At 36.3% G+C, this 72,089-nt stretch overlaps 3 protein-coding genes across 4 annotated transcripts in view; all 3 read right to left on the bottom strand.

Moving 5' to 3' along the window:
• The window catches only part of LOC129257370 (uncharacterized), a 6,973-nt gene extending 5,427 nt beyond the window's left edge, over positions 1-1,546 (bottom strand). The window contains exon 1 of the mRNA XM_054895681.2: positions 1,485-1,546. The gene's annotated coding sequence lies outside the window, so the exon portion shown is untranslated. The remainder of the gene's footprint in view (positions 1-1,484) is intronic.
• A 2,396-nt stretch (positions 1,547-3,942) lies between these two features.
• Positions 3,943-32,097, bottom strand: LOC129257357 (uncharacterized). The gene is made up of 17 exons (XM_064096019.1): positions 31,934-32,097; positions 30,020-30,139; positions 29,484-29,595; positions 28,968-29,142; positions 28,284-28,395; positions 27,467-27,573; positions 26,705-26,831; positions 22,525-22,645; positions 21,655-21,740; positions 20,959-21,221; positions 20,383-20,544; positions 13,607-13,735; positions 12,801-12,915; positions 12,074-12,220; positions 11,355-11,518; positions 9,193-9,284; positions 3,943-8,862 (listed from the first exon to the last, which is right to left on the bottom strand). The coding sequence occupies exons 2-17, from the start codon at positions 30,123-30,125 to the stop codon at positions 8,673-8,675; spliced, it is 2,208 nt and encodes a 735-aa protein (XP_063952089.1). The 5' UTR covers positions 30,126-30,139; positions 31,934-32,097; the 3' UTR covers positions 3,943-8,672.
• Positions 32,098-36,462: 4,365 nt separating this feature from the next.
• Positions 36,463-62,666, bottom strand: LOC129257347 (WD repeat-containing protein 48-like). 2 transcript variants are annotated; one of them, XM_064096011.1, is made up of 16 exons: positions 62,269-62,666; positions 53,242-53,382; positions 51,056-51,131; positions 50,342-50,424; positions 49,739-49,868; positions 49,076-49,164; positions 48,577-48,678; positions 47,439-47,729; positions 46,752-46,940; positions 45,713-45,820; positions 45,161-45,257; positions 43,657-43,743; positions 43,146-43,402; positions 42,265-42,341; positions 41,383-41,584; positions 36,463-39,987 (listed from the first exon to the last, which is right to left on the bottom strand). In XM_064096011.1, exons 3-16 carry the CDS (start codon positions 51,111-51,113, stop codon positions 39,883-39,885), a joined length of 1,875 nt encoding a protein of 624 aa, XP_063952081.1. In that variant the 5' UTR covers positions 51,114-51,131; positions 53,242-53,382; positions 62,269-62,666; the 3' UTR covers positions 36,463-39,882. The 2 variants fall into 2 exon arrangements, with proteins under 2 accessions (XP_063952081.1, XP_063952075.1); XM_064096005.1 differs by lacking the exon at positions 62,269-62,666 and adding an exon at positions 60,159-60,651.
• Positions 62,667-72,089: the final 9,423 nt, after the last annotated feature.

Genomic DNA, 72,089 nt, shown 5'->3' with positions numbered 1-72,089 from the left:
AGGGATCTACACGAGATCGGTCTGGTAAGAAACCTCTCATTTTTGCCATTCATAGTGAAATAATTTTCATCCCTTCATACGCATTAGGCGTTTGAAGGTTCAAATATCAATAAAATTCACTGATAAAACCGATTTCACCCTCTAAAAATGAATTTCCTAGGGAAAATGGGAAATCCATCCGAGTGTGGAGGTAGGGTGTCTGAAGCCACACTGAAAAGTGTCAGCATAAGACAGGCTGATTTAGGGGAAAATATGGCTTTTCGGGAAATTCAGGCTGCTAAAAAAATGTGATCTGAATTGACTATTAACTTTTCTTTGGCATGTATGGAAAGAGAAAATTCAGGGGATTCTTTTGACAGTAAGGACAAGTTTATAGGATTATTTGAAATAAGGATTTAGAGATAAATTGCAAACCCTTATTTGTGTGTGTGTTGAGAATGTTTTTTCCCCATGCGTTTTCTATGGGAAAATGAAATTTCTGTTTTGCACAAATTTTTTCACTTTGTCGCATTTTTTCATTATGATCTGGTTTCCAAATCTTTATAAAAATCATACCATCAGAAAGAGCATAAAAATTCCTATAAGGCACTTTATGGACAAGTTTTTGGCATCAATAATAAATTTATAACAGCTCTCGGAAGCTAAAAATTAGGATTTGTGTGTGTCCATTTCTTAACTACACAGTCTATGGCAGGAAAATGCTGAAAATTGACCTAATTTCATTCTTCTTTTTTGCAGCCAATAATTGGATTTTTTTCAAAAAATATTACATTTCTGTCAGTCTGAAGGTTTTTTCTCTTCAAATTCACAAAGAAAATGTGATATTTCCTTGAAATAAGAAAAATAATTTTTTTCTCCAGACACCCTAGTGGAGGTCTCACTTATGCATATATGGGAGGCGGTTCAAGGCTCCATGATGAAGAAGTATATGTCAAAATATCAAAAAATATCATCATGGACTGATGGAGTCCTCAACTTCCTCAAGTCAAGGCTAGTCACAGACACTGTGTGAGTGTGACTGATCGAGTTATGTTATTATTGTTAAAAATAAAATGTTATTTTCCATTAATAATATATTATTAATAAATATATTTGGATTTTTTTGTTAAAATACACTTTCACATAGATCAAGACCCATGCTTCCACTTCTAGAGATGCAAGATCAAAAGTCTTTCATTGATAAGGTCGGCAGCCGGCAGTCGAGGTCCAACTGCGGCCCCCTATAATAATTGCCCCAGGCCCAGCGGCGATGTGGGAGGCGCTCCTGGCTCTGGCCTGCCCACCCCGGCCTCTGGCCTGGCAGATGCGTTGTCGTTGACCCGCGCGTTGCTGGAACGAATTGTCTTGAATTATAACACCGATATTCTTCAAAACATTAATTTCATTTACATGTCATGTGAAACATCATATAATGAAGGGCAGAATTTCGAAATAAAACTATGAATATTAATATCATATCATATACAAAATAACAGAATTCTCACCCAAATATTCCACTATGATCTCTCCTGTATCAGCAATTATGGTGTCTTCCAAGAAGCAAATGAATTGGTAATTTTTATGACAGTATTCAAGTTAAATTGTCAATTCGTCTACTGCCAACTCGTCTACTCACCACATGCATGGGCGGAGATCTGTCCCCAAAGGTAGGTGGGGTGGGGTAAGGTCATTAAGTCCTAAATGCATGTATTATTTCGATTGTGAATGATGTATTTTTTCTCCATCATAAAAGACGAAAAATAGTAGGGGGGACATTTGATATTGTATGTCCGCCCCCTACTATTTTTGGTAGGGGGGATCGACACACCCCACCTGGGATTTCCGCCCATGACCACATGGTCTACTTTCATTTATTCTAATGCCATTCCATCCAGCAACATTTCGTCTAGCAACAACTTGGTCCAATAATCATTTGGTCCACTTCGTCTAATCACCATTTTTTCTCATAACCAGTTAATCTAATTACATTTCATATTCATTCATTTTGCATTATTAACACTTAGGTTTTAACATGGTTTTTTTTTTTTTTTTTGCTTGTCAAATTTTTTTGTGGTAAGAAACCCTTCATTTGTGGGTGAAGACCTTTATTTTTTTTTAAGCTTGTCAAATTTTTTCGCAGATGAAATATCCTCCAAAAAATATATATATATACACAAAATAAAATTATATATATATATATTTTTTTTTTGTATACATATATATATATATACATGTATATCTATTTCAAAGTCACAAAGTCAACACTGCTTATATCCTGCATTGTAAGGGTTTGGGTAAGCCCTGCACCATTTTCGCATCAACTATCTTCCATCATCATTTTCAGGGCCTCATTTAACCCAAAGTCACCCGCCACTTTAAAATCTGATTCAAGATAATTGGTGTTGGTCTATGATTGAAATAAATCAAAGGTGAAATTGAGTTCATCCCAGCAAGAGAATTAAAATAAAACAATTAGCATGCAAATTTCATCAGATGAAAAAAAAGATGGTGTTTTTTAAGTTTCGCTTATTTTCACAAAACAGTATGTTGGACTGTATGAAATGAGGGAGCTGATGATGTCGCAAGTGCAATTACTAGTTCTTTTGTATTTCATTATTAATTTTTTAATAACATTCTTCACTGCAGATATCAGTAATCACACATTCCATTATTTAGGGAAATGTTTAATAAAAAAAATATTTCGTATAAGTGCAGCATCACCATTTTATTTTACATTGCTTTTGATCAAATTGTCAGTTATGCAATTTTTGTCTTTGGGTGTACTTTACCTGTGTCATGGTCTTGTCTACATTAAGCTCTAAAGGATAATAAAAATTAATAGATCTTATTACTATGTAGTTTAATAGGGAAAAATTCATTTACCAGTATATCCAAAATATTTTTAAAACCTGAAATTACCTTAGACTGTGAATAATTAATGACCCTAAATTTTCATCACATAATAAAATTCATTTAGTGTGAATTTGTTTTATATGTATCTGATACTGTAATCATCTCATATATGTACTAGTTTATTTACTTTGATAAAATTCTTTAATGAATATTAAAAGAACCCATACATTAAATGTGATGAACTTTACCTAGTCTTGGGGTTATTACGTTTGACACAACCGACACTGCCACAAAAGCAGTGCCTATTCTTCTTTTTGCTCTGCATGCACTTTTTGTTTGCAATGTTTCTAGCAATTCTTTTATTTGAAAATTTTGCTCATGAAGGGTAAAGAGGGAGGGCAAATGAAAAAGGGAAATTTAAATGAATTGTATGAAATGGAGTGATCACTTGGGGGGGGGGTTCAAGACCACCATGCTTTAACTTTCTCCATCTTTGTAAATAAAGGCCAAGAAGAGAGAGAGAGAGAGGAAGAAAAAATGAGCCAATTACATGTATTGTCATAACAGCTTAACTTCAAGATTGAACATTCATCCATATTGTGCTATACTTAAAAGAACCCATACATTAAATGTGATGAACTTTACCTAGTCTTGGGGTTATTAGCGTTTGACACAACCGACACTGCCACAAAAGCGGTGCCTATTCTTCTTTTTGCTCTGCATGCACTTTTTGTTTGCAATGTTTCTAGCAATTCTTTTATTTGAAAATTTTGCTCATGAAGGATAAAGAGGGAGGGCAAATGAAAAAGGGAAATTTAAATGAATTGTATGAAATGGAGTGATCACTTGGGGGGGGGGGGGGGTTCAAAGATGAGCCAATTACATGTATTGTCATAACAGCTTAACTTCAAGATTGAACATTCATCCATATTGTGCTATACTTGACCCTGATGTAATAGACAGGTACTTACACTTGCAAACAAGAACTTCATTCATTATCAAATTTCGGGGAAAAACAGAAAGGTCTGATTTATCTTAAAGTTGAAAATCCAGAGGCTACAATACATGTTTACAACAGAGATCAAAGAGATTAAAAAAACAATCACAGAATTCCATAATTCACATACTTTATTAGGAAAATAATTTGGAATGGTATTGGCGATACATTTCTAATACTACAATAAAAAATACACACACTGTTTTGAACTCTGGTAAAAAAATGATTTCATAATTCATGCACTTTGGGAAAATCACTGGACTGGATGCATACAAAAGAGTAACTACATGCAAGATTTGCTTAAACTAGAACCACAAGCAATTAAGCTCATTCAAGCATAAGACTAGTAACAGGTTAAAAATGAAATTGGTTTCTTTTATGCACCTGGTCAAGTATATTTTATATAATAATGATAATGATTGGCTTTTTATATACCGCTTTATCAATCTACGACTGCTCAAAGCACTTCATAATTATTATTACCCGGTCACTGGATTCATAGCTTTTTCGCAGCTTGTTAGGTGCTGTCTTGATAAACCAAACACAATGACGGTTGTTTCCCACCAATATAAAACCTAACTATATAAAACATCTCACCTAAAACAGCACCAAGAAATTAGCCTAGGAAATAAATACTTTAAAGTTTGAACATGTAATAATAATGATGAAAGTATACATAGAGTAAATACCAAATTGAATACTTACATGGAGGCAAGCTTCTTAAATGCTATACAGAGAGGATTCGGCACTGTATAAGTTGCATTATAATACATGTAATAATAATGATGAAAGTATACATAGAGTGAATACCAAATTGAATACTTACATGGAAGCAAGCATCTCAAATGCTATATAGAGAGGATTCGGCACTGTATAAGATGCATTATAATTATCATTTTAGTTACTATTACTATCAAATAAAATATGGCTTTCATCGAAAGATGGAAATTTACCATAACATTATGTTATTTGCATAAAAAGTATATTGTATTAATACTAAGTCAATCAATTGTGGAATCAAAGATTCAAAGTACTTGTACAAAATTTCATCATGTGAAATTGGTGATACATCTCAAATAATTTCTTGAATGCAGAGTACAGAAGCAGCAGCTTGACCTAAAACCAAAAAAGATTTCAAAATCAGTTTTTAATAAGAGATTTCGATACACAGAAAACCCTGTATAAAATGTGATTATGTTTTGCAGACGTTTTGGTAGAAAAGGAATGCACTAGCTTTAATTTAAGGAACAGAGTGCTCTTTGCCTTTCATTGCTTCCTACTTCTACCACTATCAATTATCAATATATTGGGTGATTTCAAGTACGGTGTTTGGTGTTGAGAGCGTGAAAAGGCTGCTGAACCGAGCTCCAACACCGAGCTGGGTTCAGAGGAGCGATACTGATCGCGTTATCAATTGCCTATGACATCACGTCTCTGCTGATCATCTCAACTTTACGCAAGAAATTCTCGACGACGAAAGTGAAATCGGGGAGAAATTGCAATAAAATCCTATCGTGCAAAATGCAAGGTTAAAATCACTGCAAGAATCAGAAAGCGTAAATATTATTTTTCATTAAAATGTATAAAGCTCTAATTATTTGCACTAATCTTAACTGTAAAAGATAATTTTACGGGGATGTTTCATCGTGTTTGCCGCCTGTTCGTGAGCTTACAGTTCATCAACACCAAAACCGAACTTGAAATCACGATTTTACCAATCCCTGGGGGTTGGTGTTGCTGAATGGGGAAATTGCATGTAGATCGTCAACACCAGCCGCAGTGCTGGGTTCAGCAGATGACATTCAACACCAGCCTTCAATACGAACTGCCGGAAATACGTCATATTTTCCAAGGTCAATCCCAACACCAGCCTGATTTCAAGTACGGTGTTGTGGCTGGTGCTGGTGTTGTCACAACACCAGCACCAGATTTCAACACCGTACTTGAAATCACCCATTCTATCTTTTTTGTATTTGGGACACTGGCTCACAAAGTTTGCTTATCCAACAATTCTATTACCGGTATAATATTTATATATCATTATTACAGTATTTCAAAATACTTCTAAGTTTCTTCTAAGTTTTTCATGTAAACATTCTGAGGTATGATTGTCTTGGAAAATTACTTGGGCTTGTGTCAGAAATTAAATCAAATGACAGAATTATAAGGGATTCAAATATAAATTGTATAATATTTCATATAATTCTTCAGGGGGTTAGAATATTTCAGGTACTAAGGCGGTGCTTCACAAAAGAGAATTTCCAAGTGATTTAAAATTCAAATAAGCTATTTCCCCATATGGCTTAGGCATTTATTTTTCAGTGTGTGTCGGCAGTGCTCAATGCAGAATGTCTCAATCAGAGATTTCTACCAAGCAGGAAAAAACTCAGGCAGAGGCGGCTGACAGAGACAGTGTCTCACTTTACAACTAGTGCTACTCGTGCTAGCCAACCTCCCTGTCGTGCGAGGGAACACAATGGCAACACCTACGGTTGTAACCGGGGCTTCAGATGCATGCATCAATGAAATCGTCAGCTTATTCGCTGATTATCAGAGTGAAATTTTGGAGGGGCTGATTATTATGATGATAATTATTATGATCCTTTAGCATCATTTATTTCCTCCCCGCCCGTAGGGGGGAGTGCATTACTGGACTATGTGAAGTTCAGTAATATTTATGATGAATAGAGCAATTTGTCACCCATCTCAGATGGTCTGGCTATGCAACTCTACAAGGCAGGTGACCCTTCTTCCCCAGAAAGAGACCCTTTCCAAAAGTATGGAGAAATACAGTCCCCTTTCTAATGCTGCTGCTTATGCCACTGTGCCCAAAATTGAGTGAGAGGTGTGGCAATCTCCCCCACCCCCCTAAAAAAAATATCAAGAGCTTAGAATTCTCAAAGCCCCAAAACTACAATGGAGTGTGTTTAACGGTTTATTGCCATATGTGCACATAATCACACATCTCCAAGAAATAGCTAAAGGTAAAATGGATTTAGACCTTGAATTACTCAAGCGTCTTGTAGTTGACTGCTCGACTTTGACTGGCCTCCTGAGTATGGGACGGAGAGTCCGCAAGAACTTTCTTTAACCCAAGATATCAAGGGCTATGTTCCAAAACAATGCCTATAACCAGACTGGTAAGTCGAATTCATTTCCACATGATAGAATTTGTGTTATATCATCTCTACTTGAGTATGTAAAGCAGACTACCCTTTCAGGATTGATGAGTACAGACTTTTCATCTCCACAGAAATTCCTATAAATGTGAGACTTCTTCTACACTAGCTCGATGGATGAAAGATATATTGATTATGAAGTCTGAATGATTATTGTTTGAATGTAACTGATATGAATGATTATTGTTTGAATGTAACTGATCTGAATGATCATTGTTTGAATGTAACTGATATGAATAATTATTGTTTGAATGTAACTGATCATAATTATTGTTTGAAAGTAACTGATTTGAATGATTATTGTTTGAATGTAACTGATCTGAATGATTATTGTTTGAATGTAACTGATATGAATAATTATTGTTTGAATGTAACTGATCATAATTATTGTTTGAATGTAACTGATATGAATGATTATTGTTTGAATGTAACTGATCTGAATGATCATTGTTTGAATGTAACTGATATGAATAATTATTGTTTGAATGTAACTGATCATAATTATTGTTTGAAAGTAACTGATTTGAATTATTGTTTGAATATATATTATCTGAATGATTGTTTGAATGTATCTGATCAGAATGATTATTGTTTGAATGTAACTAATCTGAATGATTATTGTTTGAATGTAACTTATCTGAATGATTATTGTTTGAATGTAACTGATCTGAATGATTTTTATTTGAATGTATCTGATCAGAATGATTATTGTTTGAATCTAACTAATCAGAGTGATTATTGTTTGAATGTAACTGATATGAATGATTTTTGTTTGAATATAACTGCTGATCCATCATGGATGCTTATGATATTTGATTGGTTCACTTTTAATACCCTTTTTTCTTCGCTTTGCTGTATTCACCTCAAAAGATATATGCCTTCTTTATCCTTGCTCTTCCATAGCCATGCAGGGAAATAGGTCACTTGAATTTTAAATCACTCTGATATTCTTTTGTGTGAAGCACTGCCTTAGCACCTGGAATATGCCAACCCTCTTTGACTAGCATTTTACAGAATTCGAGTTATACTTTATTTTATTCACATAATCTAGGAATTTTTAAGTATTGTTTCAAGACAAGAACGACTCCATATTTTTTAGATCCTGAGAATGTTGTTATCATTCAAATAAAGCAACTTGCCTACAACCAAAAAGGTATTGTTTGCTGAAGTCAGATCAACTTCAATGACATGGTTTTCAGGAAGTGAGCTCAAGATTTTCACATTTACAAATTGACTAGCTTCAACTACATGTATGTCAGTCACATGATTCTTAGTCCATCCAGGACAGTGTTTCTTGAAGCAATAATCAGTTATTCTCACTGAATAATTTGTTCTGAGCCAATCAGATGCAATGGTTTCAGTAGCTTATAACAGTTGTCAGTGAATATCACTTAATATTTGTTTCATGAAATATGCACCATTCAATACATTGGGAAAAATCAGTTTCTTAGCACATGTATAGCAATTTATGATGTGACATGAAGCAAGAAAACCAAAAACAACTCTAATCCATCCATAAAGAAACATCATCCAGACAGAAGTCAGTTGTTTGGTCACTCAATTCATCAAAGGTAATACTGGTAGTATAAAGGTGATGCATCATACTCAGTAGACTCTGTTCACATTAAAGATCATGTGACTACACACATGACACCATTATCAACTCATTGCAGTCTGCTGGGATCCACTGTCACATGATCCAATACAAAGTCAGGTGATAAAAGTTCTGAGGTGATAGATGGAGGCACTGCATGATGGGATTGAAGAGAGTGTTGCGCAGCGAGAAGTCCTGCTCTGAGACAGACATCAGGGTCATTGCCTCTCAACATGTTGGCAATAGAAGATGCTGCAAGGCTGGAAAACAAAACCAGTATACAGGAGAGTATATATACATCATGAAAGTATTTGCCATTAAAAATAACCTATGAAAAATAACAATGACTGAATATCAGACATTACTGGCTTTTTAAATTCTAGCATGTATCTTTTCCTGTAACTATCATAAATAGTGAGTTTTGTGTTTATACATGTCTTTTTCAATTTAAACCTCTCTTTGATGTGTCATTTCATATTTGATACATTTTCAAGAATTTGCTATTTTTGTGATAAATTTTCAGTGCTCAACATCTTTGCATAAACACCTCTCAGACTCCATCTCATTACAAATGAATACAACATTCTTACCAATCGCCTGCTCCTGATACTGAGGTGATTTGACCGATATCAGATGAGACTGTGTAGTGCATAGCTGAAAACATACCATCTATCTCAATGTCCTGAAAAAAAGGGTGAGAGGTCATTGGATTAGAGACATTGTTACAATGTATTAAATGCTTTATAAATACTGAGTATTATTATTTTGTTCTCACTTCCATCGTCAAAGTCTCACATACTGCTAGGGGGAAATTATATACATGCTTGAAATTGAAAGAAAAAGGGACAGGGCTTTCTGCTTATTACTACAAGATAAAACTGGTACCATACTAATATGTTTTGAATCACATTTGGGTAACTGAGCAAAATGTGACAACGTGAGACATGGTTTTAAAGGAATCTTGACTGCAAAGTTGCTTTCTAACTTTTATCTTCTAAAGCACAGTAAAAGAATCAGTGTTACATGCACCATCACATCAATATTGGTCTATCCTCTACAAATCTGGAATTCATTCCTGAACATAATGAAGTTTGCAACATTTCATTATTAACCTTGCTGCATATTTATCAGGACTGCACATTCCAATACAACCTTAACAAACAAATATGAAACACCATTGTAAAAAGGAATAATCAAGCTTTCAAATTTATAAATGATGATGGAACAATATGAAATTCATTACCCCTCAAAATTGAGTTGGAAAACTTTTTAAACAAGTGGAACGCCTCTGGCAGTCTCGCCTGCGTTAGGCAATGCGATATAGCAGCAGTGCTTCCTTTGAAAATAGCTAATGAATATTATTCATAGAAGAAAACACTAATATGATAATAAAATATTATGCCCATTGACCCAAAATGACATTTGACCATGATCATGTGACCTAAGACATGTGCAAAACAATCATTCATACTTGATTATCCTTATGTCGATGTTTCATGAGCTAGATCCAAAAACTTCCTTAGTTATGATGCCAATCCAACACATGCTCCCAACACGGCCAGAGTTCATTGACCTTTAAATTACCTTTGATCTTGGCCATGTTCCTGAAATGCATACAGGGTGTTCAGGGATACACTGCTGCTCTTATGTCCAAGTTTCATGAACTAGATCCTTAGACTTTGAAAGTTATGATGACAATTCCACAAATACCCCCAGCATTACCAAAGTTTGTTGACCCTAAATTACCTTTGACCTTGGTCATGTGACCTGAAACTCGTACAGGATGTTCAAGGATACTTGATTGCTCTTATGTCCAAGTTTCATGAACTAGATCCATAAAATGTCAAAGTTATGATGACAATTCCTCAAATAACCCCAACATGGCCAAAGTTTGTTGACCCTAAGTGACCTTTGACCTTTGTCATGTGACCTGAAACTCGCACATGATATTTAGGGATACATGGTTGCTCTTATGTCCAAGTTTCATCAACTAGATCCATAAAATTTTAAAGTTATGATGACAATTCCTCAAATAACCCTAACATGGCCATAGTTCATTGACCCTAAGTGACCTTTGACCTTGGTCATGTGACCTGAAACTCGCAAATGATATTCAAGGATACATGGTTGCTCTTGTGTCCAAGTTTCATGAACTAGATCCATAAACTTTTAAAGTTATGACAATTCCTCAAATAACCCTAACATGGCCAAAGTTTGTTGACCGTAAGTGACCTTTGACCTTAATCACGTGACCTGAAACTCAGGTAGGATCTTTATTGATACACTATTACCCTTATGTCTACGTTTTATGAACTAGGTCTATATGCTTTCGAAGTTATGACAACATTTCAAAAACTTAACCTTGGTTAAGATTTCGATTTTGATTCCCACAACATGGTCTAAGTTCATTGACCCTAAATGACCTTTGACCTTGGTCATGTGACCCAAAACTAAGGCAGGATGTTTAGTAATACTTGATTACTCTTATGTCCAAGTTTCATGAACTAGGTCCATATACTTTTTAAGTTATGATGACATTTCAAAAACTTAACCTTGGTTAAGATTTCAATGTTGACGACCCCGCCGATGCCGCCGCCGTCGGAAAAGCAGCGCCTATAGTCTCGTTTTTCTATGCAGGCGAGACAAAAATTAGTTTATAATCGTAAAAAGTTGTTCCCATGCCAAGTAACATTTAATTAGAATACACACTTCATACCAGTATATTTAATTACAGTATTTGGACGACATATACCTGTAAACCTTGTTTTGAGATGACAAAGTGCTGATCAGGTTCAGCATTCCGACATATCAAGATACCATCCTCTCCTAACGTTATGAACAAACAATAGATGTGACGTAACAAGACTCTACTAAGCTGGAGACATTCTCTCACTTTATCTGTGAATGACTGATCATCTGGAAAGAACAAGGAACGAGAAATTCTGTCTCTCACTATGGCACACAATCAATGGAAGAAAATATGTGGAAAAACAAAACTTCTTATACAGCATCTGAACATTGTACACATGATACTTGTTTGAAACATCGAGACAAGTTATAATCAAACATTCTCTGCATTTACAATGCACATAATAGGTATCTCTCTTTATGCTTATTATGGTTCTGTTTCAATGAAGGAGCAGTCCTTATCCTATAGCAGTGACATCACCTATGTAGCCAATATAAAAGATTTACAAAAAAAAAAAAATCATAAACGTCTTCTATCTGATATTCTTCAAACCTTTTTTGTGTAATTCTCTGATTTTTCTTGTTTATTTCAAAATAACTTTCCAGTTGGTTTGGGATCCCCAGCAGCAGCAATAGTAGTATCCATCATTGTCATATCCATAGTAATATTACTGTTATTAGAAGTAGTAGAAGTTGAAGTAATAGTCGCTGTAGTAGTGGTGGTAGTTGAATAGTAGTAACAAATCTAAAAGCAAAGACAAATCTGGCACATCATCCACATACCTTGAAAGTTGATAGTTTCTTCTCCTTCTATTGCAGCATACATTTGTCTAAGTTCCTTGAAGTTTGGTGAGGTGTATGTAAGAGACTTCCAGGTATCAGACTGGCAAACTTTCATCGCTTTCATTACACAGGTTGGCTCAAACCATACTACAAACAACAGAAAAAGATGTTTTAATCTTTAATTAGGCATAACAAAAGGAATGAAAACAGTTACATTGTGAAGTTTAAAGTAACTTACGACTACTGTACATTGAAATCCAAACCGAGACAATTGAAATCTTTTAATCAACACTATCCTGCGCCAATCCTTGGCTCATAGGTCATTACAAATCTTAACATCCCTCTTACACGACTCTCCATTGTCATTTCCTCACCCTTATAAGTAAATTTGAACCAATCTTGAGGTATATTATATTGCTATATTGCTGATAAAATTTACCTTAAACAAAAAATTGTGCCTACCATTTGACAATATTCCCGGATCTTGAGCTTTTATTGCTTTGTATACATGCACTTTGATGCCATGTCTTTAGAAGTCTTTATAAGTCTTGAACTGATTTCAATTTTGTTTGGTAAATTTCAGCCATGTTTTCTTGGATCATAATTTATTCATCAATGATTTCAAAACTTTGTAAAAACATGAGTTCTTGCATGAAAAGAATAGAAGAGAAAAGAATAGAAAAGAAGTACAATAAAGTCAAATTTCTGTCCATCGAATTGTACTTACATGGAACCCTGCTATCAGCACATAAACTGGAGATGAATTCAATGGTTTCATTGGGAATGTTACCATCCATGCAAACTATAGGAGCTTCCTGGATTACAGATGCATGCTGGGATATCTGTTTTCAAAGAGAGAGTAATAGAGGCGATCAGAAGGAGTACATACAAAAAGACTTCATTTTGTTACTCAAGAATATTAATGGATAAGTTTTAATACTACAGATATGTGATAAGACACCATAAAATCGCAAGAAATGATTGATTTTTACATTGATTGTACATGAGGGCATTCTATTTACTTTACATACTAAATTCTTGATTTGTATTGATATATAATACAATTATGAAAGGGTCCTCCACAAACTAGCTGGTAAAGTTTGAAATTTCAATGTAAAATCAAGATGTGAAGAATAATGGGTCACAATTTGTAAGGATACAACCTTACATAAGAAAGAAATGGCTCATTAGCATTTCTTTCATGTTATTTATGAGGTTTTTATTTCATTCCGTGCCCATACTTTCTACAGATTCACCCATGGGTTTGTAGACAAATTATGTGATAGGCCTCAACTTTTATTGTTTATAATCCCCTAAGCAATTCATCAATTATAGAGTCTCAAATCCAAGAACAGTCTTATTCTCATGATCTTTTTTGTCAAATTTAAAATCGAAACATAGCTGATGATTGTGATATCCATCTGTATATACATTGAAACAGGTTTCCTTCTTTTTCTCTGGGACATAATTGATATAAGGTCTGTGATAGAATCCCAGATATGAATTATATGCATGAAAAACACAAAGACTTACATACTCAGGTGTAATAGTGTCATTGATATTCATATCGCCTATTCCTAGTACCACTTCTCCTGTTTTATCCAGCACCACACAGTAGCTTGCTGTATTCACATCGTCTCGTAGTGAAACACGACTGAAATCCTGAAAACAAATTGGACATCAAATGTTTACCACTCTTGTTTATTTCAAAATAACTTTCCAGTTGGTTTGGGATCCCCAGCAGCAGCAATAGTAGTATCCATCATTGTCATATCCATAGTAATATTACTGTTATTAGAAGTAGTAGAAGTTGAAGTAATAGTCGCTGTAGTAGTGGTGGTAGTTGAATAGTAGTAACAAATCTAAAAGCAAAGACAAATCTGGCACATCATCCACATACCTTGAAAGTTGATAGTTTCTTCTCCTTCTATTGCAGCATACATTTGTCTAAGTTCCTTGAAGTTTGGTGAGGTGTATGTAAGAGACTTCCAGGTATCAGACTGGCAAACTTTCATCGCTTTCATTACACAGGTTGGCTCAAACCATACTACAAACAACAGAAAAAGATGTTTTAATCTTTAATTAGGCATAACAAAAGGAATGAAAACAGTTACATTGTGAAGTTTAAAGTAACTTACGACTACTGTACATTGAAATCCAAACCGAGACAATTGAAATCTTTTAATCAACACTATCCTGCGCCAATCCTTGGCTCATAGGTCATTACAAATCTTAACATCCCTCTTACACGACTCTCCATTGTCATTCTTTCTTTCTTTATGAAAAAAAAATATTCACTTTCTGAGGCAACAAAAATGTATATTTGTATCCGTAGCTGTTATGAATTATTCTTATAGACGGAATATACCTGGTATAATAAACGACTTACAATAGGCGATAATGTAGACATACTTTGTCCTTTTAATATTTTATAATGAAAATTATGTGTACTAACAACTTTCATTCGACTATAATAGTCTAGAGGATGATCAGGTAGAATTTTGCTACTACATTTCTTTTTTAAACTTCACTTGACAGAATAATTCTAAACTGATGCTGAGGTTGAATTATAGACTGTATTTGTCCTCCTGTGATCATGGTGATATTACATCGACTATTTATATGCAGAAGGGGTCAAGCTGTCGTCATAGGCATTTGATCTTTTTTTTGCCATACCTTGAATTAATATATAGCATTTTCCAGATGTTTCAATTAACTTCGAATTGAAGTGTTATAGTAAGACTGTATGTCATCCTGTAAACTATCAATTTATATTTAGGCCTATATATAAGGAGCTAAATTCTGGCCTGTGATATTCATTTTCAAAAGTCTTGGAAAATCAGTTTGCTTTATTTCCACTTGTGATCTAGCCTCAAATCTGGTCTAAAATAATTCTATGTGATATTATTAATATCATTTGATGGTGAATTGCTTTTTTTTTTTCTTTTTTTTTTAAATCATGGCCGTCTTTCACCACAGTGAGTTGTTCTCATTAATGATCGCTTGTGAGATCATTCTCCCTGTTCTTTTTTTCTACTATTAGGCCCATTTCTTTAATATAAAGCATGGTGTATAAGCCCATTCAGTGCGCCTATCATCCGGGCCATGCACTTTCTGACCCTTTTTTAATACAATCATTTTGCATATGGATTTTCATTTTGTTTGTTTCTCACGTATAGCATGGCAAATTCATACGTAGCGTGTATCCATTATTCCGATTTTAACTACCATGCCTACTCAAGTTGGCCTAATACGATATAATTTCTCCCATATGACATAGAAACGAAATGGCTGTGTTGTACTGATGATTTTGATTTTATTTGGTATTGAGCATGCAGTGCTTCTTTTTTAATTGTAGGGAGAGTTGGACACACTGAATTTGCATACTGTAAACACTTCATGAGCCCGATGTCATGCAGCAAGCTCACGTTTATTTACTACAATTTTTTTTACTTATCATTGATGCTTAATATCTTGCAATAAAATCAAGATAGGGTCTAACTTGTAACTGGTAATTTGAATATATTTCACAAGCTAGTAAGATTTTGTTGGGAACCGCTCAACCGTGTTATACATTTCTTTTTGGTCTCCACAGGAGGCCATCAACTTTAAAAGGACTCACGTGCAGTTGGTTTAGGTTCCCAAATGGATCTGATTGGTTTGTGTGTTTAAATCACAAGGGTTGCTGGCAAATGCCTGATTATTTTTGTTTGTGTGTGCTGCCATCTAATCATTTCCCGCCAACTCCAGATTTTCCTTTCTATTTTCGTCTGTTGTATTACGTGTTTCTGTGTTCTGTGTTCGTTCACCCGTCTCTGTGTTTGTTTGTTATGTAACTGTTCTGCACATTCTTTTCATTTACAGATTCTTCCTTTTTTTTTTTTAAATGACTACAAACAACAATGCTCCTTTTCACAACTTGCATAATGATGAATTTTTTGACACTTTTCAGTCTGATCTAAATACCAATTTCAATGAAAACTCTAACAATGTTTTTCATAGTTTTATTGCCCAGTCCATGAACTCCTTAAACAACAATCTTGATTCTGTTTCCGATCCAAATGACAGTACTTATCAGCATGCACCTTCTTTATATTACACTGAAAGCCAGATTGCAACTAAACAATTAAACAACACTAACGATTTTTTAATGTTACACTGCAACATTCGTAGTGCCAACAAAAATTTTGATTCATTGCGTTCCCTTCTCCTTAACTCGAAGCTTAACTGTTCGCTTATAGGTTTATCAGAAACCTGGTTCACTCCGGGTACTGAATTATCATTTTTTTCAATCCCTGGCTTTAATTTGATTACGAATAACAGGACAGACAAAACAGGTGGCGGTGTATGCATGTATATTTCTGAACGGTATGAGTATAAGTTAAGACCTGATCTGAACCGCATGGATAATTCTATCGAAACTTTATTTATTGAAGTAATTGTTCCAAATGACAAGAACATTGTAGTTGGAGTTGTATACAGACCCCCTAACTGTCTACGTGATGACTTTTTGATCAATTTCAGTGAATTATTAAACCATCCCGTCATGCTTAATAAAAATTGTTTTTTACTTGGTGATTATAATGTAGACCTCTTAAAATATGATTCTGATTCATTTACTCAAAATTTCATGGATTTATTACTTACAGCAGGTTTTTTACCAGCAATTACTAAACCTACCAGAATTTCTGGAAACTCGGCTACTTTGATTGATAATGTATTCACGAATGTACGGGGTGCGCTGTCATCTGGTATAATTCTTTCTGATTTATCAGACCATTTTCCTGTATTTTTACATTTTAATCTCAATACCAACCTTTCGGTGAACTTAAATTCTTGTATCTCACAACTTGATTTTTCTGAACATAATATGGGGAAATTCAAACAAGAGCTAGAAAACACAGACTGGTCGGGAATCTTCACTTTACAAAATGCTAACGATGCATTTGATTCCTTCATGAGTATTATTTCTTCTAAGATGGATCTTTGTTTTCCTTTGATACGGAAAAAAAGATCAAACTACAAAAAGATTCCAAGATCCCCATGGATCTCCAAGGGCATTTTACGATCCATTAATAGGAAAAATAATCTTTATATAAAATCTATTGTTAAACCATGTGATAAGAATAAAAAAAGATACACAGACTACAAAAACATTCTTACTGGAATACTTAGGAAAAGTAAGAATATCTATTTTTGCAACCAGTTTCACTTATACAAAAATGATATACAAAATACCTGGAAAATAATCAAGGAAGTCTTGCAAGGTAAAACTAAAAAATCTACTGTTTCCAAAATAAATGTTGATGGTAATCTTATAGAAGATCCACATACATTGGCAAACACTTTTAATAATTATTTTTCTAGTATTGGCCCAAATCTTGCCAGAGGTATTCCTAACCCCAGAAAACACTTTAGAGATTTCCTTCGTGACCCCAACCCAAATTCAATTTATTTTATTCCTACAGATGAGGCGGAAATTGCGAACATAATTCATAACTTAAAAAATAAGCAAAGTCGTGGTCATGATGGTATTAATAATATCTTGTTAAAGAAGAATTGTGAGTTAATTGCTAAGCCCTTGACATATATTTATAATTTATGCATGTCTACCGGTGTTGTACCTTCATCACTGAAACTAGCTCGTGTTATTCCTGTATTTAAGAAAGGTGACAGTACGGTGTTAGGTAATTATCGACCAATATCCCTATTAACATGTTTGTCTAAAGTTCTTGAAAAACTTATATTTGTTCGCACATCGAAATTCTTTAATATGCATGATTTATTTTATCCTTTACAATTTGGCTTTCGTGAGAATCATAATACTACACATGCTTTATTAACTATAGTTGACAAGATTGCTAGGGGAATCGACAATTTTGAGCATACTGTTGGGGTGTTCCTGGACTTCTCCAAGGCTTTTGATACCATTAATCATGAAATATTATTATACAAACTTAATTATTATGGAGTCAGAGGAATAGCCTTGGAGTGGTTCAGGAACTACCTAGACAGTAGAAAACAATTTGTCTCTATCGAAAATACTATCTCCGAAACAAAAATGGTTAACTGTGGTGTTCCGCAGGGCTCTATCTTGGGTCCCCTACTTTTCCTTATATATATTAATGATTTTTGCAAGTCTTCCAATATTTTATCTTTTACATTGTTTGCTGACGACTCTAATATTTTTTTCTCCCACAAGGATCCACGCCATTTACTTGCCACCATTAATCATGAACTCGAACAGGTTTCAGAATGGATCAAAGCCAATAAATTATCACTTAATCTTCAAAAAACAAACTATATGCTCTTCAGTAATATTATAGATGATCTTCCAGGCAATGTTATTTTTGAAAATACTAGCATACAAAGAGTTAACAGTACTAAGTTTCTTGGTATAACTATTGACAGCAATTTATCCTGGAAGGAACACGTAGATCACATTTGTAAAATAATTTCGAGAAATATTGGTATCATAAATAAAGTAAAATTTTTCTTCCCAACCCATATATTATTTAATTTGTATTCAACTTTGATTCTGCCGCACTTAAACTATGGCATAATAGCTTGGGGGAATTGTGCTGACTACCTCGTCAACAGAATTCTACTTTTACAGAAAAAGGCTTTGCGTATTATTTGTCATACAGATTTTCGGGCACACACTGATGTACTTTTCTACAATCATAATATTTTGAAGGTCGGTGATTTATATAGTTATAATCTTGGAAAGCTTATGTATACTTTAGATAGAAATGAACTACCAAATATTTTTTATTCCATGTTCACTAAAAATGTCAATATTCATCATTATCCAACAAGGTCCGCCGGACTTTTTCACCCACCAAGAGCTAGAACCATCCTTCTGAATAAAACATTTATTTTTACCGGTACACAACTTTGGAACTCTCTTTTGGAATCCGTGCGCAATAAACCGACACATTTTAGCTTCAGTAATGGATTAAAGAAAATTCTTCTCCACAAATATAAACCGCAGATATCCAACGTCTCTACTTAAGCAGCATTCTCTTTTTGTTTTTATTTTTATTTTTCTTATTTTCTATTCCCCTCTCCTCACATTTTCATCTTCTCTTTCTATTCTTAATGTGCAGATTTCTTGTTTGTTTTGTCTGTTCTGGTCTTTTGGCTTGTTATCTGTAGTGTTTGTTTTGTTTTTTGTTTCTCTGTCCTGTTTTGTCCTGTCTTGTCCTCTTCGGTACACTGTCTTTGTTTTGTTTTTTGTTTTTTTCTCTGTTAATATTCCCTCTTGTCTTGTTAAATTTATCTTACGTACAATATTTGAATTGTTATCTTGTATATATATATATCTGTATACCATGGGTATGAATATATTGTCTTCAATGTATTAATTTTTGTATATTGCATAAACATACGAAGCTTGACCCCATTAGTAGTCTTCAAATATTTTATTGAACATTGTTAATTTATATTTGTATTTGATAAATTTTAATCAGTTATTTATTTCAGGGGACTCACATAAACAAGCGAAGCTTTCCAGTGAGTTCCCTTTTTTTCATTTCTGTTATTCATATTGTGTTTTGTTCCTACTTACTTTGTCAATTTGTTTGAAATGAAGAAAAAATAAATTCAATCAATCAATCAATACATGTTTGATTTACAGGTGATGTTGAATGAGCTCAGCAAAGGTGGGTTTTGATAGGGAATAGTTTCATTTTCTAAGGAAAAAGAAGTTACAGTAATTATAATAGGTATTTTAATAGTCTTATATAATCAAGGAAAACTCCATTCCAACGTATGCAAAATTGAGAAGAGAGTTTGGACACGAGCCAGAGTGAAAGAATGAAAGTTGTAAACAAATAAATAGATTTCAGCTTAGAATTGAAAGTCTGAAATGATGTCACTATTCTTAAATGCAATTGTGAATTATTTTCTAACATGTGCTGCTGTTGTGTAAAGCCATTCACCGAAGGAGACTCATGTTTGGGGATCCTAAGAAGATGCTGGTACCTATACTGGTCTCTAATCAGAGAATGACAGAGACAGGAGAGGCTAAAACAAGTGGACATACTGAGTAGCAACTGACATGTGGATGATTCAGAAACTTTAACATAGTCAGGAAAACTAGTATAAAGACTGCAACAAGGCAACTGATAAGTTTTTTAATTGAAATCTAATATTTATATTTTGCTGTTGTGTGCCTATACATGTACACTGTTCAGAAGTTTGTTGAATCATGGCATCATAAAGAAAATGTATATTAATATTGTAGCTGTGCTAGATACTGATAATTCATGTAGCAAACTGTCATAAAAAAAAACACATTTTATTACCATATGACTGCAGTTATTGCGGAGAGCTTGGCCAGCAAAGTCATTTCCAATGGCAGAGAGGAAAATAGGTGAGGCTCCTAGTCTTGTCAAGGCATCTGCAAGATTTCTTCCTACTCCTCCATACCCAATCCTGAATGAACCACGATTTGTCTGTCCTCCATACTATGAATAAAAGATTAAATTCATTTCAAAAGCTTCTTATAAATATTGCCTTTAGAAATTGCCAAATCAAAAATTCCATTATTATCAAGACAAATATATAATACCAGTAATGAGTCTGATGTCTGGATAATATTCAGGCTATTTCAATTTGAAGTGTCAATTTGAAAATGAAAAGTATTTTCTCCACATGGATGTAAAAGAGAAAGATAGCTAAGATTGACTACTTCTGAATACAGGGGAGAGCGAGATAACCTCAAAAGTTCTTTTTGATTTACCTAATTGCCTTACTTTGATTCCATTACAATAAACACATCCAAAATGCATGAAGTCATTCATATCAACATGAATATATTTCACTTGCAAGGGCTCATGAATATATATCTCGCAACATAACACAAAGGAGAACAAGCTTACCACAAGCTCTCCTCCATGACATGAAGCTGTATGGTCCACAATACTAGCTCCTATTACTACAGGAGGACTAGCAGATGATGTACAAAGAAGTCTCCTGACATTTCTTCTACTCCTGTGTCTGACAGCATAAGTAGAATAATCTCTCTTGGTAACGTGTGGAATGTTAGACGACAACCGGTTCCCTGTGCATTTTCTTCTGATGGCAGCCAACTCAAGTGCTATCTTGCTTCCAACTTTTGCATTGTTTTTTACAAGAGCAATATCTGAAGAGGGCATATTAAGGAATCTATTTGAATTTTGTAACATCATTGGTCAATGTGAATAACGACATCTTACATATCCTGTGTACCTGATCACATTATACCAGGTACCGGCAGGTGGAGACGTGCACTATACAAATCCTATATTATTATTATTAATACAATGACTATTGCCAATATGAGGTTATATATCGCAATGTGATTGTTCTAATCTGTGATGAATTCAACCCTGGATATTCACAATAACAACATGATATAATGATTCTCGTAGATCTCCAATTAAAAAGATGAAATTGTAAGTCCCTGCTAGCACTCAGAAAATACAGTAATACCTGCAGGATATTCAATTATCATCTTTATAGATCGTTTTAGCCATACATTAAAACGCATATTTTGGTCTGCATCACTATATATATTTCTATTATGAAAAGGATACTGGCTTCAAGGGATTTTCCTTGTGTTAATGCATTGACTCTGCTCAAGATAAATGGAGTTACTTCTTTCCCTCCGATTCCTTCATCACTGGAAACAAAGAGATTATAACATATATTTCATATTAACAGAGCTGCCCAATATCTAAAGTAATTGAATCTGGAAGAAATAATCTGATTCACAAATGGTATTCAATGATGGCATTGAATACAGGTATGTCATTGAAACTGAAAGCAATCCACAATTCTGTTTGTGCACATCTGAATATGTATGTGAACCATCACCATCACTGCACATTTACTCTATCAAGATAGATATTAAACTGATCTTAGCCAATCAGTTTACCTCATGATGCACACAAACCCCTGCTATGCTAGGGGTTATTGGCTGATCAAAGAAATGAGAAAATGGAACCCACTTTTTTAACATTTCTACATCTTGGCAGTGCATTTCTTAGGGCTCTGGAATATTTGATGAAAATGACATTGATACTGAATGCATTTCTTTGTTAAATTAAAATTGGGGTTGAGAAATGCTTACACACAATGGTTTGCCCTCCATATGCCTGGTCTGGTCAGAACATTCCAACCCCACTGATTCTTCCTTACTTCTAGTAAACTTCAAAGTCCCAAAGAATGAAAAATAACCATATGAACCTATAATTATTACCTTCATATTGACAATCACAATTTGTGAGTAATTGTATTGACTTCTCCTTTTTTAAATTCAAATTTATTCTACTAGCCAACTAGGCTGAACAAAAAAGAAGAAAAATTATACAAGATACACATTTCAATGCATCGCTGCGGAATGTCTTTTAAAGATCAGATTGCGGTATTGCAGATACTTTGATTAAGAATAAAAACACACTTACTTAGCTTCTGACAAGGCTGTTTGTATGGCATCCTCTATCATTTCACCATCAGCAGCATATTCCTTTGGTATAGGTACTCCAATTAATATCCCACTTCCAAGACCAAGGGAAAGGTTCATATCTGAAACATAAGTATAAGACCATGATTGGAATGTGCAATGCAATTCAGAATGTTGGATGGAGAAAATCAAGTGTAGGAGAAAATCAAGTGTAGTAGATAATAAAACATTCCCATGCTGGATTAAGTAAATAGTAATAAAATACAAAGATACTTAGCATAACATACTGAGCAGAGGTAACTAATGAAATGCCAAGAGAGAGTTGGATATGACAGAGATAAGGCTACGGACACAACCCCCCCCCAAAAAAAAAAAAAAAAAAAAAAAAAAAAATTAGCCTGAATCCAAGTAAGCCAACAGTCAATGAACTCCAGCAGGTCCTTTACAGATGAGCAAGAAGAGAAAATAGCCAAGTTCTTCAAGGATAACCCTTTGTTCTATGATATAGGAAGAGGACTACAAAAATAAAGTGAAAAGTTGGGAGAGCTACCCATGTCTCTTGGGTTCAAATTTAAGTTTTTAAACCTCTTCAGCCATCAGCTTTTGTTATAATTATTTGCATTGAAATATACAGTTTGTTATGTATGTGTTCCTGTGCCTTTATATATAAGTACATTTTTTATGCCTATCTTTATCTTTTGTTTTGTGTGCAGCCGAGATAGGTGAAAAAATCTTCAAGCACTTCAGAAACATAAGAATGGACTATCATAAGCTGCCAAAGAGAGACTAAGGGCAAGTCTGGTTTCGGCACTTCCAAACCCTACACATTTTTCCAATTGAGGAAGCTCCAGCGAAGTTCTTTTCTGCAGCCATACTACCGTGGGAATAAGAAGCTTTTGTCTTCCCAAGACCTTGGTTTAGTAAGCATCTGCAAGGGTTCAGTTCTTAGCATATCTTGTCTTATTGCTTTTGATTTATTGTCCTTGCTTTCCAAGCTCCAGCTATAAGTCCTGGTCAACCTTGTGTCGGAGAGTAAGCAGGATCTGAATGAGTCTCAGGCTGCGCTTGCTCAGGTATTTATTTCACGTAATATTCGTTGTACTCCAACAAAATCTTGCAGATATACCGTCCAAGGTATTATTTCTCCTTTACATTAAGTCTCATCATGTATGTTGTATATTAGGCAAGCAGTATATCGCCAGCATCAAACCCCGCGATAAGTAAACGCGACGCACGGATGCAGTGGATGCCAAGTGTTCACCACAGCATCCCCAAACATCTGTGATTGTAGTACCAGTCTCAAGGTTTTGCAATAGTCATGAAGTTTGTGGCAATGGCCCAGCAACAGCAACAACACATCTAGGCTCAATAGTCCCCAGCCAACGCAGCAACAGTTTTACCCTCAGGTACATCAGCAGCGACCAGTAATTAAACTTTTAAAAATTTGTTGTAATACACCGTTCCTCTGACAAATTTCGGAGTATTTCGTGCAATGAATTGACATCTGTTTACATATTAATATTCACAGCTGGATCATTAATTTTTCCTTCTCTGTTTGTTACAGACCCTTCTTCATGCTAACTCTCCCCCTGCGGCCACCTGTCAGGATACCAGTGCCCATTAAATCATTTCAGGGGCTATGGCCACATTGCAGGCAGGTTCCTGCCCTCCCCAAAGTTCATTTAACTTCAGCGGCATGACTGGTGGCGGGTTGTCTGACGTCCTTGGAAACAGCAGCCAGCTCCAGACCCCTGCCATCCCCGTTACCTATAGCCAACCATCATCTGCATCCGCTGTATCCAATTCAGTCTCTAGCTCAAGAGAATAACCGACTATCATCATCACTTCGGAACCACTCAACACACCCTAGGCCAAAAAGCCTAGGAGCAGGAGCAGCCAACTCAGAATTTTGAATCCAACTGGAGGATGATGAATTTAGTGATCTGTTTCAAAGTCAGGAGGACTGAAGTTTATGATTCTTGCTTTCATTCTGTTTTGACCGTCTGTGGCAATGTATATTATGATGTTTTCTGAGTCTCTCTGGTGGACTAGATGAAAATCGTTTTTTGCAGCAAGGTTGGCTGTACTTTGGAATAAATGGACAGTTGTACTGTTTGTATCCAATAATAACACAACAACGTGATGACAAATAAAATTTGGGATGTGATTTTGATTATATTTGTTAACTGTATGGGTTTTTTTTAGTTTTTCATTTTTCAATGCATAAAATTCACCAATAATGTGAGATGGAAAGAAAGTCTGGGTCGTTATTTTGAACACTTCGACAACATTTGTCTCTGAGTTGCGACTGAAACCTAAGCAAGGAAACTGACATGAAAACACACATTATGTAAGTCAGTGAATATGTAAGTGTGGTATTCATTTTTTTTAAAACCATGCTGCCCCCCAAATACATGATAATAAATGATCTTGAATTCAATTCTAGAAATAATGTCATGAGTCAGTGCATTGACTACAAGGGACTAGGTTGGTGGTGTACTATTTGATCAACTAGATCCAGCATTACTGGGTCAAGTAATATAAATCATCCATCTTCCACGTGTACCATTATTGAGCCAGGCTGATGGACAGACGTTTAAATGCTATAGCCATACCATTTGCAGAGCTGCCAACCACACTTCAACAAAAATCCTATTATTTAACCCCAAATATCCTATTTTTAGACAAAAAATCCTATTCATACCCATCGTGTACTTTCCTATCATACATCTCATTATTTTGCTGTGCCAACTGTAATTTTTACATGTATATTATGTATACGACAGGTTTGAATAGGATTAGGGGGGGTAAATTCATAGGTTCTTCATTTTATAGTAACATAATTACATGCATGACTGATAGGTTACCTCATTTACATGTGGGACCCTGATGCAGCTGCTGATGTCGCTGCTCCCTTGCACTTACTTAATAGATTATCACTGAATTTCATTTCAAAGCAGTTTTGTCCAGAAAAATCTGTTTTTGTCCAAAATGTAGCAAGTGTTGTCACGTTTTTCATGGCTTCCACAGCTTGTCGATGCTTCTGCCGACTTAGGTGCAAGCTGATGTCCTTCGCACCGCCATGCGATATCGAGAAGTCACATGCACATGCCGTACATCGAGCGGTGTAATCGTTCTTCTTGCTGGCCACTATGCATGGCCACCTAGTCGTATATTCGGATAGGAATGTTTGTCTCCGTGATGATCCAGATCCTTTCGATGCCATGATGAATATTACAGAATTAACTCTCTTTGTCCGTTGTTCACAATATGATCACAGACACAAACGACGACGGTGCTCAAGACGAGTACGAGGCCGGCCGGAGCATGCGGTATCGTCAGCCAGGCCAGCGCGCTAGTACCGTACCGGTAGCTACACAGTACAGTGAATTTAGCTTCGCACCAAAGATGATAAAGCGCCGCGAGATTCGCACACAGTACATGCATAAGCATGCACGCGCGCACACAGTACATGCATAAGCATGCACGCGCGCACACATGAGTCCTGGATTGGCCATGGCTGCGCTAGCGCTGGGAACATCGTACTTGCCTGTTGTGCACACACACAACGTAATACCGCGCTCGCTATATACGAGCGCGGTATTACGTACGTAATGCCAATGAGATATACACACACATAATACACGGATGCACATAGCTATATTTTCGTAAAATCCTATTTTATTTAGAAAAATCGTAGTGTCGTATTTTAAGTGAAAAATCGTACGGAATACGACAAAATCCTACTATTTGGCAGCTCTGCATTTGCTGTGTATTGCTATACTATGAATACCACACTGTACCCAGCAATACACATATTTTGAAGGAAGTGGATGTATTATGCATATCTAGCTCGTTTTTGTCATTTATACCTGTACCATGAATAGCAAACAAGTTGGTGTGCAAAAGAACTAGCTGCAAGCCACGGTTCTGGCGTAAAAGAGGGTTGTGCAACAAAGGGCACAAATTATTGAACAAGAACCAGTTCAGGTGTGGTTAGTTGATTGGGTACAAAATACATAATCATACACTCTACAAGAGGCAATGTTTCTTTGTGGTTAGCATGTTTTATGACACTTCATTTGGAAGGGTCAGGGATGATTTGATAATATTTTTCACCTTTAGAAATGGTAAACAAACCAACTCACATTATTAGCTAGGCATATCAACGACCACCATACCTATAAGTTCAGCAGCCTCTCGAGCTGTCCCTATATTACAGGGAGACTTCACTCCACTATGTCTTGTAAAGAATGCTGGGAACTCTAATGAGGATCCATACGTTGCAACTGTTACACCTTGAGTTTCCTGAAAGGATGTAAGAGACAGATTCAGAGTGGTGTCACAAAACAAATAACAATATGCCAACAAAAAGAAAACAGACTTGATGAAGAATCCATTATCAACCACCAAACCATTCAGGAAAATGCAGGGTTAAATGAGTTTTAAAAAAAATGTGGTAAATAGAAATCAAACATCATATTACAATCGGCTGGTCTTTCTAACAATCATAATTAAGACCCATCATTCACAACAATAAAAGACTTTCTGTGTATATGTAAGCTGCCCCATGTGGGTTCATTGATATTTTTTCTCAACTCTTTACCACAATATAAAGATGATCACACATACAAACATTTGATGTTACAGTATCCGGGAATATGTGGTACTGCAAAAAAAGTTGGGGGTTTTCTTGACAATGTCCAGTCTACATTTTAGTAGAAAGTAATGAAGAATCACACTTTAAATCCTGTCAATAAAGAATAAAAGAGAAACAGAAAATGTAGCTACTGTAGAAAGAAGGGTGGTCACTGGATCAGGTTTCACTGTATACGAGATTTATTAGCAAGGGTATGGTCAAATCAGGAACATATCAATTACACGGTGATTGCATGATTTTGAAAGATTCAATACACTGTATCGATTGGAAAGAGATGACATACCAGATATTCCAAGGTGCGAGGTATATCCAAAATGGATTTGATGCCAGCGGATACGACAGTGACAGGTGTACGTCCAAGCTCCTGTAAATCTGCACTCACATCCATACCTGATAACGGGCAGAAAAGTAAGAATCCCATAAGGTTGGGGTTCACAGGCTTCAATTTACATTTGCTCTGTATACAATTTTCCCTTGGAAAATCTACATCCATGTACTAAAGCCAAATTTATACTTATGCTATACTAGACCTTATATTTTCATAATTCCCTATAAAAAGTCTATTACATCCACAAACCTAACCTTAAGCACAAAATATGTACCCAAATCAAGCAAGGCCAACTGATGCAGGCAGGAGCATATGTTTAGAAGCTTCATATGTCGAAAGTAATGAGAACTGCAAACACAAGAACAGGGATTAGTATCATTAACTTTTGCCTAAAAAAAAATATTTTCATTAATCATTAGGATATCATAAAAATAAGATCTGATGTCAACAGACAATGTGTAATACTGAAAGCTGTCCATCACCAATTTGTTGGAAAAAATAAGAAAGATATGAATGTCAATTGAAATAATTATTTAATCACCTTTAGTTTAATTTACAAAGTGTTGCATTACCAGTTACAAAAGAACTTTCCACAATGGCCCTGTCTGCATCATATAAAATTTGTTATTAAATCAGTAATTACACTGAACTCCTTGTATTGCCCTGATATTGATATTGTTTTTCAAAATATTTTTACCTATGAATATTCCAAACAATTATAATTATGGGACACAGAATTAACAAAGAGATAGATTGCTTAAATTTCACATACTTGTTTCACCTCCTCGATGAACCCCTCCAATACCACCGGTCACAAAAATAGGAATACCAGCTAGATGAGCTGCTATCATAGTACCAGATACAGTTGTTCCTCCAGAAATTTTCTGCATTTAAAGAAATCATTGAATTAAGTATATGTAAAGTGAGTACTTACAAAACAGAACTGCATAAAACAAGATGGGAATTAAAAAAAAACCAATATAGGCATAAACCTTATTTGTGTCTTGCCAAATTGCAAAAACAATAATGAAGATCATTTTATTTAGATGAATGGAAGAAAAGTTTGGTCACATTTGGAATTATAGGAGAAAAGTTATGGGCTAAATAAAAATATACTAAAAACAAATGAACATCGGCCTAAATAAAGAATGGATGGTATAAAAATATAAAAACAAGTTGCAAGTAATTAATAATTACATTACAATAACCCCCTACATCAAAATGTGGAGTTTGAAACATCGATATCAGGAGGAATTAGGCTACCTATTTGATGATAGGTTTGGTGGTTCTTTCTCCCTATTACGATGAACACATTTACAAACCAGAATATTAGTTACATTAGTATGTTTTGCGCAATGACTGAATAAGCCATAACTTTGTACAAACAAAACCATTATGCCCCTGGCCTCCGGTGGTCAGTGATGGATACATAACATACAAGGAAAGAATAGGTTACCTGACTCAATACCCATGCAAGATCTCGCCTGGATGTCTTGACAGCATGTTGAGTTGTAGCCAAACGCTGTAACTGACTATCTGTGAGGCCTACACAAATCTTTCCATCTAATACAGCTATTGTAGCTGGAGTAGCACCAGTTTGTATCACAAGTTTCTCCACTTCCTGTGCTGTCCTATGAATATGAATTATGTTTATCTATAGTTATCTAAAGCTCATGATCATACACCATTAATTACTGCAAGTTTACTAGAAGGTTCTTAACTCATCTCCAGGCTTTGAGCAAATCTATTATTTCTGTCAACACCACTTAGTTGCAAACTAAAAATAGACAAACTTTATTTCAACAGGTTTTGCCCCAAAGCATCTGGTTTTACAAGATGATGCAGATCCTTATCAACTGCTTGGTTAAGAGCATGCATCTATTTGATCACACCTAATATCAAATATCTATTTTCAGGTCATTGTTATACTTTAAATTTCCAGACTTACATAATATATACAGATAACTTTTACCTGAGGTTATGTGGATGTGGCATACCATGGGTAATGATTGTACTTTCTAATGCAACTAAAGCTCCATCTTTATTCAATGCTGATTGTACACTAGGATGCACCTGTAGAAAATCTACAAGAACAACAATATTGTAATGAGGTTAAATTCATTTCTTTCTTCATATCATTATCCTTTAGTTGTATTCAATTTCCTTCCTTCCTTCATTCATTTATCCATTCGATCATTAATTCATTTAGCATAAATCAATAAATAAATTAATCAACTAATAAATAAATACATTATAAATAAATAATTTAATCAACTATCCATCTATCAATTAATTCATTTATTCATTTACTTATCTTTTTATATCTTTCTATATCTGTTTATCTATTTCCATACTTTTATTTATTCTTTATTTTTTAAATTAATTTGTTTATTTATATAAATAATTAATCATCTATTTATCTATTCATTTATTTACTCATTTATCAATTTTCTTTAAATCAGGCTATTCATTTCATTTTTTTTTTGGGGGGAAGGGAGGTTTGATTACCTGAAATATACTTTTTTGATGCCCCAATGTGAGCAGAGTGCCTCATATTTAACCAACTCCTCCATGTAATAGATGGTCGACCAAACAGTCTTGTAAGGAGATGCATGATGACTTACACAGCTTTCTTTAATACAGAAAAAAAAAAGACAATAAGCCAAGAAAGTGAAATTCAATAACAAAACAATGGACTGCAATGAGTAAAAAATCTGGATATTGTGGCATCATATTAATTTGGAAAAATTGTATAAACTACTCTAATAAATTGGAAATCAAAGGGGTAACATGGATGAGCCAGTATCGTAAGGAATCACCCTTTGCCCTATTAAACTCAACTCAGTGTATCAATATCAGGTCAGAGGAAGAGACCACTTTGGGGATACGCATCTCACGATTTTCTGATTCTATGTGGTGTAAAAGGTTATCCTTTGGAACTTTCCAAACCAGGCTTGTTGTCCCAAAGCACAATGCAAACTGGCACAGCAAATCCAGGATGCTATATTTTACAAGAAATACTCTCAGGAAAAGAAAAATTAACAAGATTGTAATAAAAAAATACTAATTGTAGTTCCAAGCTATGGCTAATCAACTTGTTTATATTTCTGTCTTCATTGTATTTTTTGGCAAGACTTCCATTACATGCAGTGATAACATGAACAAGTACCCTTCAATTTATGGCTGAAAAATATGGATAAGGCATATTAAACCATTTCATCTAGTAGCCTCCGAAAGATGGAAACAGAATAGTTTGCTTCATCCTAGAATAGGGGATGGGGGGGGGGGGGCACTACAATACTCATACTTTCAAAAAGGAATTTAAACAAGTACACATAAACATTCTTCCAACTCAGAGTATCCTAACAAGTACTTTACATGTTTCCCCAACCAAAATAACGCCTCAAATATGCCATTCATGAAATACTTTTCAAGTAGGTATCCCTTTTCCTGATTTCGGCAATTTTTATACAATGTGACCAGCCAACCCAAAACAAACCCAACAATAAGTCACTAGAGTAGATTTTCTGTAAATAGCCAAAATAGTAATTTGGTCTTACTTCAATAAGCAAAAAATAAAAATAGCTTATTTGAAAAAGAGTTAGGCCTAGGCCTAATTCTTCTTTTTCATACAGGCAAAATTTCAAATCATGATAAAGATGAATAGAAAGCAAGATAAAATAGTTTCTTTGACACAAGTTTTTCATCAATCAGCACGCCACAGTCACCGAGGCGAGATTCGATTTCGGAGGTATCCCGCCGGTCCATTAAATTTAATTTTCATATCCGTTGAACATATTTGATTTGATTTGTGACAAGCTGTTCACACGTACCCACTCACACGTATTGCGATTAGTATAGTATACTAACCTCGCACCACGAACCGCGTTTGGCAGTGGATTTCTAACTAGTGGGTCGCGCGTGCTGGGATCTCACTTCTTGGGTCCACAACACACGACTTCTATGGCTTGATTTTTCTGTGCGTGGCCGTGGCGGCATGTAATTATTAACCCTTGGGTGGTGCGCGGCGGCATGTAATAATGAACCCTTGCTGGGTGACACGTACCTACAAATTGGTGAGATCAAGAGATTTTCAAACTAACTAGGCCCCCCCCCCCCCATTTGGCCTCCAGAGTCTAAAGACCAAACAACGGATTTTACCGGTGCAACGTCGCGTCTCGCCCCATCCGATCCCGCGGCTTCCACAAGTTCCCAGTCTGCGCCCCACCCCGATCCTCAAAGTAAACTTGAGAACATCACACAAGTCAATACGATATGGGACTGTTACAATCGAGCAGCAGAAATGGGCTTTACGAGTAGGCCTAGGGTCTTACTGATCGATGCCGATGCATCATGAAAACTGAAAACCAGCAAAATATACTAACACACATTTTGAGAAAGTTACTACGATAAAGTACTTGCCGAGTGCCGATAATGACGTTTAAACTTTAATCTGGATTCCTCTTTTGATATTTTTCGTGGCCGCGACCATCCAGAGACGAATAGAGTATCGCCGAAGCGTCAAAATTCAAAAGTAATTTAGGCGAAGTATAGTATAGTTCATAGAATAGAGATCAAGTTCTGCCGTTCCACCACACACTGATCTGTTTACCACTAGCACAGTAGCAGATTTTTTGCCTGTATTACACAGTATAATTTACTGCATTGCAGTGTTGACATTGTGTCGTTGAAAATCAGACAAAATGTTAATTAAAAAAAAGTCTTACATGAAAGCTTTCACTTTACTGAGAGGGGCTACTCCCTATAAGAAGGCCCATTCTAAGAGCTTTCATTTGGGCTGCAGGGGTAGAAAGGTTTTTTTTTTCCCATAAGAATTTCCAAAGAGGCAACAATGAGAGCAACATAATTTCCCAAGAGAAAATAAAAATCTGAAAAAATAAAAAGACTCCCAGTCAGGAATACTCACTCTCCTCATTTTTGGTCAATAGGGAGTGTTCTCCCTCCCCCCTCCAATCTGCAAGTGTGTGGTAACATTTCAGTAGTCTTAAATAATTTGGCAGTAAATTGCACCTTAATGACCATTCCCTATCACCTCCTTTTCTTTCACATTCTACCAGATATCTCTTCACTCTTTCTGTCCTTGCATACATATTCTGAAAACAATTGAGCAATGAAGATACAACATTATTCAAAACTAAAACAGATAATTCCTAACATCTAATAATTCCAGACCTTATTCCTAACATCATTTTAAAGGAATGTGCACCCGAACTTGCTCCTGGCATTACAGCGATGTTTAAGCTGTCAGTGGACTCTGGTGCTCTACCCCTCGACTGGAGAGATGCACACGTATCACCACGAAATGCCAAGTACTGAGTACTGATCAGAAGTCATCCTATTTTTTCTATAACATCAATGGTCATATTCTCAAACACATTTCCCAAGAGAAGTACCTCGGAGTCATGCTGTCTGATGACCTTAAATGGACCCCACACATCAGCATGACAACGAAAAAAGCAAATTCCATCCTGGGACTTCTTCGCCGAAATCTCCAGTTTTGCCCTGAGCAGTGTAAACGTACAGCCTACATCTCCCTTGTACGGTCCATTCTCGAGTACGGAGCCTGTGTGTGGGATCCATACCTGCAGAAAGATATCCAAAGCCTTGAAAGGGTTCAGCGCAGAGCTGTGAGGTTCATCACAGGTGACTACACATCTCGCAACCCAGGCAGCATCACCAGCATGAGAGAAAAGCTAAATCTGCCAACACTATCCTCAAGACGACAAGTCCTGAAGTTATCTTCCTTCTTCAAGGTGGTCGAGGGGTTGGTCCCAGCCCTTCCTATTGAGAATTTCTTGACTAAATCAAGGCCAAAACGGAAAGTCAAAACAAAACAATTTAAAGACTTTCAAGCACAGAATATCTTAGAAAGACAAGTAGTGAACCACAATAAAGGTTACACTATTCAATCAACAAACACTGAACAATTAAAACAATCTTTTTTTGTGAGTACCCCTCTGGCTTGGAACCATCTCCCACCTGACACAGTGAACAGCACATCACTAGAGGTGTTCAAGTCAAAGATCGAAAAGAGCTACCTACGATACGACTAAATATCACCGTGCCCTCTCTCACCCGCTGCATTCATACCAATTGGTCCAGCAGTGTACACATCCAGATCCAGATAAAAACTGTGACCCACAAGCAAACAAATGCAAGTTTATTCCAAATGATGTACTGGAATGTATCTTACATCCAGGGGTGAATCCAGGATTTTCCAAAAGGGGGGGGGGGGGGCATTTTACCGAGGAAAAATTTGACAAGCAAAAATATTAAAAACAAATATAATAACAAGTGGAACGCCTCTGGCAGTCTCGCCTGCATTACGCAATTTAATATAGCAGCAGTGCTAACTTTGAAAATTACAATATAATACTCATTCACAAAAACATCATTCATATAATGACATAATACCACGTTCATTGACCATAAATGACATTTGAACGGAGACTTAAGACTGTCAACTACACCCATGCATGTCCACATTTCATTCACTCTATCCATAAACTTTCAAAGTTATGATGGCACTTCAACAATTACCCCAACATGGCCTAAGTTTATTGACCTTAACTGACCTTTGACTTGGTTTTGTGACCTGAAACTCACAGGGGATGTTCAGTGATGCTTGATTACTCTTATATCCCAAGTTTTATGAACTAGATCCATAAACTTTCAGAGTTAGGATGGTAATTCAACAAATACCCCCAACACGGCCAAAGTTCATTGACCTTTAATGACCTTTGACCATGGTCATGTGACCTGAAACTCGTACAGGATGTTCAGTGATACTTGATTACTCTTATGTCCAGGTTTTATGAACTAGATCCATAAACTTTCAGAGTTAGGATGGTAATTTAACAAATACCCCCAACACGGCCAAAGTTCATTGACCTTAAATGACCATTGACCATGGTCATGTGACCTGAAACTCAAGCAGGATATTCACTAATACTTGATTAACCTTATGTCCAAGTTTCATGGACTAGATCCACATATTTTCAAAGTTATGATAGTAATTCAACAAATACCCCCAACTTGACCAAAGTTCATTGACCCTAAATGACCTTTGACCTTGGTCACGTGACCTGAAACTCGAGCAGGATGTTCACTAATACTTGATTAACCTTATGCCCAAGTTTCATGAACTAGGTCCATATACTTTCTAAGTTATGATGTCATTTCAAAAACTTAACCTTTGGTTAAGATTTTGAAAATAATTTTCCCAACATGGTCTAAGTTCATTGACCCTAAATGACCTTTGACCTTGGTCATGTGACCTGAAACTCAGGCAGGATGTTCAGTAATACTTGATTAACCTTATGTTCAAGTTTCATGAACTAGGTACATATACTTTCTAAGTTATGATGTCATTTCAAAAACTTAACCTTAGGTTAAGATTTGATGTTGACGCCGCCGCCGTCGGAAAAGCGGCGCCTATAGTCTCGCTCTGCTATGCAGGCGAGACAAAAAAAGGGTTTTCAACCAAAAATAATGACATTTTGTTCACATGAAATTTTGCATGCAAAAAAATAAATTTATTCACTTTCAAAAGGGGGGGGGGCACACTTCAGTTTTAACTGCATTTTTACATAACAAATTTTAATTGTGCCTCTCAAAGGGGGGGGGGGGGGCACGGGCCGGCTTTGACCCCCCCCCCCCCTCTGGATCCGCCAGTGCTTAGACCTAATTCATCAAGGTGACTGGGGTAACTCCTGGATGACTATTGCATTCAAAGAGGCAACTAGAGTCCAGGTTATTTCATCTTTCATACATCCTGTAGTGGGTACTCCTTTGACTTCATTTTGTAATACCCTGGAACTACCAAGGAGTCTCCAGGGCAGTCTCCCTAGATGCATCTAGGGAGACAGCCCTGGTCTCGAGTTACTAAGTTACCTCTGGTTACATACTACTTTTTACATCAATGACTGAGACGTGATGTCATTACAGCAAAGATCTGTATTTTGTGGATACAGGGCCATGCAAGATTGTGAAAAAGCAGCCCCAAAAATATCCCCAAAACCAATGAAAAAATCTTAACGGATAAATTAAAACAGAATTACAATAACCAAGTAGTAGGTATGTTGCATATCAAAAGGAATAAACTTGCATTGAAGTTTCATGGACCCTTTGTTTTATCCAGTTCTTGCATTCATACTTATACATATTCTCAGGAATAAAAAGACACATGTACAGGAACAACTTTTTATCCCATAATCAATATCTTTATATATTTACAATGTACATTCCTTTATAATCATACAATACACAACAGAAAACATCCTGCGTATTTTACTACAATAAAATGATCTAAGAAAAATACATTATTTGGGTAAATAAATGAATAATTTTGCATAAGCTGATAAAACAAAATATATATATGAAAAATCTATGCAGATATGTTTTTACATCCAAACACCAAGATATACTAATGCAATATTTCAATACCAGCATCGCGTAAAAATACTGCATTCTGGGGAATATAGATTATAAAAATGTGTTTTTGACTCTCCATTAGAATCAACATTTTCAAAGTCTTATTTTTTCCCCTTCAAATCAGGAGAGGTAAGAAATCAATGTTATCACCCATTTACAAAATTCTTGTACAAACTCCTGATTTTATCCTCTCCCCTTTGCTTTATACAGTACTACATTCATATGAGCTGGAGAATACTATTATTTTGGTGGCTTTTCATCTGTAAATTGGCAAGTCTAACATTGATATATACCCACAGAAATCTGTTTCTGCACAAGTAGAGTCATTTTGATCATAATGGCAATTTTTCTAAAATGGAAATAATATATAATGCTGCTAACAAAGAACCTTAAAATAATTAATAGGGTATCATTTCACATAAAATATTTGTCTTAAAAGAGAATGAATAGACTACAAGATAAAGTTACACTTTCAGTATTTAGCATATTGTTTATCACAGAGCTGCAATTGAAATCAATGGAAACCGCCGGATCATATCAGGCACACAGTTTTAGTATGTGGCCGTATACAACAGTTGGGAAAATAATACAATTTCATTACAAGTTAAGCCTATGGACTTATGATTTGTTAAACTTCACCATAAATAAGATCATATAACAGTAATCCTTGCAATATTGAACTTGCTCTGAATTAAAATGACAGGTACATGGGGGATTATAAGATTATGTTGAAGTTTGATAGTGCTGAAATTTTGTTTACATGTAGTAGAAACAAACAAAAGTAAAAATATCATTTCAATGCACAAAATAACATAAATGTTGAAGTATTTTTTGGGGGACCAGCTACGTACATGACTCTATAATTGCTGAGCACAAATCCCATTATATAGCATGAAAAAGAGGGCTCAACCATTTTAAAATGAAAAAAAAGCTCATTAGATCAATTTAATTTGGGATTCACAAGCTCAATTACTTCAAACTCTAAATTAAAAAGTGAAGATAAAGGGATAGGACTCAATACAATTTCCATAAATACTAGTTAAAACTATTTTGGTCCAATTATTGACCTTGTTCTTCATTCCAGTTGTAAACAATTACAAACATCTGATACAACCTTACTGTTGTTGGTGTTTATTTGATCGAAGAAACCAAACAGAGTGAAACTAGGGAGCTGGGAGGTCCCTGGTGAAACTAATTTCATATAACACACACTGAATATTACAGTGTGCATACCACCATATCTTTTATATGAAATGGTACATTTTGGTTGGTACATGTAGAGTAAATGTGTGATGATACAAATGTTGAATGTTTCAATTCACACAGGCTCACTCACAACAAGCCGAGTTGATGTTGTACAATGGTAATAATGTACAAGTGTGAACTCTACTTTCGGTTGCATGCCATGTTTAGCAAGAAGTCAAATACATCTAATAGTGAATATTCAATACAAGAATTGGCGATGCATGAAATCAAATATGCTGAACGAAGAGGTATAATGAATAAAAACATACAGGTACTGTCTTGAGCTAGTATACAATAGTGAATAGGCATGAGTGCGATGGTGCGAGATTTTGCACGAGGTGAAAGAAAGATGGTCTATTCAATGAGGCATTAGCCTAGTTGAATAGAGTGTCTTTTTCTTTCACCTCATGCGAAATCTCGCACCATTGCACGAATAAGAATATTCTCTATTTTTGTTGTACAACGCCTCAGAGTTTAGCGAAAATATGAAAAAAAGATAGTTTTTTCCCTGCGGTAATCTATGAAAAGGGAGCAAAAATATTGACAGCGAAAAGTAAATCCCACAAGCGCACATGACCTCGGGCAGCATGTATTTCACCTTGATTTTTTTACTGGGCGCAATGAATTGAATCGTATTGTGACGTCACCTCCTAAAGCCGTGCAACTGTACATTTTAGACGATACATTTTGGATGGTACGTCGTGTGTGCAATGGTACTAATATTTTACATTCAGTCTCCCATTTGCTCGTGTACAACAAGCTAAGTAGGCGTTGTACAATAAAGCATTACATATAACTCATCTTGCTTTAGATGTTAGATTTGTCTAATTCTGTTAAAAGTCAAATCTACAGAAATTTGTTTGACTTGGTTAGAATTCAACTTTGAATAACATATAAACAGTACAAAACTCATTCTTGACATTCAAAAATAGCTGGCTCACAACTGACAGCAGGAAGTCATTATGCAAGTTTAAAAGATCTCAAATAATAGTCACTAGTATATGTAAACAGCCGAAAAGGGAGAAACAACATGACACAAAAATTGAATCAATAATGATAAATTACTTTTCATGCATTTTCCAAACGTGACATTTCCCATATATTTCAAAGCTTACATTGAAATAGCCTGCAAACCAATGTTTTGAAGAAATTATACAAATGATTTAAAGCAAATATGACATTATTTACAATCAATAAATTACTTTCTTTTATACATCACACATTATGATACTGACAATTCAAAATAGGTTGTTTCTTATTTGCAAAATAACATTTGGTCTATGATAGGAAAGCAATCAACTCAAGAAAATTTGTCATTTCACTTAATATGCTTTAATGCTTAATAAGCCTATAAAGGAAATTTACCATTTGGTAATTCAGGCAAAGCTAAGCACAATAAACGATGTGGTGTTCCTCTAGCATTCAGCTAAAGCAATTCACACAATTTTCAATTTTGAAAGAATTGAGACTGTAATGCCATGGCAGAAGACAAGCTCATGGCCAAAATCGACCAAGAGCTAAAACATTAATTTAATGCACAGTACTTACATGTTTGCATAATAAGCATTGTGTACCTAATTTTAGCATACATGATTTGTTTAGGATTCAATAACCAACTCATAATCATACACCATTTGTTACCTGTTTACTTTCACAGAAAACATAAAATGCGTAGGTGCACAAGCATTGTAAAAATTCCCAAATTATGTACAAACCCGGCAAATGGCAAAAGGTCTGATGACATCTGAGCCTTGTTTTAAACAAAAATTGATTATGGTAACTTTGCCATTATAGCAATCATCATAAAAACCTTAATTAGTTGCGGAGATATGTTATGGCAGTTTCCACGGTAATAAGGCTCAAAGCTCTTTGTGAAATGGGCCCCAGGACACTGCTCCATGATTGCTGTCATCAGTGACATTAACATAATTACAGTGCATCTCAACCAATCAAAACCAAGGATATCACTGAAAACATCACCTCATGGCACCTTTCACAAAACAGTGCCCTGGGCCCAGTAACATAAAGCTTAGCAATTTATCGTTGGGGCTGACTTTTACGATTGATCACACACATTAATCAATGCAATCAATTGTAGAAATCAGCACCATGATCAATTGTTCAGCTTTGTGAATACGGGTCACACGCTACACATTTGAACCTACTAGGAGCATTGCTTTCCGGGTGTTATTTTGAGTAATTCTATGATGATATTATTCAGTCTAAACAGTGAAAGGCTTCGATGCCATGAAGGTCGAGTGTGACAAAGGAGTAAATAGAGAGATATCTTGGCTCTGTTCCTGAATGGCACTGGTATTCAGAAGCTCCTTATTCAATATGAAAACAAGAGACAATCCGATAGATATCCAGAAGTGGTATACTTGCTGCAGTAAGCTGCTTCCCAGGGAGCAGGACAACTATTATCCACCGTTAGAACTGGTTCACACATATTCTCTTGTGCAGTGGTGACATTGGTGATACAGTAGAGCAACATATGAGATCTGCAGTTACTGTTTGTTTCTCCCTCCTAACTACACTGCCCTCATAAATTGCACAGAATCATTAACATCCAGCCACATGCATTCACTGTCTATGCAAGGTAGTCTGAAAGGGGGCTAAGCACCACATATAATTCACCGTTTAACACAAATGTCAGAACTGAGGGAATATGCTCAGGTTGCATTTGGATGCTTGCTGCGGTATAACAATGTGAGATCACCACCACTCTTCCAGATAAAATGCTTGATTGTCCGAAGGTCCATGTTGGGATCTAGTACCTGAAAAAAGGAATAGAATTCATTTAATAACAAAGAAAGCTATCAATACTGATGGAAGTTTTGATATATCTATGAAAATAGGCAAAAAAAGAATAGAAAAATTGAATCTAACTTAATATTTTTCTGATTTAATTGAAAGACAGCTACATATCAAACAATTTCTTGGCAATTCTTGCAATCAACTAAAAAATAATAAAGAAGCTTCTGAATTTATTAAGTGAAGCTACAGTGCAAAACAGTATCAAACCAAGCTTACTATGATAATGAAGTTAAGTTGAGGTTTAAGTATAAGTGTTATTCTGAACACAGGTTTGACTATGGGAGCCAAATGGTCTCAACTTTGTTAGCATTGCTATGTTCCTAATGTTGTCTGGATTTCTGACTTCCTACTTGACCAACTGAAATATCACTCCCAGAAAAGATTGAATTTCATCACCAGAGATGTTTAAAAATCTAACATTTATTTACAATCATTGTAGTAGATTTTCAAAGCACCTTTTTTGCCCATATGAAAAGCTTGCATTCACACCACGGTTCTGAACCAGAACCAATCATTCAATATATTTGATAAGGAATATGAAAAAAAAACAAGTGGAATGCCTCTGGCCGTCTCACCTGCATCACGCGATTCAATATAGCAGCAGTGCTGATTTTGAAAACTACTATAACTCGCACAAGATGTTCAGTGATACTTGGTTACTCTTATTTCCACGTTTTATGAACTAGACCAATACACTTATAGAGATATGATGGCAATTCAACAAATACCCCCAACGTGGCCAAAGTTCTTTGACCTTACATGACCTTTGACCTTGATCATGTGACCTGAAACTCGCACAGGATGTTCAGTGATACTTGATTACTATTATGTCCAAGTTTTATGAACTAGACCAACACACTTTCAAATTTATGGCTGTAATTCAACAAATACCCCAATTCGGCCAAAGTTCATTGACCCTAAATGACCTTTGACCTTGGTCATGTGATGTGAAACTCATGCAGGATGTTCAGTGATACTTGATTAACCTTATGTATAAGTTTCATGAACTAGGTCCATATATTTTCTAAGTTATGATGACATTTCAAAAACTTAACCTTAGGTTAAGATTTTGATGTTGATTCCCCCAACATGGTCTAAGTTCATTGACCCTAAATGACCTTTGACCTTGGTCATGTGACATGAAACTCAGGCAGGATGTTCAGTAATACTTGATTAACCTTATGGCCAAGTTTCATGAACTAGGTCCATATACTTTCTAAGTTATGCTGTCATTTCAAAAACTTAACCTCAGGTTAAGATTTGGTGTTGACGCCGCCGTCACCGCCGCCGCCGTCGCCGTCGGAAAAGCGGCGCCTATAGTCTCACTCTGCTATGCAGGTGAGACAAAAACTTACTTGGTCCTGGCATAATAACTCTACTTTTTCTTCAGAGATACTGCTTAGTTCAGAATCCCTGTCGCCTCCCTCTCCATTCCCGTATCCATTCGTTGCCCCCGCTGGCGGTGATGAAGATGATGTGTACGCTCCCATCACCTTCTCATACACATGCTCTAAAACCTTTCTGGCCTGTAGCATGTCACTTGCTGATAGTCGATCCCTGTAATGAAATAATATGCAGATAGTGAATGCAATTGGGTGAGATAGTACAATCGAAGAGGGAGGAGCGACTCCATCAACAAGATGATGGTTGATAAACTGAAACCTAAATTCATAAACAGCAATTTTGAGAAAAGTGATGTTTAATCAAATTCTACGAGGCAAATATATCGAGATGTAACAGTTACAGGCAATAGGAAATTTTATTAAGTTTAATAAGGCTTTCCAGTTTTGCACAATCTGTATGAGTTACAATCGATATGGTATGAAACTCCAACAATGAGCAGAGGCATTGTTTTGTAAATTCTACCTTCAATAGTAAGCCTGTGTGGATCTTGAAGATGTAATGAGATAGGTGTTTTAACTATTACATCATAAGTAAATGCTGTTTATCCATAGTCTGCAAGCACAGACTCATACTTTAACCATCGACAGGTCAATAGTAAAGACTAGACACAAAAGGATCTGTCTGCGTCAAGCCAGCCACAGTACACAGTGAATCTAGTCTCATAACTCTGTATCATGCACTATGCGAATAACAATAACTAAGAGTCTGTGCCTGCAGACTATTAGCATACATCCCATATCACTGAAAAGCAGTGTGCGATTATGTATTTTTTTTTATCAGCAATCTACTTCTCTTTATTTGTCAGCAAATAAAATATGGATATAAATACTTACTTTTTCAAGGTTCTGTTTCCAGATGGGTTGTGAGGTTGAAGGAAAAATGATATTTTGTTGAACTTTGGTTGATTGTGCTGCAAAGAAAAAAAAAAAGAAAATTGCATGAAATATAGAGGTTTTATGCAGTAAAGTCCTTGAATCTTAAACTGCTGAAGATGAAGTAACTATTTGAGATTCATAATCATTATAATCCTGTGTTGAAAAAAGGTCAAAAGGATCATTATGATTGAAACTTTGTTATCTGATAAAGCTTCCAAAGAGATTGTTTTAAAAAGCCTGAAGTTGCACACATCTTTTGCAAATGTCCGGTGACCTGCCCCTATGTTTATGAGATACCCCACATTTTCCAAAATCTGAAGAAAAAAAATTCTGACAAAATATTCGCATTCAGATGTGTGGACAACAAAAATTTCAATCTGCAAAGTGAACTAGTAGTTAATTTCAATTTTAGCTGATAGGATCAATACGATTGAGAATCTGATTTACAAGTAGCACCCAAGAACAGATCACCAGTCATGTGAAAATTACACAGCTCTAAGAAAACCATCCTGGTTTGATGAATATATCATTAACGCAAAGCTCCTGTGAGCTGAGGTCTTTGTTTCATCATATGTCCGTATTACTAGTTGACTTTATACAAGGAACATCCGGGGCCTGTAACACAATGCGTGATTGATCATACATATGACTTATATTCTTGATTGCAATCAAGCATAAAAATCAGTATGGATCAAGTGTTAAGCTTTGTGTTACCGGACCCTTCATCCTACAGTCAGTCAATGGAATAATTTTTCCAAAATCACACTGGTGGAAAAGAAGAACACTAACACAGAAAGAAGGAAGTGATTAATACAAGATCAAATGATAAGAGAGCCTACCTCTACAGTGACAGAGACCACCCACTGAGGCACATTCTCATTGAGTAGCATCCTCTCTGAATCTCCACAGGCATCTCGGCACAGGAAACGGAAGAGGGTGCGACCTCCGACCTCACTGAAGATGACAGGCGTGTGGGCAGAGACACTGAAGTAGCTGTTCCCCTTGTTGATGACGGTGTGAGGTGGGTTCGGAGAGGTCGGCGATGATGAGTTGACTGTCAGGTTAATGTCGTCGGTACTGGTGTCGATGCCATTCACTGTAAAATTATGGTGATCATTTGATAAACAACTTTTCATAGAAGCATTCAACATTTGTTAAGTTATTTCTTTTATTTTTTCATATCTTCACATTAATATGGAAAATATTCATCTTACATTTGTAGTGTTGAAACAAACAATGAATTTAATCAGTAAACATTAAGTCTCCGGTGGACCTACTAAACTAAATTAGGCCTAGAAATATAAGATTATCTCCCAATTCTTGAAAGAGGTTTTGATAACGAGTTCTTACCATGCCCGTTGATGCTGTCTGGATCATATGCATGTGTTCTGGGCCAATGTTCCAATAAGGCCTGTAGGACAAGTCCTCCATAGTTAACTGCACAAGACAAGAAAACAGTGCAAAAAGATATGTTGACATTAGATAATCCTGTACAAGGATCACAAACATAATTTTAAAATCATCAGTAAATGTGAACTTGTTAAGTATCACATGCAATTTTAAAGAGCTCAACGGAGCACTTTATTCAGACATGAAAGAAAATAAGAAGATAACCAAAAATACAGAACTGTTCAGTCAAGTTTTATTTAAGTATAACATTTTGCTTGATCAATATCAATCTATTCATTCAATCTGTTTTGGGACTTGGCCCTTGATGTCTTACAATACAGTAGGGTAAAATGTGCATGGAAGAAGAAATAAGTTAATTAGATTCAAAATAAATGGAAAAACACAAAGGCCCGTATTCTGATGTCGGGTTTAACTTAGACCATGGTTTAACTCTGTGCTAAAATTATGGGGAGCCAAAACTTCAAAAATTATGTTTATATTTTATATTTCTTACGTTTACTATTTTGTTTCCTTTTGCTTTCACAATAAAAAAAAAAATACTTCAGTTGTCATTCCCAGACAATTTTGGTGTCATATGAGTTAATAGATTGAATGTGCACTGTTAGGGATTTGTGCTCCAATTGGCTCTCCATAGTTAAACCACAACTTTAAACCAGGGTTTAATTTAAACCGAGTTCAGAATACAGGCCAAAGAATTTGGGCAAAAAGGAAAGTACTAGCCATAAAAGGACATGTGGGTATGCTATGGTCTGGTGATTACAACTCTCAATTTTCAAACGAAGGCTTGTGGGTTTGAATCCCAGTCATGGGTCATGGCATGTTTTCCTTCAGCAAGAAATTCATTCACATTCTGCTGTACTCATTCCCAGGTGAGGTGAATAGGTACCTGTCATTATTAATTCCTAGAATGCACTGGGTGCTGGAAGTTAATGCTAATCATAATCCGGGGTAATAATAGTAATAATCATCAGCGTAGATAATCAGTGGAGCGTTGTGGCCCAGTGGATTAGTCTTCTGACTTTGAAACAGAGGGTCGTCTTCTTGCAATATTGTCTTGTCATCAGCGTAGATAATCAGTGGAGCGTTGTGGCCCAGTAGATTAGTCTTCTGACTTTGAAACAGAGGGTCATGGGTTCGAATCCCAGCCACGGCGTAATTTCCTTCAGCAAGAAATTTATCCACATTGTGCTGCACTCAACCCAGGTGAGGTGAATGGTTACCCGGCAGGATTAATACCTTGACTGCATGAGCGCTCAAAGGCAGCTTGAGCTAAAGCTGGGGTAATAATAATAACAACGCGCCTCAGAATAGAATATTTCTAGATAGATGGCGCTATATAAATGCCTATTATTAATAGTATAATATTTGTGCTTTGTACCCTCTGGAAAAGGGAAACTATAATCATTACTATTTTCTAGCTTTCTGAGAGCCTGTCAATATCTACCTTTAATATCAGGAGCATCAGCTGGCCCTAATCCACTATCCTTTGAAGAAACCCATGCAGCAAAACAGTCTGACTCCTCTAAGTGTATGCACAGCATCTGCATAACAACAGATTTAGAAAATTACTTTAAGTACCTTGCTGATAAAATAGACTGTCAACTTTCCACTACAAATACTCATTACACACAAACTGTGCTTCGGCATATAGGCTATATATCATTTGTAATATCAAAAGCATTATTCTAGCTTTTATTATGAGGATACTTATTAATATATGAATAAAAGCCCACCTTTATTCCGTTAGCCATCCAACATATAGAATACAGTGTTTGAAAATATCAACTCGTTTTCTGTAGTTGTTTTTTCATATTACAATTGATCATGATTAAAACATTCTCAAATTTACAAGGGAATAAAAATAAATTTGTGAACAAATATTGATCATTAAGTGGAACCACAAAGATGTCAAGGCAATGAATCCTGCAGTGGGCTTTTGATCAATTCATTTTCTTCATTCTTTTATTACAAATTGAAGGATTGGAAATGTACTTACTCCTATCTTGAGGTCTACTGCAAACCAGTTTGGAACGTAAATCATCTGGAATCTATTCTTTATTTCCACTTCAAAATCTGCATGACCAAGGTCTTCCACTTTCTTGGCCTAAGGAAAAACATAAACAAAGTGATGTGGTTATTTCATATGATTGTTCAGGAATGCTCACCAGTATTGAGTAATGATGATGCCAGACCAACTAAGCTCTCACTGAGGGAATGAAGCAAAGTGAAAAATATGGTACAAGATACACCAACGTTTCATAAATCTCGCAAGCAGTTGCCTGTTATCAGGGTAATAGGAAATTATTCCACATAAAAACAACACACATACACAAAAGGAATATTTCAATATTAAAAGTATTTCTTATACCAACAGATTCTGTCACTAGTTATGAAAAAGTCATGCATAACTACCAAAACTACCAAAAAGCTTTAAGAAAAAACAAACGGGGGTTTGTGCTTTAACAGAAGAAATACCAGAAATGCAATGTAAATAAGTTGCATCAAAATGTGAAATCTATATGAAAAAGATAAAGCTTGTGCAGGAGATGGAGAGTATGAATGAGAGATCTAAACGAAAGTAGAACAAAAGGGAAAAGGAAAGGAAACCTCATTAATTAAAAAAAAAGTGCCACAAGTAGACATAAGGGGACTGTCTCATTAAAGAGTCATCTGTGGTACATTGCAGAAAGAATTTCATTTTCAGCAGGTCATAAGTTTGCATTAGGGACTTGTGCTTGATTCCCTTAGTTGCGTTTAGATGTAACTCTTTCTGCAACAGCTCCCAGCTATGACAATTTCAATCAAATCCTTGGTTTTGATTGTTTGAGAGAAACTGACCTCCTACTTTTATGATGGTAAATGTAAAAAAATGCAAATTCTCTGACAGTGCAAACAAACTTCATAAAATGGTACTTAGAGCATATACAACATCTAAATTTCTGATGAATATTCACTTCTTAGATCATAAACAAGTCAGACTGACTCCATTTAGCCTCTCTATTGGATGTTTGATAAATAAAACTATTTAACCTTACCATTAACACATCCCAGAGAGCCACTCTATCGTCGGTGTCTTTTGTCAGGATATGTCTCTTGTCATTGAGTATGTGGTACTGTCTGATGCTTGAACCTCCCTCTACAGTCATCTTTGGTTTAGGGCATTCATTTTCTGTGCCTGCATTGTCATAATCATCCACATTCCTGCCTCCTCTACTTGTTAGGCTCTGGAGGTAGATAGATGAATGAATACATTAATTGGTACATTTCCTCTATTGGTATGAGTCTGAGGAAAAACTTCTGAAAAAATCCCACTCTTAACTCCCCCCCCCCCCATTTCACAAAGAATAACTGTTACCATGGTATAATGTAGCATATGCATCCTCAATTTATTACTCTTATCATACTTGTTTTTATTCTTTGAATGCATCAAACATCTATAGAAAGACTCATCAAACAACTTATGATTTTCTTCTAATCAAAATATATAAATATCTATATTACAACATTGTACGAGGAACAGAAAGAAAACCGATTTTGTAACAATCAATACAAAATTGTTAATGATGGAAAGACAAGTTGAAATTAAATTTGGTACATACATGTAGATATATTAAATTGAACTGGATTAAAAAAAGAAAATCTCTCATGAAAAAAAAAATCTGTAAAATGGAAAAATAAATTGAAGATTTTGCTTGTGAGTTGCATTGACATCCTGCACTGACCCATTGATTGAGTTGAGAGCTGGTGGTAGCCACCCAGATGGCGTCTTCCTGTGGTACTAACTCTATCCTCAAGACAGAAGAACTCTCTTCACAGATCAGCTCGCTTGCATCCGGGTTCCTGATATCTGTCTGGTAGACATAGCAGTCCCGACCACCAGAGTAGAATGTGGTGAAGGATTCATTGGCACGCAATGCCCACACACCCTCCTCATGGATGCGATAGGTGGCTATACAGCGCTGTTGACCCAGAGACCATAGGCGTATTGTACCATCTGAACTGCCTGACAGACACTGGTCAATGACAATTGTTTAAAAACAATAGAAAAATTGTACAACCTATTTCATCAAATGAATTAGCTTTCCAACATTTGAAATTTTGTTTGTGCAAAACAATTTTTGTTTTCTTTCTTTTGAGAGCCTTTACTGAAATGGTTTGTCTCATGTACTATATATATATCACAAAGATGTCACCTTACATTAGAGCATGACATCTCTTGTAGCTTCAAATTTGTAATTTGCAAAGTTGATAAACATTTCAGTAGTTCATTTGAAATGGTAATTAATCTTTTAGTAAACAGGGCTGGTAGGAGACTCAACAGTCAAATCAAAAGATGATGGCAATGAAAAATATGATCATCAAACAGTAACTTTAGAAGAAAACAAATTCTTCACATTAGTCAAATTCCCTACAAAGAAGCCTAATTTTCATGCTGTTAAAAATAAGGAAAAGGCCATGTGTAATCTCACCTACATGTCACTCTGGGCAGAAAGTTCAATGAACATTTGACTTTAAAATAGGTCAAAATTTAACTAATTTTCAAAGTTGTCAAGTGGCTTCAAGAGGTATACCATTACTTTGAATTTAGTAATGCCCAAAATGCCCCACCCCCAAACAAATTATTTAAATAACAGTAAGTTTAGCAGAGCCAACTCATTTTCAAACTTGACTCACTGCAACTATACCTCTTACCTGTGATTTGAATTTTCTCACGCTGCCTATTACACTGAAGATACTTTAAAAAAAATCTACATGCATTATGAATTCAAATCCATTGAACGTTCATGAATAAGCTTACTCTCCCACAAAGATGAAATGAAAACTTCAAACTCTGAATGATTGAAATCAAATTTTAGATACCTGAGTGCCATCTCTGTTGATGACTAATGCCTTGACATTATCTGTGTGTCCTTTCAGCTTCATGATCTTGGCACATGTCTTTGGATCCCATACTCTCAGAACCTACAATGAATCATCAAAATAAACCATTAAGTAAGCAGATATGTAGCAGGGCACAGGGGCTGGTTCATAAAGCTGTTCTTAAAGTTACGTAATAAGGCAAGCCCAATGAATGTATGCAATGTGGAATATCAGAATCAGTCAGATACAATTGGATAAATATATAAAATCTATCAACAAGATTCTGGAATTGGAAATGGGGTGGAGAGATAAATATCAATATTTCTTCATGCAAACTAGCATATTTGAAGCTGCTAAACATACCATTATCAGATAATTAAAACTGTAGCAGCAGATTGAAATAATATAACTTGAATGAGATGTTCACTGCTCTATGCAATACATTATACATGTATTTTCAAACTGATTCAAATTTTCAAACAAATGAGTTGGTTGTTACCTTTTCAGTTGATCCTGATATTATGACTGATCCTGACTGATTCATAGCTAGACTGTAGATAGAATCCTTCTGACCATTCAGAGAAGATGCTAATAGATAAATCAAATCAATGTGCACAATTAATGTTATTCACTTTTGGAAAATAACAATTAAAATCATTCAAAAAAAAATAAAACAAAACAAAAAACAATGTACTCATACACAGGTAACTTTGCCAAAGTCAAATCTATTAGGACCTCAGAATGCTTCTGAAAGATATGACTTAGAAGAGGTATATAGCACATGTTTAAAACTATCTGGTAAAAATTTGCTATGACTTCGGCAAATATTCTACTTTTATGGATGGAAGGTCAACTTTCATTCAAACCTTCACCAATTTTTTTAATCATTTCTTTTCTGCTAGTTTTACAATAAACTTTTTTTTTTGTCAGGGTAAACTTCCCCATTAATAACTTCAAACTGTATATTGCCAATCAGGTTATCTCTCTACATTAAATACTGGTATAGTTTATAAAGAAAAGAAAAGAAGCATATATTTTCATCACTATTAAATTACAAAACATCGTAACAAGCTCCTGAAGAAGTGTAATTTGATAGGGAGAGGGCAGATTCAATATATATTGATTGAAACAGGGCTTAGATCTAATCTCAATAAAGACTTACTTGTGACCGTATTATTGGTAGCTGTGAGTGCTGTTAATGTGTTCACATCCCAAAGGAAGATCTGTTTGTCCAGACCAGCAGAGGCTACCCACTCTTTATCTTTAGCATATGCTAAAGCTTTCACATAATCCTGAAATTCAATTATAACAAGGACAACATAATCGTAAGACTATATTTGATTAAGTACAGAAAGAATTTCAGAGTAACTATATCCAGTATCTAACCCTTATGAACCAGTTCACAGATAATTTTAGACATTGGCCTTAGAAAGAGGTTTTCCTGATGAATTTCTTTTGTGAGAAGCTCTTCCCACAACATTTCATGATTCATGGTTCTAATACAAACTAACATTCTATAATGGAAGATTATTTTCACTCTTACTGATTGAAATCAATTCCATTTTAGGTTTGTTATTGTTGTAATAATCTCAGTTATATATGATACAAATAAAACCTTAAGGATTCAAAAACAAAGATTTACATAACAAATGGAAAATATTTTCATAAAAACATGCACACAATTTCCCTCCCTTTTCCGTCCTACTGTTCTCAAAATGCCCATCTTTTAAAGCACTTGAGGATGAAAATTATGTATTTTTCTTACCTTGTGTGTTCTTAACGTTGACATACAGAAGCCTTTGTGTGCATTCCATACTTTCACTGTAGTATCTGAAGATGCCGATATCACTGTATAAATCATTAATAAAAAGCATCACTCTCAATATGCAAATCTATGAGATTACCTTGTCCGAATTACCAAATCCACCCAAAAATCCAGATTGAATCCAAACAGCAATTTTTCTCAATTTGTGTTTGATTCTGTTTGTCAATCCTTTTTTTTCTTTGCTTTTCTCTGTAGCAGTAGTATATTTAATTACACATTGATTCAAGCCGGAACAAAATTACCCACCCCCACCCAGTGTGGTCTTCAAATCCTTTGATAAAACGTCTTCTCATAGTGAGTTTGTAGGTTGTTAAGACTACTATAAATCTAAAGACAATTTAAATGAATAAAATGAGGATTTATTCTGTTTTACCCTGACCAACCACATCCATCACCTTACACTGATGGGCAATCCCAATAGTAGTAAATTGGCTTACAAATAAGAATATGACCTCATCAAGTAAGGTAATATGTGGCAAGTTCAAAATATTCCTTCAGGTAATTTTGTTGATGAAGTCAAATTTCTTTGGTTTGCATAAATCTGTTTGAATTAGACTCATCCTTTTTAATATCTACATTTGTACATGTATCTGTTGTAAACTGGAATATTTCTGAACCACTGACATATAATTAGAATTGGGTAATGTTACTCACATGTTCTTCCACCACAACATAAGACTACATCATTCACCCAGTCAGTGTGATGCTCCATGGATTGAACATACTGCTCCTGTAATAATAACGGAAATTAATGAACATCTTTCATGAATCAATTTGTCAGTGATTTTCACTGACACCTGTTATAAGCTACTGAAATCATTGTATCAGACTGGATGAGAACTATTATAATAATGATTATTACTGGCAAGATGCTTTATGAAAACTAGCCCATAATTCCACCGTTAGGTCTAAGTTTACTAGAGTAACTAGAGTAACAAATAATCCACAACACTCTCCCTTCTAGTGTGATGTTTTCAGATGGTTTACAATTCTAGGCAGGTTCTTAAAACTGAAGGGGACTGTAACACAGGCTGATATAGCAGCCTGAAAAGTATAAGTGAAGTCATATTCGGGATAGGAAGAAATAAGGAATTAGCTTCTATTGCAATTGGAGGGTTGTATATTGGAAAATGGAAACCTATCATAGGAAAAACTTTCCTTTGAACAGCAAGCTCTTCATCCATTTATACCCTTTTTACACAGGATTTTCTTAACCCCGGACTATCGCTAACCCCGTACTATCCTTAACCCCGTACTATTTTTTTTCCTTTTCACACATGCCAAATTGTTATGGCTAACCCCGGATAAGGAATGCTTGCTTTTCACACACGAAACTCGCTAACCCCGGACTAGTGGTTTTTGTCGATCATTCGTAGTACAAGTACTTCACTCGTACCTTTTTACACACGCTAAAATTTCCTTAACCCCGTACTATAGGTGGGGCTAAATTGCCATTTAGCCCCACCTATAGTACGGGGTTAAGCTTAGCCCACTTTCGTTTTACACTAGCGATCTTAACCCCGTACTATCGCTCTTAGCACCGCAATTGCTGGGATAACCCTGCTTTTTTGCAGGGCCAAATAATCCTGTACTAAAGGTGGGGTTAGCCCACTTTGCAAAAATGCTGTGTAAAAAGAAAGTGGGCTAAGCTTAACCCCGTACTATAGGTGGGGCTAAATGGCAATTTAGCCCCACCTATAGTACGGGGTTAAGGAAATTTTAGCGTGTGTAAAAAGGGTATTAGTGCTGCACTTAACTAAACTTAAGTGAGGTAATGAGGAAATGTAGGAATATATTCTTCGAAACACATGCCATTGACAGCTGTAATATAAAAGCCAGGGTAATCATACCAAATTGTTGCCAAGTGCCAAGAACCTTCTGACAAAGAAATCTTAGGTGACTTTAGCAAAGACAATAGTTCAATTCAATTCAATTCAATTCAATTTTACAATTTTAATAATTTTATAATATGCATTATGTTAAAGGGGAATGAAACCTTTGGAACAATTAGGCTTGTGTCAAAACAGAAAAATCAAAGAATAAGAACAAAGAAAGTTTGAGAAAAATTGGACAAATAATGAGAAAGTTATGAGCATTTTAATATTGCAATCACTAATGCTATGGAGATCCTCCCATTGGCAATGCGACAAGGATGTGTGATGTCACATGTGAACAACTTTCCCTTTGATGGACTATAAAATACCCCCAAAATGTGTCTTTTTGCTTTTTCTTATGGTGATACAAAGTATTTATCAATGATGTATTCTTTAAAAATCTGTATCACATGCCCTCCTATAGAAAGAACACATGTATGATCTACTGATATATGTGATAAAAGAGGCAGTTTAAGTGAAATATAAACTTAAGTAATGGGGAGAGTTGTTCACAAGTGACATCACACATCTTTGTCGCATTGCCAATATGAGGATCTCCATAGCATTAGTGATCACAATAATTAAATGCTCATAACTTTTTCATTATTTGTCCGATTTTTCTCAAACTTTCGTTGGTCTGTTTTTTTGATTTTTCTGTTTTCACACAAGCTATCTTGTTCCAAAGGTTTCATTCTCCTTTAAGCTAATGATGAGCCCATCTGACCAATAAAACTTTCAGTCAATTTTCTTCTTTTTCTACAAAGGGCAATTATTATACACTAAAATAACAATGTCGAATGAAAGTTATAGCATGCCTAAGAAGTGATGTGCATAACTTAAACAATGGAGTTATATAGAGCACTCAACACCAGAACTTGATTTCTGTCACATATCGCCTGATTATTGGGAGATATGCGTATCCTAAAACTTCTACATTATTCTTTAATTCTTACTGAATTTCCTTACCTTTTCATCAGCTAGGTTCCATATTCTGACAATGGAATCCCTGCCTGCTGAGTAGAGTCTATTTAGGACAGGGTCAAACTGAAGTGCATTGACCCCTGACCTGTGTTTTTTCTCCACTTCATCGCGGATCACATAAGAAACCTTTGAGAAAAAAGAAAAAAGGTCTATTTAGCATTTTACAGTAAAAATAGCATCTGTTTTGTCTGATGTGAAATTTGAAGTAGTTCTATACTAGTGCTATAATATCATGTTACTTTCAAACTGTGGTTAAAGAGTTAAAGCTAGTTGAACTGGATGATTTTTGGTTGAACCCGCACAGAAAAAAAAATGGACACATATTTCAATGTGAGGTCAAGTCATAACTAAAAGGCAAGTCCACTCACCCATATCAAGTGGCTTGTTTTTCAATCTTACATGTACTTAATGGAAGGCTTTGGTGTGATTGCTAGTGGCCTTCACCATCTTATCAGCTCAAATTGCATGAAAGATGACTGAGACAAAAATCATGTGTTCTAAAGTAAAGTGCATTATGTAGGATATAAAGTTTATATCTACAAACTTGAAATCATGATGGCAATGACTAAACAGGGCAACAGTTAGCTTCTATCAGGCCTTTTCCTGACCAAGGTTACAAGACAAGTTAACAAATTAAGTAGCTTCTGTACTTAATGCAACACAACCACTTAGGCTACAGGGAATAAACTTCAACCTTGCAAACAATCAATTTTTTCAAAGTTTTAACTGTTAATGGGCTTCAATAAAGGGAGGCCACATGGTCATGGAGGAAGTCAGAACCCTCCCCCAAAAAGCTGTAGAAGTCCATGACCATGAAACAAATTAACAGAAAAATAGACGGCCAGGCAAACTGGCAAAGGAAACATAGATACCACTGCAGTAATAGAAAGCTCTCCATTTGTCATAAATACATGTGATCATCAAAATACATGTAATCCTCAACTTCTGAAAAAGGAGCAAAATAGAACATCTTTATGTGCTGACCAATACATAAACAGTGTGGACCTCGCTCAGCTGTATGCCGCAGGCATGTGCGCACGCACGTACATGTATCTCATGTGTAACGTTGTCGCACGCTCGCAAAAATCCATGAAAATCTGTGAAATTCATTATGCAAGCAGCAAGCCTATCTTTTGGTTTCATTCTGCCTTCAGTAGTGCTCCTCAGCGATACTTCACAAACACACACAGAAACTTTAACAATTTAAGTTTCGACAACGATAAAAGAATTGGTAAACTTTTAAAAATTAGACCCCTAAATTGATCAAGAAATGCAGCCAAACTTGAAATGAGCTTTCAAACTCTTTGAATTATCAACAGATTTGAACTAATTCTTAACACATTTTGTAGGATTTTGGGGCTAAATCCGATATCAAATTCCGTCTGAAATCCAGCCGTATTTGATGCCGCCATATTCACTGAACAGGGATACAATCAAGGAGGGGGAAATACAAAATTCTTCCGTCCTGCCACACCCATGGGTGCATTGCTTGTGCTGTGCATATGAATATCACAGGCACAACACATGCAACAGCATCATGAGATTAATAGAAATTAGGAAATTGTTAAAAGGGTTTAAAGAATTCTATGAAACTCACTGAACAATATAAAGCCCTTTCTCCCACCTCTTTATCCTTTTGTGAATTATAGTGATTATTTTTTCTTTATTTAGTAGAGGGCTCTGTTGTGTTCACATGTCGAATTCCAGGCATGTTAAAGTAAGGCACCCGGAATTTCACATGGTAACTCCATTTGACTCGCAACGTGGCAAACTAATTCACAAGCCAGTAGTCATCACCACAACACACACCAAACACATGATACACAGGCATTATCACTCACCACATGCAAGTCCCGATTTGAACCTTAAAAAAAAAAACTTTAAAAAGTCAAAATTTCCCATTAAAAATGCGGAATCTGTACCATATTTCCAGAGCACACTGTGGCTTAGCTCAGATTTAAGAAGCGAGGTCGCAGAAAAATGAATTGAAAATGAAGAAATCTGTGCCTGTGGTTTTGTTCCTAGTTCGCAAACTTTCTCGGAAATTTAGGATTGACTTCAAAATGGCCAATCCAAAAGTCAAAAGAAAAACTGAAAAACCGCATTGCAGGCCTTAAATTACGTCATTTTTAGGGCAAGGCCAGTTTGGCCTTGAAATACCTTGTATTTTTTAGGGCACTAAGGCCACTACAAAGGGCACCAAGGCCAAAATCTTTTTCAAAGAAGGGCATCGAAGGCCATTTCTTTCAGTATCCTTTTTTTTAGATGTCAAATGTACTTAATCTTGTACAGGGTGCTACATAACCTTTTTTATCTCTAAATAGTTGGAAAATACTTGCTGAATATATATTTCACTTGCCCCCCAAAAAATATTTCATAACAAGATTTTACCATTTAAAGGAAAGAAGTGCTGTTCTATGGACATGTACCATTGCCTTTTTCCTCTTTCTAACACGAACTGATGTACCTTGTATTTGTAAAATTGTATTTTGTCATGTGATTTTATCTTGCCGGCCATGACCGAAATTAGTGTGTTGATGTGCTATTTGAATGATTTCCTCTCTCATATATTCTCATGTACTTTTGTGACCGTGGCACAAAATAAAAAAGGGAATCACTGAAAAATAATTATAAAAGAAAGAAAGAAATGAAGAAAGAAAAATATAAAGGAAGGAAAAAAAGAAAAAAGGAAAGGAAGGGAGGGAGGGTGAACAAATGGGTGAAATAAAGAATGAAGGAGACAAAGAAAAGAGATGAATCGAGAAGAAAGAAAGAAAAAATTAAGGGGAAAAATGAAGTAAAGAAAATGAAGGAAAAAAGAAAAACAGTGAAAAGAAAGAAAGTTAGAATAAAAGGATGAAAGAAATAATAAAAAGAAAAAAAGGGTTCCTTCATTCTTTGAAATAGATAAAAAAGAAAAAGAAAAGGGATGATGAATGAATGTTTAAAGGAAAAAAGGAGAGAAAGAAAAAAAAAGAAAGTAAGAAAAAAACGGAGGACTAGGGTAGATTGTGGTCACAATAACTTGGAAAGACAATTGTGAAAACATAAATTATGCACTTACCACGATTATATGGATGGAGGTCATCGTGTGGCAGTATCCTGACATCGAGGCAGACTGGAACCACAAAAAAACGAAAAGTTCTGTCGCGGTAGCTCTTCTTCTTTCAGAATTCATAGCAAAATGGCCGATCGAGACCGGTACCAAGGGTGTAGGGCGCATGTGCGAATTTGACCAAGTCTATATGCGCTAGTGCTATAGCCTCGGTCTCGATCGGCCATTTTGTTTTGAATTTTGAAAGAAGGAGAGGTATCGCGACAGAACTTCTTTTTTTTTTGAGGTTCCAGTCTGTGCCTCGATGTCAGGATGCTACCACATGATAGACCTTCATCCATATACCGTAAGTAACGGTGTATTAACCGCACCTTTTTCTCGGCGGGACAGAATCAAAAGTCGGGGGTGCGGTTTATACACGGTGACAGGTCTGAGCCAAGCCAATCTCAGCCCGATACCACTACCAGTTTTCAACTCGCGTCGGGTGGCCGAGCGTACCCGCTTGGGGCAATCCCGTTTAGAGGGGCATGAGCCGCGGGTATAAAAGGGAAGCAACTATGACTACCGGTATCTGCCGTAAATGTCCCTCAAAGTTATATCACGGTAACAAATGCACCTACCTTCATGAAACTGACTTTTTTTAATGGTGTGACTCTGTCTTTGTTGTCATTTTTTAGTCATCGCGGCAAAGTTCAGACGCCAATCGATCGCACAGCACGGTGCAGCTAGCCGAATAAGACATGCATGTGTAATGTTTATCGCAACGTCAACGTAAGCTGGCGCTTTACCTTTCCGTGGAAGTTATTTTGTTTGACAAATTATTGGTATTATTTGACAATTAATTTCTTTCATTTGCCTTTCCTTCATTTCTCTCTATCATCCATCATCTCAAAATCAATCTTCAATCCCCATCTTCACTCCTTCCGACTTTTTATTTTTAATTATTATTCACTTTATTCCCACCCAGAGCTCCCATTGAAAATACGGTATACCGGTACTAGCATTTTTTTTCCTATTTTGCTGTCTGTAAGATACCGCCACACACGTACTGAGAACTACTGGTAGTGGTTCAAAGCAGACAAGAAAAACACCTGAACAAAATCGCAAATTTCTCGTATCTTGAACCTTCCCGTATTCCCTTGTCTAAAATTCATGTCAAGACATTGAATGCTAGACAGAATTCTGAAAGCAAAAGTGGGGCTGTGATGCAGGAAATATGATATGAACGATCTTCTCGTATGGGTGAGCCCCCATGTTGATGCTGGTATCGGTACTTGCAATGAACACCTCCACATGTGTGTGTGTGAGGTGACTCGGAGTGTGGAAGTGGCCAATAATATCGGCAACTTGCAGATAAGTGACGAAGCGCTGATTTCCCATCATTTTTTACCAGTAATTCTTCGATATTTTTTGGTTCTTGACTCTTTCTTAAATACGTATATTAGAGATAGAAAGTAAGTTTGATTCAATTTTTTTTTTAATGATTTTTTTTTTTTTTCCATCCGAAAATGGGGGGTGCGGTTAATACACCGTTACTTACGGTAATCGTGGTAAGTGCATAATTTCTGTTTTCACATTTTTCTTTCCAAGTTATTGTAACAATCTACCCTAGTCCCGTGAGTATGAGTAAATGCACGGTGAGATCCTGCGGAGCTCCCTGGGTTACTAGTAGCCTAGAGAGAAACGTGTGCTTACTCTCCACGGAGCCAGGGATTGCGTCCCATGCATGTGAGTGTACCGCGAAAAAAAATGAAATTTTCGCCCCTAAGATTTCTACTTTCCTTCTAAGATCTTGCCCTAAATCATGTTAATGGGATACAATTTCATTTCCACAATATTGATTTCATTTTTAAACAAGATTCAAGAATTCATAAAAAAATCGAGTAAAATATTAATTATTAATATTTTATTCTTATGAAAAGACGGGGCCGGGGAAAAATTGGCTGCCGCGTTTTTAAGTCGCCTTCTTGTTTTCTTTGTTTTTTGCCAAAGCGACAGGACGCAGAGAAGCCAATGCAGTTAAGAGGAACAACCAAATACAGAGACTGAAGCTTTTGGTCTAGATCTAAATTATTTGCTTGCCTAAGTAATATTCTAACAAAGTTAGTATGGTAGTGTATCCTATTGCCGGACACCTTTATTTCAGTGCTTTAAAAATGACAACTAGAAGAAATACAATCAAGAAAAATTTGCACTTGCTATTCCAAATATTATGAAAATTATTAATATGATAAAATTATTTTATATTTACCAACCATTTTCTTTGCATCGCACTTGCCGCATACCCCTCCACGAAAAACAATTATTTTCGTGCGCGACAAATTACATCATGATTCCGGACGCGCGCCAGACGGGTAAAGATATCCTTGATTATAATGATGTATGGATGTAAATTTCTGTGATTTCTTTCTTCTTATATCATATCATGAATAAATTCTTACTTTTTGTTTGCTTTTTTTATATCGAATCTGAGCAGATGTTGGTAATAAATTCGTGTTTGATAACTTAATTTATTTTTTATTTTTTGGTTAGCTGCATGTTTCATGGCACTTTCCAGTGCTCGTTCGTATCGTGACGCTCATCAAGTTCTATGGATGCGCAGCCGATCGTCGACGGCTCTACTCACGGTAAACCTCGCGCACGGTACCTTGAGAACTAGCCGTCGAGGGTCACCCACAATACACCTCACCTCATCATTCGATCGAAGGAGCCGACGAGATTGAAATTCGGCAAATCAGGCCCATATTTCCGTTAGAAAATATATCAATTCATTCAATTGTTAATGCAAAACTATGTTAGGGCCTATATGATGTTTAATTTAACTTTAACCCAGAGAGCTCCAGCCCGCGTAGCGGGCTGGAGCCCAGACGCTCAGTGTGCAAACGGGCATTCAGGTGAGAGTACCGTGAAGTTTGGTCAAAATAATTTTGATAATACATAATTAAAACAGAAATTAAGCACTTACCACGATTGTATGGATGATAGTCTAACGAGTGGCAGTTTCCTGACATCGAGGCACAGACTGGAACCTCAAAAAACGATCAGTTCTGTCGCGGTGGCTCTCCTTCTTTCAAAATTCATAGCAAAATGGCCGTTCGAGAGGGTGTAGGGCGCATGCGCGAATTTGACAAAGTCTATATGCGCTAGTGCTATACTAGCCTCGGTCTCGATCGGCCATTTTGTGTTGAATTCTGAAAGAGGAGAGCTACCGCGACAGAACTGATCGTTTTTTGAGGTTCCAGTCTGTGCCTCGATGTCAGGAAACTGCCACTCGTTAGACTATCATCCATACAATCGTGGCAAGTGCTTAATTTCTGTTTTAATTATGTATTATCAAAATTATTTTGACCAAACTTCACGGTACTCTCACCTGAATGCCCGTTTGCACACTGAGCGTCTGGGCTCCAGCCCGCTACGCGGGCTGGAGCTCTCTGGGTTAATTTAACTTACGCATTTTCTGTCATTTTAGAGATAAATAAGGTAGAAATTTGATTTTTTCGCCTTGTTTTTGCAATCTTGTTCTATGACCTGTGAAAATGAATTGCGGAAGTCTTACGGTACGAAATTGTTTTCGAACCCATTTATATGCGCGTCCGGAATCACAATAGTGTCCGGTAATACAATACGTGACTATACTTGGCCCCAACTTTGTCTTTACCCAACGTGTACAATCATTTGTGGGACTGAGAAGAAAGTTTATGAGAGACCACTTGAAAATATGGGAATTTCACTAGATTCTACCTAAAAACTGTTAACACTATCAGTGAGAAAAAACATGGACTAATTATTCCTTGGGTCTTATAGATATTTTACGTCATATACACCAATTCACATTCTTATAATATACCTGAACTTTTCGCCTAGAATTGCTCGGCTGCCTGTGGTGGACCGCCATTCTTTGAGAGCCCCAACAAGAATGACGTCATAATATTCTACACCAAACGCCTGATTCAGGTGCAGTGTATTGTTCGTGTACGCTACAACTCTACACGGACACCTCAGGTAGGTGCAGTGTTGAGCTTGGTGCTTGTGTTAGGCGGGTTGTTGACATCAGCACAGCACCAAAATAAAAATAAAGTTAGACTTCCACCTATCAATGATGTGATCTGGGTAATTTTTGCAAACTCAGATTAGGTTTTTGTGCTAACGTTAGTAATAATAATAGAGCGGGGGAGGGGGGGGGGGGGGCTTTGGGGGAGACAGCATCAGTGGCTATGTTAGCAAAGTTATCCGTCCTAAATCAGGATATTTTGGAACCATGACATTTGCTCCGGCGACGATGGCTCCCGATAGTGGACGTTATAAGCAAACATACTGAGACCCAGCCTCCAAACTATATCAATATTATTATGAGCAAATAAAAACTTATTACAATAATAAGGCGAACTCTAATCAAATCCTAAGTAAATAACCATATGCCCTCTAAAATATTGAGACCGGATTAAATGTCACAGGAGCAAGCTGACTGAAATGTTGATCGACAACTAAAAAATAAAAAATAATAAATAAATAAAAAGGTTTTCACCACAAATTTAAGTCAGTCTGTACCTCTGAAAAATTGACATGCCCCCCAAAAAAGTCTTCACAAAATTTTTAAGGGGGGGGGTGGGTGGGTATAAAAACAATTAGGGGGTTGAACCCCTCTAACCATCCCTGCGTACGCTACTGTTGGTGACCGTTTCATTTATTTCATCACGTACCATTACAATTAGAAAAATAGAAGAATTAGAAGAATTAGCTGCCGTTTATGTTTTCTAGTAACTTTTTTTTATTTCAAGTAAGTCGTATGAGCATGGACCTACCATGTTATTAACAATTATTTGTTTTCTTTACATTAACCCAGAAAATTCGACTTATTCCTCGGAAATTGATGTGTTAGAAAAAAATCAAGCAAGATACTGCAATACACAAGAGGCAAGGCAAATGCCTACTGATGGGAGATTTTAATGGTTACACCAGCAATGTGTCTGATCAGAATACACCAGAAAAAGACAACATAGGTCGATTAATACCACAATATAGAATAGATAATGATTTTAATCTGATGGATAGAAGAAACCAGGATTGTAGACCCCCAAACAATAGGGGAAAATATATTCTGGAGTTATGTAAAATGTGTGATCTCCGAATTCTAAATGGTCGTACGTTTGGAGACACGAATGGAAATTTTACATGTTATGGTGCTAATGGTGCTACACCGAGCGTTATTGACTATACACTGACAGATAGTGATTTATATGGTCTAATCACATTCTTCCATGTATTACATTTAACGACTCATTCAGACCACTGCCCTATAGAGGTAAAGATTAGGGCAAATCATTACAGAGATGTACATAAAGATCAATGTGAAAGCAATGTTAAAGAGTTAAAGCAACCCCTATAGATATTTTTAAATGGCAGGGTCAGTTTAGCAGAGAACAGTTTGAAAGGGCCCTGAAAGAGCCCCAAAACAAGGACATGATTAATTCTTTGTATGAAAAGAATTACATGTTAGATGAAAACGGAATAGATACTGCGGTGAACGAGCTGACTGACTGTATTTTACACGTGGCTGATTCAGCTCAAATACCAAGGAAAATACCAAGGAAGAAACAGAATTTACGAAGAAAATGTAAACAGTTTCAAATTGATAGAGAAACAGAAGCACTTAGGAATAGGGTTAAGAAATTGTGTCGGGAAGTATGTAAGAAACCGTTCGATTGTCAATTGAGAAATACGTATTATACGTGTAGGAAATTATTCAAGAAAAAACTAAAAACAAATATTAGAGAAAGCAGAGAAAATATGTAAACAAAGTTAGAAAACATGCAAAGCACTAACACAAAAGAAAGGTGGAGTATAATAAATGATTTGAATGAACTGCATACTGAAAGAAATGATATTTCGGGAAAGATTTCACATATAGAGTGGTATACTTACTTCTGCAAATTAATGAATAAGGACTACTCACTTACTGAGAATCAACGGGTGATTGAGGGTCAACTAAATGAAGAACATCTGAAAAGAACCTTTAGTTCGTTGGATTTTTCTATATCATCTCCCGAAGTCGTGGCATGTATTAAAAAACTTAAACCAAAGAAAGCACCTGGTTGTGATGCGATTCTAAATGAAATGTTAAAAGCAGGTATATACAATTTTTCACCAGTGTTAGCAAAAATTTTCAACTTGATCCTCGTCAGTGGAAACTTTCCTCAAAATGCTGAAATATGGTATAGGAGGCAATTTTTATGAGATTGTAACTAATATGTATAAAAAACTAAAGTTGAGTGTAAAGCTGAATGAAGGGATAACCGAGAGTTTTGGAAGCAATTGTGGTGTAAAACAAGGGTGTACATTAAGTCCCACCCTTTTCAACCTCTATCTAAATGACTTGCCTCATGAGTTAGGAATTACTGACACTGATCCAGTTGAGTTGAATGGAAAGTTAGTCAACTGTTTAATGTTGCAGATGACATTGTATTGGTATCAAAATCAAGGTGTGGAATGCAAACATTGTTAGATAGACTTGGTATTTACTGTGATAAATGGCTATTGAATGTTAATACTGACAAAACAAAAATTAATGAATTGTAACAAGAATGGAAAAAATTTGAAAGATCAGGCTTTCGAGGTAAATTAACGGTCAGAACATAGAAGTTGTTAAACATGCAACATATTTAGGTTTGGTTTTCAATAACTGCGGTTCATTCAAAGATACAAGAGTTAATCTGGCAGATAAAGCCAAGAGAGTATTATTCAAATTATTTCAATCCTTTTGTTACAATCTTCCAAATATAAAAACCGCGTCACGAATATTTGACTCTTTAATAAAGCCAATACTCTTATATGGTTCGGAGGTATGGGGCGCTTTTACCGTCAACTTTAAAAAAGTTAGCGGAGCTTGAAAATGGTAATTCAAAGTTGTATTTGAGAAATGAAATTCAATGTGTCCAGTTTCAATGGTTGAGAAATGTCTTAGGAATTAACAAAAGGAGCAGCCACTTAGCAATACTTGCAGAAGTTGGAATGTATCCACTGATAACACAAATTAGCGGAAAGTATAGATGAAGATTCTTTGCTACATCACTTTTTTGAAGAAAACAAAAAAATAATTGAGAATAATTGCGAATGCTGGCTAGGAAACCTGCAACACCTTCTTAAGGGGTTTAACATATATTTGGATGTGAATAAGAATTGTTTAGAACTAGATGAGATAGTCGATAGTGATAGAGTAGTAGAAGAAGAAATAGAAAACAAAGTTGAAGATATTTTCAATCGCCAGTTCTTATTGGATTTACGTAATCATAGAGGAAATGATAATGAACAAAATAAATTGAGAACTTATAAACTTTTTAAACAGAATATACAAACAGAGAAATATCTATTAACTGTTAAAAATCAGAAAATACGGAAAAACATCTGTCGATTTAGAATAAGTTCCCATAATTTACCCATTGAAACTGGAAGACGTCCAGATAAAATACCCTCACATTTAAGAACGTGCAATAATTGTAATTTAGGAAGGGTTGGGGATGAGTATCACACGATAATAGAATGTGATGTACACACAACTGAAAGGGTGGTGTTTTTTTACAAAATAGCTGAAATGTATAAACAGTTTAAGAAACTTAGCGATGAAGACAAATTTATATTCATAATGAAACTTGATAATGAAAACATAATTGATAATTTTTGTAAGTTCTTCAAAGCGATTATAAATAAGAGGGGCGAGTTTTAACATCAAGTACATTTTTCTTTTTAAATTTCATTCATAATATCTAAAATCCACCAAAGCCACCATTACCAAAGCTATATCTCTAACGGTATACATTTATTTACTTCCTGATTTGTATTCGATAATTAGATAACTTATGTATATTGCATTATGCTACACCTTCTTTATGTTAAATTTCAATTCGTCATTTCTCTTTGTATATAGATGTATATCTTTATAATAATTGGAAATCTATGTATTGATGTATTACTGATTTATACGACATACAGTTATGAATGTTTTTGTTTATGTTATCATTGTATATATTTTAAAACAAAATATTCATGCCATATGAATGAAGTTTATTAATAAATTCAAATTCAAATTCAATTAAAGTTTAGTTGTAATCCGGGGGGGGGGGGGGCACTTACATTGACGAGTGGGTACCATGCGCGACCCCCAAAAATACGTAAAAAAGAGAGGTATATAATTAAAGGTGCCAAAAACACTAACATTATTTTAAAAGGGTATCTATTTTGCTAGGAGAGCTAGGTGTTTAGGGTCAAATTTGCAAGGGTATAAAAATAATTTTTTTTTATAAAGGATGTACTTTTTGCCCCCAAAGCAACAGTCAACACTACGTGTTTAGAGTACGATTTGCGCGAGGTGTGGGAGGTGGGGCCGTACTAAAAGCCCCTTTCACAATTGATGTACGACCTGTTTACGACCACCTGCAACAGTTTTTTCTTGTTGTTGCACGATCGATCCCTTGGTGTCTTGCGAGCACTCGCAGTCGTTGTAGACGATCGCACAAACTCGAGGTGGTCGGAGGTGATCGTGACTGGTCGCATCTGAACTTTGAACATGTTCAAAATCCAAACGCGATCAAATACGATTGATTCACTCGCAACAGGTCGTACCATCGGTCGGGCGATCATCGTGTGAGTGTTGTTCAAAGTTGTACGACTTGGTGCGAGAGGTGGCACAACTAAGTATAGTCGCATTTAGTCGACTGGAGGTCGTACAACACTTGCACATGTGCTGGAGACCTACAGAGACCAGTCTTGCGACTGGGTGCGATAATATGAGACTGTTGCAAGACCGATCGAAATTACGGCTTACTACATTCCACTACCGTTGCATTCGCATGTATGCGACCGTTCAGCCCCTTTCACAATTGACGTCCGACCAGTTTACGACCGCCTGCAACAGTTTTTTCTTGTTGTTGCACGATCGATCTCTTGGTGTCTTGCGAGCACTCGCAGTCGTTGTAGACAGTCGCACGAACTCGAGGTGGTCGTGGCTGGTCACATCTGAACTTTGAACATGTTCAAAATCCGAACGCGATCAAATACGATCGATTCATTCGCATCAGGCCGTACCCGGGGTCGTACTATCGGTCGGGCGATCATCGTGCGAGTGTTGTTCAACGTTGTACGACTTGGTGCGAGAGGTGGCACAACTAAGTAGTCGCATTTACTTGACTGGAGGTCGTGCAACACTTGCACATGTGCAAGCGACCTACATGTACAGAGACCTGTCTTGCGACTGGTTGCGATAATAATATGGGCCATAAGACTGTTGCAAGACCGATCGCAACGGCTTACAACATTGCACTACCATTTCATTCGCATGTATGCGACCGTTCCACTCGCAATCCCTCGTGCAACACTCGCATGTGATCGCACGAGCACAATAAGAGCATATGCGACTTACTCGTGCAACGGGGTTTACTGGTTGTTTTTGTTGTACGACAGCTGTTGCAACTGTGAAAGCCTCTGTGCGATCTTATGAGATGACTAGCGATTGATGCCTGTTGCAGCCTGTCGCACGACCAAAAGGTCGCAAATGGTCGTACGTCAATTGTGAAAGGGGCTAAACCCAGTGATGTAGGTAAAGGTAAAACCGACGTCCGTGACATAACGATTACAATATCGCTGTAGATCTAGATCTACTTGTTTAGGGGTTCAATTCAGGGAATTGCTTGCCAAGGGTATCGTTTTGTTTCCAATACTTGTTAAGGGTAGGGTTTCACACGCCAATACTTGTTAAGGGGTGCATTTTCAGAATATGGAAAATACTTGTTTAGGGTGCTTTTCGTGCATGCATGGTATCCACTCGTCAATATAAGTGCCCCCCCCCCTCCGGGGCTGTAATCCTTTTTTCCCCTTCGCCCTAGTTTAAGCCACTGACACTAATCTCACACGACCTAAATAAATAAATTGAGCACAAAGCGCGAGCTGAAGTTTTTTTATCATACTAATGCGCGTGTTCTGGGGGGGGGGGGCTCGGAGCCCGGGACTCCGGGTAGGCGAAAACGGGGTCGCCAAAAAGAGAAAGGAAAGAGAGGAAAAGAAAGGGGGAGAAAAAAGGAGGGAAAGAAGAAATAGAAAAAAGGGGGAAGGAAATAAGGGGGAAAAAGAAGAAGGAATTAAGGGGGGGGGTCGCCGAATTGATGTTCGACGTAGGAGGGGGGGGGGGGGGCACCGACTTGATTTCCGCCGACCAAAGGGGGGGGGGCGCCAAATCGATGTTTGACATTGGGGGCGCCGAACTTTTGTTCGATCTAGGGGGGTGCCGAATTGAAATTCTACATAGAGGTGCCGAATTGATCTTCAACCTAGGGGGCGCCGAATTGAAGTTCAATATAGGGGTGCTGGATTGATGTTCCACCTACGGGGGTGCCGAATTGATGTTCGACATAGGGACACCGAATTGATGTTCAACCTGGGGGAGGGACGCCGAATTGAAGTTCGAAATATGGGGCGCCGAACTGATGTTCGACTTAGGGGCGCCGAATTGATGTTCAACATAGGGGTGCCAAATTGATGTTCAGCCTAAGGGGAGGGGGCGCCGAATAGATTTTAGACATAGGGGCACTGAATTGATGTTTGACATAAGAGCGCCAATTTGATGTTTGTCCTGGGGTGCCAAATTCACATGGGGGAGGCGCTTAGATTAAGGTTGGTCACATCAATAGCTTCGTTAGATGCCCATCCTGTTACCAAAAGTGCTTAAAAAGTCCAACTTTGGATCGACATATCAAACATTTTCAATGAAATGTTTTGTTTGATACTCTTCCTGTTTATGATTACCGAAAATGCTTACTCGAATGTCAAAATTTTAGGTCGGAACATAAAAAAAATTTCAGCTGGCGATTCGCGCTCGCGTCAGTTGTTTAGATAGATGCTCATTCTGTTCATGGTCACAAAAAGTGCATATAGAATGTCGAGTTTTGGGTCGGAATATAAAAAAAAAATTCGCATCGACTAATTAGATGCCCATCCTGATCATGATTACACAAAGTGCTTATCATGTCCGAATTTTAGGTCAGAATATCAATTTTTTTCAGCTCGCGCTCCGCGCAAGCACAATTGTTTTAATAAACACTCATCCTTTTCATGATTACAAAATGTGCTTAGAATGTCTAGTTTGGGTCCGGAATATCACAAATTTTAAGCTAGCGCTTTGCGCTCGCAAAAAATTATTTGTTAGATACCCATCATGTTCATGGTTACAAAAAGCGCTTAGGAAATTAAAAAACATTGTCAGCTCGCGCTTCGCACTCACATAAAATGTTAAGATAGATACCCATCCTGTTCTTGATTACCTCGAGTACTTATAGATTTCAAACTTTGAGGCCAGAATATTACAAAATTTCAGTTCGCGTTTTGTGCTCGCATCAATTGTTTAAATATACGTATACCCATCATGTCCATGGTTGCAAAAAGTGCTTAGAATGTCCGATAGGGAAACATATATATGAAAATATCCCCCCATTGGCGAAAGCTGGATCCGCCCCTGGCAAAGAAATTACAGCCCCTGCAAACATAGTTTTAGTAGGGCCTACCACTCTGATGAGAAGTTAAACTAAATTGAAACCCAAAGTGCTTAAAATTCTATGATTTCTGGTCGCATTTATTCTTTTCAAAAAGTGGTATTACAACATATTCACGGATATTTTTTTTCATGAACGCGTTAAAAAAGTGGTCTTCGATTGCCCTTTTCACGTGATTATGAAATAAGAGAATTCAACATGCATTTAAGCATAGGGTCCATGATTTAAGTCACCTATGTTTGCCTGGCGGGGGGGGGGGGGGGTTGCCATTTTCCGAAAAGTTCAAGGGGCGCCAAAATTTGGTCGGGCCCCCAGGGTGCAATATCCTGGATACGCGCCTGATACTGATCATACAATGGATCATTCCAAAGATTCTTTGTATGAATTCATTGAGAGGATTTATGCGTCTCCCTAACAAAATCATGTGCACTATCGCACTAAATGAATAGGCCTACAGTCCGATCGCGAAGATCTATAGCTAAAATTTTGGGAGACCTATATAATACAATGACAATTGCCAACTATATTTTGTGATCCTTAATCCTATCATATGAAAACACCAAAACTGACATCTAAAGATTGCAATTTAATTGAATTTCTGCAAATCATCTATCTTTTTCTGAGCAAATATTGATGTTTGATACGTTGTTTATATCACACTGAAACTAAAACCAAATTAAAAGGCAGAAACGGGACACATCAATATATAAAAACTGCTCGGATTTCAATCTTTGAAGGTTGTGTGATATACAAGCTATGAGGCTTACCAGCTAGGACCGCAGACTAACTACATAGTGGATACTGATTTAGGGGGCCCAAGCCAAAATGGCGAAGGGGGTGATGGGGCTGAACAAAGTGTACATAAAATCACAATTTGCCAGGGTAATAATGCGAGAGTCACTTACTAGCTCATTAATTACATCTCCCCATTAAAATATCTTATTTTTCAGGTATTTTCATATTCAATTCAAATTCATATAACGTTATTCATCTAAAAATAAGTGCACACATCGCATTTCCCAATCATGATAATAGACCTAAATTTTTCATTAGCTGTATGAGCTGTATATTAGCTGTATGTACTGGATCTTACTCCAACCCAAACGTTGTGGGATATATCCCCCCTCCAATTTCGTACATTGGCGTATACGGGGGGGGGGGGGTGATTTAACACAACATTAATATCATTTGATGAGCCATTGTCCTTCAGAATCATGATTTTCAATAAACTTCCTTTAAAATCTGGCAAATAAAACCTTATACGCCAAATTACACCATGAATCATTAAAAAAGTCATATTTCGCTTACTTGTTTCGCTCCATAAATTTTCCAAAATAGTGCAACATTATTAATCTCACCTCCTTGACTCCTTCGATTTATTTTCCCCACAACATCACAGCATTTGTATGCCAAACAACATAATCTTCACTTGCGGTCCAAGTCTTTACTGTCAAAATAAATAGGCAATATTTTTCCTTCCGATGGTGTCACCCCCACTGGATGATATATTATCGTTCATTCATCCATTCTATTGGGTATTGTGAAAGATCTAAGGACACGGCCTATTACATATTACGGAATTTGCGGGTTCATAAAATTTTCTGACTTGAACTTCCTCCCAGCAAAGAAAAGCATCTTTAAAATATATCCTCTAATAAAGCATGGTATATCATAACCCTTGAAAGAGATTAAGTCATGAATAACACCTATTTTTCGATATCACAATCGCAGTGAATAAGTAATCGCAATTCGGTCCGATTTTTTAATCAGTGATTTTGCTCCAACATCATTTACATTTACAAATAGTCAAATTTGGATCCGATCAATCCACACAATGCAACGGAAAGTGAGAACCTTCCAACTCAAGAATGTATAGTAGCTTGGTGTCATCACTGGCAAGGGAATGAAATAATTTATTTTTATGAAAGCTATAGGCCTAACTTTATTTTTGATTATATTCATGTGCAGGTTTGATTATCATTACTCATTATTCATTACCATTCATTTAATTTCATTTAGAAGTTTAGCCTTAATAGTTAATGACTTTGAGACTCTCTGAGAATGTATATCCGATTACAGTGATCTAATAAAGCAATTGATATTAAACTTAAATGTTATAAATAATGTATTTAAAGAACAATTCTGCATGTTAATTTCACAAACCACAAATCCCAACTCCAAATCATATTTTATTCCCAAATAATAAACTTTTATATATAAATCCTCCTGTGAATGAACAGGAAGCAAAGATGCAAAATAAAATCCGGAAATTAATCATGTACAGGAGCGCCTTGAGCACCTAACAAGGTGGATATGTGCGCAACATAAATACCCTATATTATTATTATTACAGACCTCAAATTTCATGTTTTGGGGACCTATAGCAAAGTTGCCGTGTCACAGAACTTGATAACTGGTTAGCATAAATTGAAGTTTGATCACTTTTAGTTTCATTTTAGCTCCAGGAGGATCGGTTAAGATAACAAATGGATCAAGTAAAATCATTTTTATTTTCGGATTGAAAGGATTTATTTCGCATGTATATAGTCCATTAAAATTGAGACATTGGAATCTAACATTTCGTGGATATTTATACCAACATTCAACATGTTGAATGAAACACATGGAAGTTCATATGTTTTTAATGACTATATTCAACGAGTTATCCTTGCTGTTATTTTCATAGTGATATGTATCGTCGGGATGATTGGTAACTCGATTGCAATATACTTGCTATCATCCTCTCTCGCAAGCTACGATCGACAACCAACTGGTTTGTGCTCAATCTCGCATGTGCTGACTTTCTGTCAAGTACTTCTCTTCCTTTCCACGTTGTAACTATATTGGATAAGACAGACAGCGCTTTCCCAAACTGGTTCTGCACCTTAATATCCGCCATCAGACTCACTTGCTTATCCGTTAGCATGATCATGTTGGCAATGATTGGATTTACCCGTTGGTTTCTCATCACAAAGCCACTCTATAAATTCAGGAAAGTTTACCGACCTCGAAATCTAAAACTCATGATGACTTTTTCTTGGATATACTCCGCATTGTGGGTCGTCATTCCACACTTTGCAGGTTTTGGAACGCTTGGGTTCTCCTTCCAATTTAAAATTTGCCAATGGGACTCTTCTACCGATCCATTCAAAGATTTCTACGCACTTCTAGGGGGCTTTGGTGTCTTTTTCATGTTTGCACTTGTTATTATCAACTATCTATTGATTTATCGTTTCGTGGCCAGACACGACAGGAAGATGAAAGCACTCAGGATGGAACACATCCACAGAGAACCAGCCCATGATGTTTCCATTGACAACATTCAAGATCATGGAATCGCTTCGTCACCAATGGCCGACGATCAAGATACACAAATGACCCAACAATCGCAAAGCGATGGGATGGTAGACTCAACTAATTATGTCGCAACGAGAGCTGAAAAGCACGAGAATAAGAATCCTGCAGTAATCAAGAAACAGACAGTTGTTGTTACCAAGAGGCTCGCTGTCATAGTTTTTGTTTTCTTCATCTCTTTCATGCCATTCGGTATTAGTATTCTGGTGGCTCCTTGGCGTCCAGTGGTTCCCTGGACATTGCCCATCTTCTATATGAGCAACTGCATCAATCCCCTGATCTATGCCGGAACGATGCCCGCCTTCCGGGAAGTTATGAGGTTCATCATCAAATGTCGCTGGACCAGCATTCCAGCTTCTATTTTCTAATAAGTCCAATGTGACATGGAAAGGAGGATGGAACGACAGGTTAGATCTTCATGATCTTGTTTATTTCCTCCATGCTCTCAGAAGCGCTCCATTGGCATGTGATCATCATTGGTGGCACCCTGCAGATGTTTAAAGTAGGGCGACAATAATAATAATGATATTATGCAACATTTATAGCGCTTATAATACAAATGTTTCAAAGCGCTGCATACTATTACCCTGGCTTTAGCACGGCTACCCTGATCGGGCTCTCGAGCATTCAAGGAATTCCGTCCTACCGGGTACCCATTTACTACACCTGGGTGAAGAGTGGCAAATGTAGATAAACGCCTTGCCAAAGGACGCGAGTGATGTGGTGGGATTTGAACCCCGGACCTTGTGGTTCAAAGTCCGGAGACTTATCCACTGAGCCACAACACCTCTATAATGGTGGACAAAGATTCCAACTGAGAGATATGGAGAAGAGGGATGGGTCTACTATGTACATAAAATTTCTTATAAATTGTAGATCATTATAATTAT

The sequence above is a fragment of the Lytechinus pictus genome, chromosome 1 (assembly GCF_037042905.1).
Source record: "Lytechinus pictus isolate F3 Inbred chromosome 1, Lp3.0, whole genome shotgun sequence".
NCBI classification, from domain to species: domain Eukaryota; kingdom Metazoa; phylum Echinodermata; class Echinoidea; order Temnopleuroida; family Toxopneustidae; genus Lytechinus; species Lytechinus pictus.
The sequence above is the reverse complement of the archived record's forward strand: the minus strand, read 5'-3'. Positions and strand labels throughout refer to the sequence as shown.

Coding starts and splice junctions, on each gene's coding strand:
- LOC129257357 (XM_064096019.1), bottom strand. CDS start 30,125: ATGCATCTCCTTACAAGACTGTTTGGTCGACCATCTATTACATGGAGG. Junction 29,596..30,019: donor ATCAAAAAAGTATATTTCAG/GTAATCAAACCT, acceptor TTGTTCTTGTAG/ATTTTCTACAGGTGCATCCT. Junction 22,646..26,704: donor AGAGGCTGCTGAACTTATAG/GTATGGTGGTCG, acceptor CTTATGTTTCAG/ATATGAACCTTTCCCTTGGT.
- LOC129257347 (XM_064096005.1), bottom strand. CDS start 60,206: ATGGCGGTCCACCACAGGCAGCCGAGCAATTCTAGGCGAAAAGTTCAG. Junction 53,383..60,158: donor ATTCTAGGCGAAAAGTTCAG/GTATATTATAAG, acceptor TTTTTCTCAAAG/GTTTCTTATGTGATCCGCGA. Junction 43,403..43,656: donor AGACAGCATCAACGGGCATG/GTAAGAACTCGT, acceptor ATAATTTTACAG/TGAATGGCATCGACACCAGT.